The 60,948-nt window shown below is 46.3% G+C and overlaps 2 protein-coding genes across 2 annotated transcripts; both read left to right on the forward strand.

Annotated features, from left to right (window-relative positions):
• Positions 1-10,295: 10,295 nt before the first annotated feature.
• LOC135826999 (uncharacterized) lies at positions 10,296-11,711 on the forward strand. The gene has a single exon (XM_065339521.1). The coding sequence runs from the start codon at positions 10,296-10,298 to the stop codon at positions 11,709-11,711; it is 1,416 nt and encodes a 471-aa protein (XP_065195593.1).
• Positions 11,712-29,947: 18,236 nt separating this feature from the next.
• On the forward strand, positions 29,948-60,640 carry LOC135827626 (uncharacterized). Its single transcript, XM_065340092.1, has 8 exons — positions 29,948-30,208; positions 36,608-36,682; positions 39,663-39,827; positions 43,772-44,221; positions 45,437-45,632; positions 54,722-54,859; positions 55,891-56,115; positions 57,277-60,640. Exons 2-8 carry the CDS (start codon positions 36,610-36,612, stop codon positions 58,652-58,654), a joined length of 2,625 nt encoding a protein of 874 aa, XP_065196164.1. The 5' UTR covers positions 29,948-30,208; positions 36,608-36,609; the 3' UTR covers positions 58,655-60,640.
• The last annotated feature ends 308 nt before the right edge of the window (positions 60,641-60,948 follow it).

Consider the following 60,948-nt stretch of genomic DNA (forward strand, 5'->3'; position numbering starts at 1 on the left):
CAGAGCAACAGCAACTTGGGATTGGCGCCACAATTAACGACTTCCTGAGCGCGAGTCGTGGCCTGTCCGCTGCCGCTGCCGGCACACCTGTAACCCCCCTTCACAGCCACAAACGTTCCTCTGCAGAACGGTCACCAGATTCGCTGCCGCAGGATGCAAAGCGAGCTGACCAGCATGGTGCGCAGCCACCCCAGCAGGATACACAGACCCACGAGCCCACCACCCAATGTAGGCCATGCACCAACCCAAACAACGCCAACGGTCACAATGAAAACTAAGGCCCCCTCACTCCGTCTTCTGCTCACGAATGCATTCAGCATTTACAACAAAATGGATGAGCTTCAGCATACTCTGAAAAGCCTGCATGTAGACATCGCTGTCCTCACCGAGACCAAACTATCGCCCGACAAGGCTTCAGTTGCGGAAGTCTCAATCCCTGGCTATTACCCCCCAATACGTCGAGACCGGACAGCGCAAGGCGGCGGAGTCGCCATATGGCTGAAAGAAGGGATGGCGTACAAACAACTGGACATCAACTCTGAGTGTGAAACTCTTTGGATTAGTGTTGCTGCACCGTCAGGCATGAAATTTGGCATCTGTGCTGCCTACAGACCTGGGACGAGTGCAGACAGCGACTGCAGTATCTTCACCCAGCTGGAATCTGACATCGACAAAGCCCGGCAGTCCTGCTCACACATTATTGTGGCAGGGGACTTCAATGCCCACAACCGGGAATGGCTTGGAAGTCCACGCACCTCGGCTGCTGGAGAAGCTGCAGAAGACATGTGCTGTGTACATGGTCTCCGACAACACGTCACCTCAGCCACTCGTGGAGAAAACATCCTTGACCTCGTCATGTCAGATGTGCCTGGAGCTGTGTCTACCACCACCCAACCACCTCTTGGCAGATCAGACCATGCTGTTGTCATAGCCGACTTCCAGCTTACTGCATCCGTAGACCAACCCACCACTCGTACAGTATGGCGATACCAGCGGGCTGACTGGCCCCGCCTCTCTGCCTTCCTCCGGACTACTGACTGGGACACAATAATCGGCGACGACCCTAACATATCATGTGAGCTTCTGACCATGCGAATCGCTGAGGGAATGCAACGCTTTATACCATCCAAGGTCTTCAAGACCAGACCGCAGGACCCAATCTGGTGGACGCCAGAATGCTCTGCAGCAGTTGACAGAAAGCGCAATGCCTGGCGGAAATTCCGCGATGACCCCAGAAATGGAGCGCTCCAGTGTACGTACAAGCTAGCATCCCTTGACTCAACAAGATGTCTAGCAAGAGCCAAAGCCAGACATCTCGACCATGTCAAGCAACGGCTCCGGACGGGCAGCCTGCAGGACAGAGAGTGGTGGAGCGTGATTAAACGAGTTGGAGGGCATGGCCGGGACAGCTCCATCCCAGTCCTGGTTGACCCCGATGGCATGGAATGCACCAAAAGCCACGACAAGGCTAACGTCATCGGGAAGTACTTTGCCCAGAAGTGCAGCCTAGACGATGACTTTGCAGAACAGTCGGGGCCGTTCCCGCATGTCCGCCAGCGCACCGCAAATACGCTTGCAACAGTCCACTTCCGCCAAGCCACCGTACGCCGGACACTCCGAGCCCTGAACCCAAGTAAAGCCACAGGGCCTGATGCAGTACCTGCTAGAGTGCTGAGAAAATGTGCCGACTCTCTGGCCCTGCCCCTATCCAAGCTGTTTACCCTGTGCTTCTGCAGTGGTCATCAACCTGCCATGTGGAAAGTTGCCAACGTCGTACCGGTACACAAGAAAGGCCCCAAGTCGAACCCCAGAAACTACCGACCGATATCACTACTGCCCATAATGTCTAAGTGTATGGAGTCCATCGTGAACCGCAGCCTGTCCAACTTCCTGAAGAAGAATGACATCCTTTCTCACAGGCAGTTTGGCTTTCGCACTGGACTGGGAACCTCTGATCTGCTGATTGCTCTTCAGCATGAGTGGAGCCTTGCAGCTGCCAGTGGAGGCCTCGTCAGGGTACTCGCAGTAGATATTGCCGGGGCCTTCGACAAGGTCTCGCACAACGGCGTCCTCCACAAGGCTGAGCGGTGCGGCATAAGTGGCCTCCTCCTTGCCTGGCTCCGGAGTTACCTGACAGACCGCCACATCCGGGTCGTCATAGGTGGCCAGTCTTCACCGACCCACCGAATCCAATCTGGCGTGCCACAGGGCAGCATCCTCGGCCCCACCCTCTTCCTTCTGTACGTCAACGACGCAGAAGACCACCTGCCTGATGGGGCGAAGCTGGCTGTATACGCGGACGACACAACTCTCTACAAGTGCATCACCACCCGACTCAGACTGCCAGAAGAGACAGCAATCCTCCAGCAGGCAGTAGACTCACTGGCAGCATGGGGAAGCAGGTGGAGGATCAAGTTCGAGCCCACAAAGTCGCAGGCATTGACCATCAGCCACCACCGCTCGCCAACCCCCCCCGAACGCAATACGCTTCCAAGGAGCAGTCGTGCCAGAAGTAGAGGAGCTCAAGCTTCTTGACGTCACCTTCGACAGGCAGCTGGCATTCCGCAGCCATATCCGACAGCTTGCAGTACGCGGAGCCCAGCGGCTCGGCTTCCTCCGTAAGGCATCGGCTGTGCTAGACCCAAAGCACCGGGCAATCGTGTACCGTGGCTTTGTCCGCCCCGTGCTAGAGTATGGCATGCTGGTGTGGATGAGCGCAGCCCCCACCACCTTGGCCCGCCTCACTGCCATCCAGCGCCGTGCCCTGCACATAATTGGAGATGGAGCATACCTCCCGAGCCTCGACATTCGCCGTACCGTAGCAGGGCTCTGCTTTCTGTACAAGCTGCACTTTGTGGAGGGTCCGGAAATGGTGAAAGCCATTCTGCCACCATCAGCAGCCGCACCGCAACACCGCATGCCTACTCGAGCGACAACCAGATCTGCAACACATCATCCATCGCAACTCACCAGTATCCTTCCCCCTCAGGCAAGAAACAACACGCTCCGCTCATTTCCCCACTCCCTCATCGAAATGTGGAATCAGCTCCCACCTACCCTTCTGCAGTCTCCCCCTTCTCGCAGAGGCATGCACACGTTCAAGAAAAACGTCAACGACCACTTGCGGCGCAGCAAGTGGGAGTGGGCCACAGACAGGCTATGATCTCTGCCAACACACCAGCCTAATTATACTGACCGCACTCCAGCTCCCTTCTACCCCTCTTTGATCCCCTTCGCTCAGCCTTAAAACCCGATTATCAGTTCACTCCATCTTCCTACGGTGCACTGCTTTTACTATTGTTTTGTCCTATCCCAATCTCAAATTCTCCCCATTATAGTTTGCAAAGCCAGTGCTCCCCTCTTGGATGCACATGTTTCTTTTCTCCTATGTATCGGCGCACAGGAGTAACAATGATTCCGAGACCTTTGGTCGGAGGAGTTACTTTTGCCCCGCCCCCACTTCCATCCAATATGCCACCGCCCCCGCTGTGCAGCATCTGATGGTACTGTGGTATTCAGTAAAAAAAAAATTAAAAAAAAAAAAAAAAAAAAAAAAACAGCCGTAGACGTGTCGTACTGCTGGGAAAGGGTCCCTGGGTTTAGAATTCCCAAGCCACCATGACGACACGGAAGCGCCAGGATGGCACGTTCTTCCTCGCCAGGGGCCTGGCGACCAGTCAGTGCAGGGAGGAAAACTTGCCTGATGGAGTTTTCCAGCGGTGTCAAGAGGTCCGCGATGGCTGGCATTGTCCTCGCAAGGAATGACCACTTATGGCGGAGACCATGGGTAAGGACAGCGTAAGCAGCCTGAGGTTGGGACGCCGCATGTTTGGCGAGGGTCTGCAGCTCTGTGCACCATGTGTCAACCTTCTGCGACACGTAACCGTCGCAGAACAGGGCAGAGCCTAGGGCAGCACCAAGATGACGATAGCCGTCCGTCCGGATGTTGACCCCGGTTGTGGCAAACAATTCTGTTGCTAGCGCAAGATGTTGTGGCTTCACGAGGAGAACGGACTTTGACGGGTTGATGTCGTAACCATACCTGGTGCCTCGATCTACTAGGATGGACCACCAGGTGCGCATTCGTCGGAGAGCGCCGGCTGAAGTTGCGTCATCGGCATACCAGGACTGCATGGCCCCAGCTGCGGCGGCTTCCCGGATCAGTGGCACTGTGCCAAGCGCATACATTGGCATAGCCAATGGGTCTCCTTGAGTGGTGCCCTCAGAAGACAGGATCACCTCTCCTCCAACATACAGGTGAGCTGGGGAGCGGTAGGTGTTGATAACAGCTGGCGCGAGCTCAGGACATAGCCGCTGAACATTGCGCAGGCAAACAGCTCTATTTAGGCGATTGGATGGCAGCTTCGATACCTCCGTCCTGGCCTGCACATAACTGAAGGCTTCCTGCAGCCTCCATGATTTCAGGGCGGATGACAGAGAGGATGGCCTTACACAGTACAGTACGGACCGGCATCACAGACTGCGACCGAGATACGAGAAATCACGTCCCTGACAAGAAGTCAGGGAGGGGCGGATAGGAGAGACGCGGGGCGCCGGGCGCTCTCGCGGGATTTTACGGTATTTACAAACATGTAATAATTACAACGCGCAGGCGAAGCGCCAGCACCGAAAAAGAGCAATAAAAGTTGCACTTTTATTTTCCAAATCCGACACCAGGCCCGGGAAATTTGAAACTCAGCTCAATATCGCCAAAAAGAGACTATTTTATCCCTTGCTCACAAGAGCTTCCCTGGTGGTATCGTCTTGTTCCGAAGCAATGTTTGGGAAGATGCGGGCATTAGCTGCCTTAAGTTTCGCGGAAAGCTCCAAGCGACATCATTTTCCTCGCTTTCTCGCCAGAGTTTTCAAGACCGACGCAACTCGTCGTCAAAAACTTACGGTACTCAGCGTGGATTTCGTGCCGAAATCCGCCCCAAACAATTTAGGCAGACCACTCGCCACCAATCGAACCCACTGATATGTATCTACCTATACACGAGCAATGGTTTGAGCCCAAAGAAGGACAACTTCACAACGAGCACACTTTCTGAGGGTAATATTTTCTATGTATATCAGTATTAGAACACCATCAAGACGACAAATTGACCAGCAGAAAGACATAAAGTTGCACTAGAAATACAGCAGCTGTATAATCATAAATAATTGAACAGAAAACTATATCCCACCAAAAACAGTAAAGCATTCCAAATAGTATGCGCATACACATAATATCAAGAGTACATAACCCCCCAGAGTGTGCAACGCGTGATCCAGCTCTGTGTAGGGTCTTGGTCGAGCGGAATCGGATCTTTGCGTCATAATACCGTACACATCTGAGGGGAACCCGGGGAGTCGCGGGTACTCTTGGATCAAAAACAATGGTGCCCTGCCTCGAGACAGGCCTTGCGCTGGTGTGAAGTGTACGCATGACATCAGAAGATCCGATTCCGCTCGACCAAGACCCTACACAGAGCTGGATCAGGCGTTGCACACTCTGGGGGGGGGGGGGGTTATGTACTCTTGATAATATACATGAAGGAAGGCTATGTTGCCACCATACACTGGCTACGCACACGGACATAATTCTGGAGAGCTGAGCATCAGCGTGCGCACACCCCTACACACACACATCTGCATGCACGCGCGCACACATGTGCATGCACCCGCGCGCGCGCGCACACACACACACACACACACACACACACACACATGCACTCGCGCACACACACCTGCCCTGTGCTGTCGAGCCACTGCCACAAGGGTTGTGTGGGCCTCGAAGGCACCGGAGAAAGAATAGGAGAACGCAGTCCCATAGATACACATACGCACACACACACATGTGCACACGTGGCAGCTTACTACAAGAGAATCACACAAGTTCACATGTGGGCATGAACCGTATTCACAGTTGGTCATACTGTCTTGGGCATATGAGGGAGGAGCAGGAGAGTGAGTACGTGACTCAGACACAATGCGCTTCGACATGCTAGCACATGCACCGGTTTCGGACAGTGGCAGAGCGTGATGGAGAGAGAGAGAGAGAGAGAGAGAGAGAGAGAGAGAGAGAGAGAGAGAGAGAGAGAGATCACCAGCGTTCCAGCTCAAGCTCCAAATTTCTAGTTGCTTCTCCTGGTCACAGTTAACACAGAGCAGGGCTCAGGCAGTGCCGAGGAAGTGCTTGTACTTGGTGCAGTGTCGCGAGCAGGATAAACTTCCAACATCTCTACACAGTGTAGCTCTTCAGGCGCACACGAAGACTCAGAAACCGGAATATACTTAACATGATGATTGAAAGTCCACCAGCACAACAAAACTTCCAAGGACTGGTTTGGCACTAGCTTCCGTCTCATTGGCGTGTGCCCAGCCAGTTTTGGAAAGAAAGAGTAGACGTTCATTCCTCGTTCAACCTGCAATGAACTGGAGACAGCACAAACCAACAAGACGACGATGGTTGTCATCAGCTCATGTGTTCACCACCGCAGTGCTACCATTCACTTTCCTGCTCCAAATGCACTACCAGGCTGCATGGTACTACTGTCGTGGACATGGAAATCCGGTCGCACGTATAGCGGCCCCAGGGCGCTGGCCATTCAGCCGTAGCACGGTTTATCATGCGCTGCTGATGGTGCCATTGGATCAACATGTGCACTGCATGCAACGTTCTGTACGCGCTGAGGGCGCCGGCCCCGGTCAATCGACTGGATTTCCATGTCCGCGACAGTACGATGTGTCGATAATAGACCGTGATTTGCATTTTCCAATGATTAGGACTGGTATTATTTCTATTTTTCACACTTAGAAAGAAAACAAGGGGCAAGATTTGATATGGATTATGTGGTTGTTGGCTATGTCGCCATTTGAAAGAGGGTTGCAACCGTAATAGCACTGTAACATGAGTTTAAACCTACGTATTGCATGGTATACTCAACAGTTGGCGAGCAGAGAATTTCGTGCCGAATTCAGCCACAAGGTTGTGCACAGCAAACAACTTGATATATCATTAGCCCTACCCTTGTGCTATACGTACCCGTTGTGCCGATCGAGCCTGAGCCCTCTAGTAGCTCTACTCGTCTCCACGGTCCAATGACATTCGGTCATCATAGCCAAATTCAAGTCACTCAAGTGTTGAGAAGTGTCTACGTCGTCGCACACGGCATGTGTCGACATACAAAATATGTATACGATAGAGAAAGAACTACTGAAGAGCAGCCAACTGGTTTCAGCATTCTCCTTCAAAGGATAGGTCGGTGGCAGAAGACCAAAACCTGACAATAGTTGGAAATTCTCAGCGTTGAATTTCTACAGGCTGTATATACCTGGAAAAGCTCGATTTCCCACCACGGAAAATAAAAAAAGTCTTCATTTGGGGTGCTGGCGCTTCGCCTGAAAGGAGTACAAATATGCGGCTTTTTATTTTCCCAGTACGTAGGTATTTTACTACTCCGTGGTTTTTCCACAACTTCATTCTTTTTACCAGGCGTGGGCCATCCCGGGATCCTCTGGGTTATCAAAAATGGGTGCCTTATTATTTTTGCGAAAGGGACAAGCCCAACTTTTTTTGCGGATTTTCTGTCATAACCAGGTATTTTACGACTCCCTGGTCATAACAAATAGACGTCACAGGCTGCTCTTCGTTGTAGGTGTCCGCGTCCCAGCGGTCTGGGCAAGCGACCGCACCTCAGTGGGACACTTGGCCGTGGCCTTTGTACTGGAATCTGTGGAAGATCTTTTCCAGGGATACACACCTGGGTACCGGGTATGGACAAATCCCTGGTGTTGATCCTTTTTTGTTCCTTCCCTTTTTATTTGTTTTGCTGAGAAAGAAACGTTGCTGTTTCTGTTCCCGCAAGCGCCTTTGCTTTAGTAACACATAGTCATTGCTGGCTGATAAAATGGTCATTGCTCGTAAATACTGGACATGGATATTGAATTAAACTGTACTCAGTGACTTTTTACATTTTTCAGGCTACGTTTTATTATTATTATTATTATCAAGAGTACTCTTGTTATTATTGTAAAAGCTTTCCTTTTGATCTTGTCAAAAACAAAAAAACAAAAAAAATGGCTCGTGCAACTCCCTGTCTCTGAAAATGAAGTTTGTAGCTCCAAGTATTGTATTTTGCATGCCCCGCCTATCTGATGTCTCCCTTGTTCTTGCCCGCTACCATATCATTCCCTTGTCTGTCAGGTACCAATTCAAGCTGTACGTTCACCGTGCGCTTCATGATCTGGCTAGTGTCTTTGTTGCTAACTGTTTCTGTCTCCGCTCTAATTCTACCTGCACTAGTTCTCGCACCCGCTCTCAAGTGTCCTCTTCCCTTGCTCTTCCGACAGCCAAACGTCGCTATGGTTTATTTTCTGTCACTTTCCTTGGCTCTGACCGCTGGAATGCCCTCCCAGCGGAGGTCCGCTCAAGTTCTTCCTTGCATACCTTCCGTAATTCTGTTCTTCATTTTTTAGGGTACCCTGTCAAAAGGCCTTAGGCCTGTGGGGATTGCCCTATCAAAAATTTAATAATAATAATAATAATAAGTATTTTAGGGCATGTTCGATTGGTGGTAAGGATCGGGATTCAGATCTCAGATCCGTCGGATCCTTCAGAGTCAACTGGACACCTTTTTGGGCCTTGACTGTTGCCATGTTGACGAAATAATAAAAAAAGTCATACTCACCGCGCCAGTTGTACAAAAAGTCAGCAAGCTCTATCTCGATCCACGTGTGCGTACCACAATGTGTACAAAAGCGATTTTTACCCGCCATATACGCACAAAGTAGTAAATAAACATGTCGAGTGCAGTTAAGAGTTTTCTGAAGCGAGTAACCTCACCACCCCATGCTGGTCGTGGGAGGGTAGGATCTCCTAAAAGTCCGTGTAGTCCAGACGTCATACCAGGAACACCCATGCAGGACATGGGACGAGCAGCTGGTCGTAAAGCCAAAGCAGCGAGCCCGACCGAAAGTTTATTAAAATTAATGGAGGACCAGCTTTCGAGCGACACGGTCACAGTACGGCCAATTGCCGTGACGAAAACTGCTCGCTTGCCGGACAAATCTGCCATACCTACACCTTCAGCCGGCACAGTCCCTTTGGACAAAGTGATGCATTTTCTAACAACGTTTGCCAAGGAGTTTCGGGAGGACATGGCGACCACCACGAAGCAACTACTGACAGCGTTTGACAAGCGCCTGTCCAGTGTCGAGGATCGTCTTGCCAATGCTGAGCGAGAATTAAAAGAGCTCCGCACCTCAAACAAGAAACTGGCAAGTGAAGTTTCCCGGTGTGTTTCAGGGACCTCATTGACTGGTGGAATGTCGTCTGGCGGGGAATCCGCCATTTCCGGCATCAAGAAGGATGTTGCCAAGCTGTCTGCTAGACTTGGGGACGTCATTGCACAGTCGACACCAAATTTGGCACATTCTTGCATTCAGGAGCAGGCTGAGCGTGTGGCTCGCGCGGATAACGTCATTCTGCGATGCGTGCCAGAAAATGTTGCGGAAACATCTTCCCAGCTGGTGCAGACAGTACACGGACTGATCCCAAATGGGCTCAACCCCCAGGATGTGCTCAGCGCCGAGAGACTGGGCAAACCGAGAGATCGTAGATCTACGGCCAATGAGTCATCACGACCGAACAAACCCCGCCTGGTTCGCGTCCGGCTGTCAAGAGCAGGCAAAGATCACCTGATGCGCAATAAACAAAACATCAGGCAGCGCTTGGCGACACACAGGTTTACGTTGTACATGATCTTACCCGTGATGAGCAGAGTAAACGCAACGATGTGTGGCCTACGTTCCGTAAGCTCAGGGAGCACAACATTCGCTGTACGCTTCCTAGGTATACTATCATGCTGAAGGGGAAAGCAATGACTGATGAGGAGATCGCTCAGGTCTTATCGCGATCTGCGTAGGGGGGCGACGGTGGTTTGGCAGCGGACATGGCGGGCCCGGACACAGTGAACAGCTGTAGCGTGCGCGCTTTGCCCAACTCAAGGTGTACATCAGCCCTGCCTGATGATGACGATGCATCCGTCGTTCCGGTACGTACATGTAGATCTACGTGCATGTCTCTCAATATCTGCCACATTAATATATGCAGCATTAGGAACAAGCTTTTATATATACATGACTTAATCGTTACACATACATTGGACATTTTATGCATTACTGGAACTTGGCTGGATGCGTCGATCGCGGACTCGACGATTTCACGGCCTGGTTTTGAACTCATTCGACGGGACAGATGTGGAGGAAAGGGAGGAGGTGGTGTACTGCTGTATGTTCGAAGAACAATACGGATGGGTTTCGTTCACTTAAGCCCACATGATAGCGAGCTTGAGGCAGCGAGTGTGGTACTAGAGTTCCGCAGACCCGGACGCATCACGTGGTGCCTGCCTATAGTTTGTGTGTACCGACCCCCGTCGTCAAGAGTAGGATTCTGGGAACAGTTTACTAGCTATATTGATGATGTGACTCGCCAAATCAAGCATGGTTCGCTATGCATTCTAGGAGATCTAAATGTAGACTGTTTATCCGATCCACTTCCTTCCCACTTCAGAGATATGTGTGCTGCCCACAATGTTCGTAATGTAGTGGCTGAGCCAACCAGATTCCGTTCCACGTCTTGTTTGGATGTAATCTGCATTACTAGCGATATCACTGCTGTTAATGTGAATGTCATCCCAGATCCCATTAGTGATCACTTTGCTGTAAAGGCTTGTCTTGAAATAGGAAGCCAGGTGGACAGACCACAACGTATCCGTGTCAGAACTCGAAAGAAGCCTCTCTCCACACTTGACTTTGAAGAGATGTCAGAAAGAATTGGTTCAGCCCTCACGGAGACTGGAAACAAAATCACCGCTGACACTACTGTTGATGACCTTGCAGACAAATGGCATGGCAGCATTAATGATGTCCTGGACGAGCTAGATCCACATGTAGTGAAAAACATTCAACTGATTAAGCGATCGCCAAAGCCATGGATTACTCGAGAAGCTACGTCTCTCCTTGCACGGCGACAGTACCTCCACCGTCGAGTCAGAAAGAAAGGATCAAACGATTCGGCCCTTTTAGAAGAATACCGTCGGGTGCGGCGGGAAGGAACGCTATTGAACAGACGTCTCCGCTCCAGGTATTACCAGAATGAATTTATGTCGGTGAAGAAACAGCCCCGGAACCAATGGGTCCTGATGAATGCATTGCTCCGCAGAAAGGCTAAGGACAGTGGCGAAGGAATCGACCACAAAGGAGTCTCACAGGTTTTCCAACAAATTGTCACTGATCCTGATAGGTTGCCACTTCTCTGTCCATTCGGTTCACATCGCCAGCCGTCAATGTTATCCATACCGCAGCCTACAGTCACCAACATCTTGAAGATTCTTCGCACTCTGAACGTGCACAAGGCTCCGGGGCCGGACAGAATACCCTCGATCCTGTTTAAGAATTGCCATGAAGTTCTAGCAGGCTCACTGTGTGCAATATTCAAGGCATCCATTGAGGAGAGCAAGTTTCCAGCTTTGTTCAAACACGCATCCGTCAGAGCCCTTTTCAAAGGCGGAGACCGCTCAGAGCCGCGAAACTTCCGACCCGTCTCTCTCTTGCCCATTGCTAGTAAGGTCCTGGAGAAGCATGTATATCGCCAGCTTACTCACCTCCTACTGGAGAATCCCACCATCATCCCGCCACAACAATTTGCGTACAGACGGCATCATTAATGTTAAGAGGCTCTGGCTGTTGCGATCGACAGCTGGCAAAGGGATCTCGATTCGAAGAAGGTCGTTGGCGTCGTTCTCGCAGATGTGAGGAAGGCGTTCGACAGCGTCAACCATCAGCTGCTACTGAACGAACTTTTTAATTGTGGAGTTGGTGATGCGGCTTTGGCATGGTTCAAAGATTACCTGAGTGACAGGACACAGCAGCTCATAGCGCCGGACAATCTGATTCGTGCATCGTGCAGCCAAGGAGTGCCGCAGGGGTCTGTGTTGGGCCTAGTGCTATTCAGCATTTACGTAAGAGGCCTTCCTGGATGTGTGAGTGCCTCATCTGTACTTCAGTTCGCTGACGACGTTAACATGTATGCAGCTGGTGACACTACTGAAGAAGTCGTGGACAAATTGAACGGCGATCTTATTAAGTTATCGGATTATCTGAAAGGAAAGCGAATGAAATTAAATCCGGCTAAAACGAAGTTCATACTGCTCCACCGCAAGACCACCGATGTCCCGATGTCTGCCTATGTCACCATTGATGGTGTCCATGTTCCCCGCACGCAGTCTGCTCGCTACTTGGGTATTGTACTTGACGAAAACTTGACTTTTGGCCCACAAATAGACAACCTTGTAGGCTCTGTCAACAGGAAACTTGGTGCATACCGCTTATCCCGCCATCTTCTGCCATACCATGCTCGGCGTACCTTCTATTTAAGTGTCATTCAGTCAACCTTGGAGTATGCAAGCAGCGCTTATATCCATTCCCTAAGTTCTATGAACTATGATAAGTATGTCCGTTTGTTCAATAGATCCCTCAGAATAGTATTTGGTTTTGATAAGTTTACCAGTGCTTCACACATTCTTAGCCTTTACAGCCTTTATCATATTTCGGTGCGCGTCAATTTGAAATTGTTCATTCTTTTGTTCCGGTACATCCATAGCGGAACATGCAGCTCTTTGCTTCAAGAAATCTTTACCAGCCGCTGCTGTAGCTCTCACACCACTGCCACTACGAGATCCCAGGTGTCTTTTTCTTTGGCATTACCCCCAGCACAGAGTACGGCTAGCTTTTCTCGGATTGGCTATCTCGCTGCTGACCGGTGGAATATGCTGCCTTCCACTGTTCGTACTTGTACCGATTACCGCTCATTTATTTGCTCATGCATAACCTTCCTAGGGGCTCCCGTAAGAAGACCATAGGTCTGTGGGAAACACCCTAGTAAAATATAAGTTAATAATAATAATAATAAACAATCGACCTTTTTGTACCTGTTAGCTGCTGTATTTCTACCTGAAACCATATTAGCTACATGTATATAAGTGTGTGTTTTAGTTATTACATTTTTATGTGACGGCGTTCCACTGATGACAGTCACAAGAAAACGTTATGGAACTTGACTTTCTTCATTTTTGCTGTTGTTATGAGTGCACAATTTATCTTATTTATTGCCAATAATAATAAAGGTCACATTTGGATCCATTGGATCCGGTAAACCCTGCTCCCCGAGGTGGGTTGACCGGATCCAAATCCGAAGGATCCGGATCCAGATTCGACCAATCGAAAATGTGCGAATCCAGTAGATCCGGTGGATCGGGATCCCGATCCTACCAATCAAACATGCCCTTAGTTTTTCGACAGAGATGAGAAGCAACGGAGGCGTTGGATTAATGCGTTGGACTAATGCCAATAATGGTGTGTATGGCCGGACAACGCCAGCGGTTTTCACTTGTCAGGAGAACTGTCAAGTTGGATCAAGCAGGCAGATGACAGATTATTAATTTAGAGCATTTTTTAGCAGAGTGGGTGGCTTGCCGAAGAGAATCGTATCAGTACCTCATGGTTACTGGTATCTGACAAATGTCTCTTACTGCTAGTCTGCATTAGAGGATAGCAGAATTGAAATAGCTTCGGCTGCTATTAATTGGCTGGACTCCTGGAAACGTGTGCAAGAATTAAAACCAGTCCGCTACTTAATCATGCAATTCGACCTCGTATCAGTCACAGAAACGTCTCTAGCTCTCGTGTTTATTTGACAGAGACGAGGCACTGTTGTAAGAAGAAGTGAAGTGGCAGGCTCGGTGTCTCTTTGGGCCAATTTGTTCTGGCTCGCCTCCCTGTGATTCTAAAGGCCATGCTCGACGACGATGAAGAGCTGAGCTACGAGGGCATATTTCCATTTTTTTCTACTAGAGCCACGTTAACCTGTCATGTGTGAGCCATAAATAAGGGGAGTGGTGGCGTGGTCTGGGCTGCTCTGCCGACCTTGGGTCTGTTCATCAACGATCCCAGGCGAACACTTTCTCAGGTAGCCAAGGGTCAAAATACCATGAACAAGCTACTACCGGTATGCCGTCCCCGAGGTTACAGCACCAGCCTACACACTGGACGAGGTCCGCCAACATGTCTGTATATCGATAATCGCGTTTGAAGTTTTGTTGGGGAGGTATGCAGCAACGACGAAGCCCCTTCGCACATCTTCATTCCGCTCGTAATGAGACCTCATTCCACTTTTTCTTAGGAATCGCCAGAATCGATTCTGCACCCTTCATCCCGCGACCGGAATCGGAATTGCACCGAACAAACGCTGTGCAGTGCATCAAACAAACGCTTCGGAATCAAAACACGGCGGAATGACTTTGGAATGGTGGCGGAATGGCACCGAAGAAACGCAACCTTAGTACCATGTGCATCCGTCGCAAGAGAGACACGCAAGTCTGCAAGTGCAGTGGATATACCGGTACACACAATGATTTTCTCTTATGCCAACGATATCAGACATGACCTGAGTGAAACATATCAAGACTAACACCAAATCACTGCCCAGTCCCATAATTATAATTATTGCGAGGCCTTGTGAAAAGATTCTCAATGCACACCTGGTCTATGCCACACGGAATGCATCGGATGATAATGACCAAGACAGCTGCCTATGTCTCTCTCTTTCCCCCTCTGTCTCTCTCTCTCTCTCCCTCTCCCTCCCTCTCCCTCTCTCTCTCTCTCTCTCTCTCTCTCTCTCTCTCTCTCTCTCTCTCTCTCTCTCTCTCTCTCTCTCTCTCTCTCTCTCTCTCTCTCTCTCTCTCTCTCTCTCTCTCTCTCTCTCTCTCTCTCTCTCTCTTCCTCCCCCCCTCTCTCTATCTATCTTCATCTATATCTACCTATCTATCTTCATCTATATCTATCTATCTATCCAATCTGGGGACAGAACTGTTTCGTCCTTTGTGGACTCATTAGCACAGCACAGAGAAATGAGGCCGAACTTGATTACAATGAAAAATAGATTCCAAAGCCAGATTTAAACCAGGGCCGAATATACATTGCCCAAGATATCTCTCTATCTATCTCTATCTCTTTATCTCCTTGAGGGCACACTGGGTCCCCTGTTTTCGAAATTCTCCACCTATCAACTCCCTTCTGTGTGTGTGTGTGTGTGTGTGTGTGTGTGTGTGTGCGTGCACGGGTGCAGGGTTTATGCGCACATATCTTTCTTTCTCTTTTCCTGTCTTTACCTGGTTTGTGAATCGGCTTTTTAATCGAATTTCTTCGGCTCACTATTTTATGAGTTCACCTCCTTTTGTCATTCATTATGTGCGACAGCAGCGTCCCTCTGTTTCTCTCTCGGTCTTTCTGTGTCTGATTGTCTGTCTCTGTCTGCTTTCTCCTCAGTCGGTGTGTCTGTCTGTCTCTCTTTTTTCCTTAATGTTTGTCCCTCTGTTTCTGTTTCTGTCTTTCTGGGTCCGATTGTCTGTCTGTTCGTTATTTTCTGTATGTCTTTGTCTGTTTGTCTCTGTCTATGAGTCTGTGTCTCTGTCTCTCGCTCTTTATGCGCATCCCTCTGTTTATGTCTTTCTGTGTCTGCCTCTATCTCTCTACCAGCCGCTGTTCTACACATAATGAAATCGTGTGGCACCGCGCACGTGGCTATGCGTGGGACATTCACACACACACACACACACACACACACACACACACACACACACACACACACACACACACACACACACACACACACACACACACACACACTCACACACACACCCACACACACACACACTCGTACGCTCGATCATACAAGTACATGTAGTAGTAAAAAATTCACATCAGAGACATTTTTAAAACGTCTCTCTCTATGCCTGCCACTGTGCTGCATAATATTATACAGATAACAAAATTGTATGGCACAGAACACGTACATGACTGTATATTTACCCACACGTGGGGCATTCACGGATGCACACACACACAAACACCATGTAGACACCCGTCGCAAGAGAAGCACACAAATCTGGAAATGCACACACACACACTTGTACGCTCAATCCTACAAGCACACACACACACACACACTTGTACGCTCGATCATACAAGTACAAGGTAGTAGTGAAGAATTCACATCAGAGACATTATTATTATTATTATTATTATTATTAGACACAATCTCATAGCATGTAACAAGCATAGCTAATGCAGGGACAGAATCCCCTGAGACAAGGGCGTTGAGCCAGCCACGGCAATAGTAAGCTAGGAAAACAAAGCAAATATGAATTAAAGCAAAAAATGAATGGAAAATTACAAAGAAAAACGATTAACGGAAGTGAGCACTATCAAAATTCGTGCATCACCCAGGTATTCGAGAATGTTCTTCGATAATAATTATTGCGTCTAGTTCATTAAAACGTCTCTCTCTATGCCTGCCACTGTGCTGCATATTATTATACAGATAGCGAAATTGGTGTGGCACATAACACGTACATGACTGTATATTTACCCACGGGCCAAGCGTGGGGCATTAACGGCTGCACACACACACACACACACACACCACACACACACACACCACACACACACACACAACACACACATGACCTGCAACAAATAACATTTCGTAGCTACAAGACCTTCAAATTTAGAAAAGCGATCATGGCAAGAAAAACGACACCGCTATGCTACGTGAGTTTCTACGTAAGGTGCTCGGTATTTCACTCAGGCTACGTAAGTTTCTACGTAAGGTGCTCGGTATTAGATCTACCAACGCGTGGTAGCCGCATGCTGTGCACGTGTACGGCAGACATTGTGTTACATGCATGCAGTCCGTTTTCGGATGTGCATGCGCGAGGACCTTCCTTCTTTGGAACTGCTTCTTGCATGAGCTGTTACGGATATTTCGTGTCTGGCTTACATGTATTTCGCTTCGGCTCTGCTGAGACCTCCTTTCACGGAATATTACTCAATGACAGGTGAGTTGACCAGTTCCCTTTGATTCATTTGTGTGTGTTGACTCTTTCATTTACGAAAAGTGTGCTGATTTTAGATAAAATAAATAAAATAATGGAAAAGCTGACAGGATCTCTTTTCTAAATTTAGCTTTTCTGCTGTCGAGGCCTCCTTTTACGGAATACTCAGTGACAGGTGATCTCTGATTTGACCAGTTTCCTTCGATTCATTTGCTTATGCTTACCCTTTCATTTACGGAAACGTGTGCTGATTTTATTCGGATTTAGATCCATTCGTATCTCTTTGCCCTTGCCAACAGTGTGCGAAGAACGCGAGTTCACCTTCTTGACGGTAAGGCTTATGTTGTATGTTGCTGCTGAGACTTAGATGTGTTGTCGAAATACTCATGTTCATTGTACATTGGTACGTTACAAGTAAGGCACTGGCCATGATTGCTTCCGGCATTCCGTGCTCCGATCATCGGGTAGAATCGGAATTTTGCAGTGGCATAGCATCGTTGGCAGTTCCCAATCTGGAGGGAAAGGTTCAAGGACGCATTGGCCGAGTATGCAAAATAAATTCGCATATCTGACAGGGAAAATCTCCATTATGGAGTTCATGCATTCAGTGACTTGTTTGCTTCATACGAAACAAGCCAAGTGGTGCAGTCTCGTCTCGTGAAAATCTCGTACGATTGGATTTGTTTACTCGAGTCTGGGCTGTTTGATTTGTGAGTAGCGCCGAGATTGCACTGCCCCAAATAAAGTTGCGTGCCGGCAGAGCAAGAATTACGATCTACAATCTGTTTGTTACTTTGTAGTACCTGCAAGAATGTGCTGTACATGTATCGTATTTTCTGTTGTTGTTTCAGTTGCCGTCATGTTGCTAAAGAAAGGTTCAGTGACTCATTTGTTTCATACAAGACGAGTCAATGGTTTGGTTTGGCTTAGAATCTTTCGCTGTAGGAGAAATCTATTCGTGTCTCTATTGGAGAAGTAATTGTATTCACTCGTTATAAAATAGGGTTAAGACAAACTCACGCAACAAATACCAGCGGTCCCTTGATGCTCGTCCTAACGAGGTTTGACTGGATATCATTCATACTCCCCCAAAGTCTTGTAACATTTTATTATTATAGAGTGCCTTGTTTATCTCTCAGTAACTCCAACTATATCCTTGCCCCTTATATCCTCAGGATCAGTGTAGTTGTTGGAACGAGGTGTCGGACTCGACAATGTATTTGTTTACATTTTAATACATGTTTATTGTTCCTACTTTGCTGTGTTGTTTTAGACAATCGTGGACTTGTAACACTTTGAAGTCATTGAACTACTTCCAAACGTTTATTGACATCAACAAGATTACGATTTGAGTACAATATGATGCCGGATGACCTTTATCACAACAACCTATGACTACAATTATAAACACAGAATCAACGAAAACATCTGCGGCACGCACCTAGTTACAATTCTCAAGTAAATGTGATTTAGGATGTGGACACCTGAATTATCTGAAAGACAATACAATTTTATGACAGAGTTATGGAATTCTGCAACAGCAACATCCACAGAATGACCTGCGTATAAAAAAAGTATCACCGCCACTACCCATATGATTCCCCTGCAGAAGAACAGGAATATGCAAGACTAGTGCCATTTTCTGCAAGAAAAGGCTTGCACATCAATGCGTATAATACGGTATTGCATTTGATATGATGTACATGTAGAGGCACTACATGTAGACCATCATTTAGGGCATTCCATTGGTGACACAATTATAATAATAATATCCTTAGCTAAAAAAACAAAAGAAATTATAGCAATAAAAACTGCTTTATGGCAGTTTTCTAAAAAAAGTTATTGTGTTCTAGTCCGTGGACCCCGTCTAAAAAGTAAGAAATTAACGAAAATTAATGTGATAGCCGAAAATTAAAATTTCACACAAAACCTCACAATAATCACAACACTTGAGGATCTTAGTTTAAAAAACATACTGCTTTCAACACTTCTTTGGTCTGACACTTCACGGGTGACTTGTACGAGTACTGCGCCAACATGCATGAATAGGAAAGAGGACCACGAGGGGAAAAGGTTTTCTCGCTTTTCATCCTGTGTGTGATTATTGTGAGGTTTTGTGTGAAATTTTAATTTTCGGCTATCACATTAATTTTCGTTAATTTCTTACTTTTTAGACGGGGTCCATGGACTAGAACACAATAACTTTTTTTAGTAAACTGCCATAAAGCAGTTTTTATTGCTATAATAAAGTCATGGTGTCAAGAAGATAGACACGTAGTACTGGTGGCTCAACCGACGCAAAGTCATCCATAACGACGTCCCTCCACCTCGCGTGACTTCTGCAGGCAATTCTGGGAGAGCGTACAGTGGCAGGATGAATATTCCCATGAAGTTACATGATCTGAGTATAATCGTAGGACATCAAGTCTTGACACTACTTGTGACATGATCAATTATGCTATGCTTTAATGCAGACTAGCAGTAAGAGGCATTTGTCAGATACTAGTAACCATGAGGTACTGAGACGATTCTCTTTAGCAAACCACCCACTCCGCTATAAATGCTCAAATAATCTGTCATCTGCCTGCTCCAACTTGACTGTCCTGTTGACAAGTGAAAATCGCTGGCGTTGTCTGGGCCATAAACACCATTATTGGCATTAATCCAACGCCTCTCTTGCTCCTCATCTCTGCATCGCGTAACGATAGGTCTGGCACATCGAAATCAAAAACTAAAATACTTCGAGCTCTTATTAGTTCAAGCCTATATTTTCAGAGCCAGGAAGTTGCAAATGGCAAGAAACCCAGCTTCTCTTCACCATTGGCATCAAGAGCTATGATCATTATCAGCGAGCAATGTTACAAGAGGAAAGGCGCTGGAGTGAACAGAAAGCTTTCCAAGCAGCAACGTTTCTTTCTCAGCAAGAACAAAATGAAAGGAACAAAAAAGGAGCAACACCAGGGATTTGTCTATACGGTACCCGGGTGTGTGTAACCCCTGGCGCATGCATGGCAAGGCTCCAGTACAACGGCCGCGGACAAGTGTCCCACTGAGATGCGTTCTCTCCTCTTAAGCTCATCTTCATCAAACATTGACAGAGAGTCGATCTGGACAATTTATACATGTCCGAGATCAAGCAGAATGAATGAGGTCATAAAACCCCGTTCACCTTTTTGGTAGGCTTTGTAAGCTGATCGGTGACAGTACATCCGATTTTTCAGTGGTAGACACGTGGAGCCAACGTATACCTGATCGGTATGTTTGCTCAATAGTTTGTAAATCTTACAAGGGGAACTCATCTTCACTGATAGAAAATCTTTGGAATTCTCATCGGTATACCTCTACGTAACAGGGTTCATATAATCGTTTATGATGACAATTCGGTGAAGAAAATAGAGATAGATAGACAAACATGAAAATGTATCACATAATCTGCCGTGGGACAGTTGGGTTTGGATACTCCCTCCCCAACATTCCACATTTCCGTGAAAATATTCTGGGGGTGAGTTTGGAACTCACGAAAGATGATCAGGAGCATGACACGATCAACATCCACATATTTACCATAAATCCACAGATATTTCTATCATTGACAAAAGCAGAGGTTGACAAGATGAATAATGGAAATTTCAGACTTCTTTGTACTGAAAAGATTGATGAGAGCATGGAAGATCACTGTGAAAATATGGGATTGTTGGTACATCTTTGTATCCATGAGAAATAAAAAAAGTAGATAGATAGATAAAGATGAATGTTCATTGCCTATCTTGTAAGAAAAAGCAACAGATGAGGGGATACAAGGAGAAGTCACATCAACCGGTCAACCATATGTCAAGGGTAAATGCTCAGTATGTGGTCAATCATGTTCACAATTTATCAAGAAATCGGAAATCAGAGAAGGTGGATTCCTGTCCGGTTTGTTCGAGATGATAGGTTTAGGAGTAAAAAAAGATAGATACGAAATGGACTGACGATCTGGCTGATGAGTTACATAAACCGAAGCGTGTGAATTTCACAAGGAGACAAGTGACTGTGAGTGAGATTGATGAAATCTGGTCTGCCGATCTCGTGGACATGACAGCTTTTCGTAAATACAATGATGAAATCAAATTTCTGCTTACTGTCATTGATCTGTTCAGCAGATATGCTTGGGTTGTCGCACTCGAATCCAAGAAAGGTGTTGACATCCAATCAGCATTCCGATCCATCGTGAAAACTAGCAGCAGGAAACCACGTAAGCTGTGGGTTGATCAGGGTACCGAGTTCTATAATCGAACGTTCAAACACTGGCTTGATGAGAATCAGACCACGATGTACAGCACTCACAACGAAGGAAAGGCTGTTGTAGTTGAGCGTTTCAACCGAACTCTGAAAACTAGGATGTGGAAATACTTCAGTGCTAACTCCACCAGCAGGTACATCGATGTCCTTCCACATTTGGTAGAGAAGTACAACACGACAAAACACAGAAGTGTTCGGATGACACCAACTGAGGCATCACGGGAGAAGAACGCCGATCGAATCCGTGACTCACTGGGTGAGAAATCTCCACTATCCAGGGCCACTAAATTCCAGATAGATGACCACGTCCGACTGGTGAAGCAGAAACGACATTTCGAGAAAGGATACACTCCGAACTGGACCGAGGAGGTTTTCCGGATCACCGATATTCTCCCGACCAGACCCACTACGTACTCTGTCAAGGACCTCGATGGTGAATCCGTTGACGGGTCGTTCTATGAACAAGAGCTCCAGAAAACTACTCAAGAAATCTACCGGATCGAGAAAGTGCTCCGAAAGGACAACAAGAAGAAACAAGCCCTTGTGAGGTGGAAAGGCTACTCGGCAAGATTCGACAGCTGGGTCCCGTTTGATCAACTCAGCTGGTTGTGAAAACGCTCCGACTCCGAAACTGAAAAAATATGTGAGCTCTGAAAAAGCTCCGACTCCGAAACTGAAAAATATGTGAGCTCTGAAAAAGATTCCACTCCGAAACTGAAAAATATGTGAGCTCTGAAAACGCTCCGACTCGGAAACTGAAAACTCCGAGAAAGGTCAAATCTCACAGTGATGTCATCATGATGATGACTGTGTCTCCAATCACAAGATCGTGGGTTCGAATCTAGGTTTGGACACCCCGTTCTTTTTTTTCTTTCTAGGATGTAGATTAATGTATATTAGAGGGTTGTGATATACAGTAATGCTATCACTGATTGAAAAAATCATTGTGTAGTGTAAAGATGGAATTTGACCTGAGCAAACTCACTATCACCTATGATGGGAAGAAACTCAAGACTGAGAAACAACTCCGGTGGATTCACAAAAAATTAGATCAAAGAAAGAATCGGGAACTTCTCAAGCAACAGATTCGGAAGAATCGGAAGAATCGAAAGAGGAAACCGATTGTCACACCACCGTTCACAGTCTCAAAGTCAGTACCCAAAGGGATTCTGAAATCGTTCATCTATGAACCGAAAGAGAATCATCCAGATCTGTATATATTCTTTGATAGTATCAACATCCCACTGAGAACATTGATACAGAAAGAACTGGAAAATCTCAAGGGTGTGAAAGTCAGTCTGGCATTACAAGTAGAAATGGAGAAAGGAGACGACATAACAACCACAGACACACCATACTTCAGGAGTGGACCAATGACAGTCACAACATCTCATGAGATTGATGACGGTATTCGAACGGCACACTCACAAATTCATAGAAATATCGATAAGTGGATACAGAATGGATCAATCTGGCACATCAATCATATCGTCGGATTTTACGTTGATGTAGCAGCATATCAGCCAATGAGAGGTAAATCCTACATTGATCATAGTTACCGAACGAGCTCAAGAAAAAGAAGGCAATCAGCAATGTCAGTAATAAGGATGATAAATGTCTGATGTGGGCACTGCTCTCAGCTCTGTATCCAGCAAAGAAGCATAGTGACAGGGTAACTCAGTATACAGACTATAGCAACAAACTTGATCTGTTCGGAATCGATTTTCCAACACCACTGAGTCTAATTTCCAAAGTCGAGAAGCAAAACAGCCTAGCTATCAATGTCTTTGGGTATGAAGATAACGTGATCTATCCACTACTGCTGACAAAGAAAAGAGGTGAGAAAGTGATCAATCTTCTACTATACCAAAAAGAAGATCAGAATCACTACTGTTGGATCAAAGATTTCAGCAGATTGTGCTACGATCAGTCAAAGCATAAAGCCAGGAAATTCTTCTGTACAAGATGTCTCCAACCACACAACACAGACAAATCCCTGAGCAATCATCAGGAGTATTGTGATAATGTCACTGGATTATCAGCACACATGGTACTACCAGAACCGGACGACGATGGAAATCAACCAACACTGAAGTTCATTAATCATCACAAAATGCTACAAAGTCCCTATGTAATCTATGCTGACACTGAGGCACTGATCAAGAAAATTGATGGAGTGGAAAGCCAACAAACCAGCCGGGATTCACAACATGTTCCTTGTGGTTTTGGTTATGTCGTGGTACGTTCTGACGGAGTGATGACAAGTCAGTGTTTCTACCGGGGTGCTGATGCCATGGATGTATTCTTTGATAAACTCAAAAATGAGGAGAAGAAAATCCAATCAGCACTCAAAAATCCAGCACCGATGGATCTCACTAAGGAACAAGAAGAATTGTTCAGAGAGACAGAAGACTGTTGGATTTGTAAAAAGAAACTTGGTGAGGACAGAGTCCGTGATCACGACCACATCACTGGTGATTTCCGCGGTGCCGCACACAATGACTGTAACATCAAACTCAGAATTTATCCATACAAGCAGCACATCCCTGTGGTTTTTCACAACCTGAAAGGCTATGACAGTCATCATCTCATCGGAGCAATCGGAAAGACAGATGTTGAGACCGTCACATACACGGATAAGGATGGTGTGTGTAAGAGTAAAACTGTGGGTGAGATATCAGTCATTCCCAACAACATGGAGAAATTCATCTCATTCACATGGAGACAGTTCCGGTTCATCGACAGCTGCCAGTTTCTCAATGCGTCACTCGATAGACTTGTGAAAACGACACCAGATGACTCATTCACTCACACCAAGACGTTGCCAAACCATCAGCTGTTGATGAAGAAAGGAGCATACCCCTATGAGTACATGAACAGCTTCTCCAGGTTCGATGAGACTCAGCTACCAGCACAGAGTAAGTTCTATTCTTCACTGTCTGATGAGGGGGTGAGTGACGATGACTACAAACATGCTGAGACAATGTGGATGAAATTCGACTGTCAGACTCTTGGTGATTATCACGACTTGTATCTCAAGACCGACGTGTTTCTCTTGGCTGACATCTTTGAGAATTTCAGAGTAGAAGCTGTCAGAACGTATCAGCTGGATCCAGCAAATTACAACACTCTGCCTGGATTTGCCTGGGATGCTCTGTTGATGTACTCAGGTGTGTCCTTGGAATTACTAACAGACTATGATCAGCACTTGTTTGTAGAATCAGGAATGAGAGGTGGTGTGTCGATGGTCTCACAACGATATGCTGCTGCTAATAATCACTACCAGGAGAAATATGATGCTGATCAGCCATCGTCATTTATCCAGTATCTCGATGCCAACAATCTCTATGGTTGGGCAATGTCACAGCATCTCCCAGTGTCTGCTTTTCGGTGGAAGAAACCATCAGAGAAACTCCTGAACAAGATACTGAATACTCAAGATGATTCCTCATCGGGGTATATCGTCGAGTGTGATCTGGAATATCCCCACGAACTTCATGAGAAGCACAACGATTATCCAGTTGCTCCGGAACGTCTTTCCGTCAATGAGGACATGCTATCTCCATACCAGCAGGAGCTTGTTGATAAACTCAATTCTTCCGGAGTAGATGCTCTCAAACTTGTACCAAATTTGAGGGACAAGACAAAGTACGTTCTCCATTACCGAAACTTGAAACTCTACACTCAGCTCGGACTACGTTGTGTCAAAATTCATCGTGCTCTGAAATTTTCTCAGACACCGTGGATGAGAAACTACATCGAGAAGAATACAGACCTCCGGAAGAAGGCAAAGGATGATTTCTCTAAGGACTTCTATAAACTGATGAACAATGCGGTGTTCGGGAAAACTATGGAGAACGTTCGGAGGAGAGTCAACATAAAATTGTTGAGAAGTCGAGAGGAGAAGAAAATCAAACAGCTTGTTGCCAAACCAACGTACAACCGCCATGTGATCTTCAACGATGACCTGGTCGGGGTACAAAGTAACAGGACAAAGGTCGTCCTCAACAAGCCCATATATGTTGGGATGTTGATTTTGGATCTCTCAAAGACACTCATGTATGACTTTTACTACAATCACCTGAAAGTGATGTATGGCTCTGATGTGAGACTCTTGTAAACCGATACAGACAGCTTGGTTCTTCATTTCTTTACTGATGATCTGTTTGATGACATGAGTGAGTTTCTTGAGAAGTATGATACAAGCAATTATGATCAATCACATCCGTTATATTCCGAGAAAAACAAGAAAGTTGTTGGCCTGTTCAAAGATAAACTCGGTGGGAAACTGATCACTGAGTTTGTAGGACTTCGTTCCAAGATGTACAGTTACTATGGTGAGGAAAGTGGAAAAAGAGCAAAGGAGGTGAAAAAAGCAGTGCTCAAGAAAACTATCACACATGATGATTTCCGAAATTGTCTCTTGGATCAATCCGTGTTCCATCGAGAAATGACAACACTCCGGAGTCATAGTCACGTTATTTTCGGAGAAACGGTTAATAAGATAGCCTTATCACCATTGGACACAAAACGATACATCACAGAAGATGGATGTAGCACGTTAGCGTTCGGACACCATGAAATACCAAGATATCTGGCTGAGGAGGGGTTTGATAGCAGCATTTCATTCATGAGTTATGCTCCGGATATGATGAAGCAGTTCGTCCAGTGATTATGAGAAAGAAAAAAAGGAAAAAAAGGAAAAAGAAAGAAAGACAGTTTTTTACTTTTTCTTACACATTCGATTTTCTATAACTCTCCCATATGGCATCAAGTCTTTGTTGTGACTTTTTACACTTTGGAATGAATGGTTTGATCTTGATCACATCATCTTCATCATCAATGAGTTTCGAAAGTAGGAATGGATAACTCACTTTGACTTTTGTTATAGTGCACGAGTGACTTCCCACGAGGGTCCTCGACGTCTGTCTCACCGTCCAGGAGCGACACTGACTCACGCTGCTATCTGGTGCTCACGAGGTGTTTGTCGCGCTGAAAACGGAGCGTCTCTGTAAGTTTGTATCCCTGGTGATGGTCGTGTCTGGAGAGCACTATATAAGTGGTGCTCTTCAGGCACAATCTTCCTCAGCCTACTCAAGCTCCACTGATGAGGGGTGAATTCCCCGAAACACTGTGTATTGAGCAGGGAGTGGTGCTTTCTTGCAGGTTTGCCGAGTCGAAGGTTCGATGGACTTCTCGTGTGCTCTGGATGGCAGTCGTGAGTCAGTCAAGTGTCAAGTAAAGTCGGCGGAATAGCGCGAGCTCCGGTGTGGGGAGCAAACCCTTTTCTTACAAATAATCTACGTGGAGATATCGCCCTATCTCATTGCTCTCTACTTTATCAAAAGTGTGCGAACGTGTTGTATATGACATCATTTATGATCAAGTTCGCATTTCACTTTCGCCAGCACAGTCGGGCTTTTGTCGGGGTGACTCCACCAGGTACCAGGTTACCCGCCTCGTGCAAGACATCCATACCGCCCGGAACGCCCATTACCATGTTGGTTTAGTTTTCTTCGATCTCGCGAAGGCCTTCGACACTGTTTGGCACAGGGGTCTCTTAGCTAAGCTGCAAACAGTATATCGCATTGATGGCAAGGCTATCGGCTGGCTCTCATCGTATCTCTCTAACCGACATCAGCTTCTTCGCCTCTCAACAGTTTTATCGGAGCCTTTACCCGTTACTTCTGGAGTCCCCCAGGGTTCAATCCTTGGGCCACTGCTATTTCTCCTGTATATTAACGACCTCCCCGATATTGCCCCTGGTGTCAGCCTTTTCGCTGACGACACAGCTCTGCTTTGCTCCAATGCTTGCCCTATACGACTGCACGAAGCCATGCAAGATAACATTGGGAAAGTTATAACCTGGATGCATGATTGGAAGTTGCAGCCAAACGTTGATAACACGGCAGCTATGTACATTTCCCCTTCTCCCCCTTTCCTGCCACTTTGTTTTCCTTCTTCAAGTGTTGCTATTCGTATTGTTGAAGAGCATAAGCATCTTGGCGTTTTTATTGATTCTAAATTGTCGTGGTCACCCCATGTGCAGTATGTCTGCAAGCGCACAAGCTCCATCCTTGGGGCTCTTCAAGCCCGCTGCAGACATCTTCCTCTTTCTTGCAAACGCTTGTTTTATCGTTGCTATATATTTCCCTTACTTGACTACTGTGATACTCCTTGGTCTGGCATAACTACTACTGTATTGAACAAGCTAGAAACCCATAACCGCATGCTCCTTAAAATCTTATTTAGCAAAGATCGTCGCTTTCCCTCCGCTAGTCTTTACGAAATTGCCAAGATCAGTCCCCTTTCCACTCGACATAAGTACCACCTCTGTGTTCTCATACATAAAATATTACTAAATAAAATACCCTTGCATATGCAGGCTTATAATTGGTTCTCCGAAACACGGAATACCCGGAACTCACTCAGTCTCCCACGCGCTGCCTCCACCCTATTCACTAGATCCCCGATCTTTGCTGGCTATGTGTTTTGGGCAACATTACCAACGCAGGCCAAGACCAGCACGTCGATGGATAATTTTGTTGCTAAAATCTCTGCTCAGTTATAGGTTTCATGTATATCCTGCTGGTTTGTCTCCTCCTTTGCCTTCTTTGCCTCTTATTTGTATTCTTTTATATGTTTTACTGCTGTGGTTGGCTTTCACCCTTGTCTCAGTTTTATTGGCCGTCATCATGATGTGCCATGAGATAATGATATAAATACAAATACATAGATAAAAGTTTAATAATAGCTATGAAAAGTATGAATGCCACTGATGATCGGAGCGTGAAAATCGATTTTGGAAACACACAAAACCAAACCTTGAACAAATTGTCATGTTGCGTGGTGATGTCTGCGGCATTCATACTTTTCATAGCTATTTTATTATTTATTCTTCTTTTACTAGGGAATTCCCAACAGGCATCGGCGCCTTTTTACAGGAAACCCTAGGTATAATTTGATGGATGAGCGAAATTCAGCTGGTGAACTAGACACGCGGCATCCGGGGGATGAGTAATGACAAGAGTAGGGGGGGGGGGGGGGGGGGGGTTATGTACTCTTGGTAATGAGTATGCGACATTTGGACAGTGCAATGTAATGCCCATGGTCTCGTTAACAGTAGTAAATGGTAGCAGGAGTACATGAAAACCAGAGTGTGCAGCATGCTAGCTCGGTTGGGCTGCTGTCACGGCGGAATTCCGTGATTACATCATTTTTAGTGATGTAGTGCATACAAGCAGCTTTCAAGCAGCAGGTCACTGCAGCTCAGTTGTACGCACTACGCCATTTTTCGCCTCAGATCTGCGCCAAATATGATGTAATCACAGAATTCCGCCTTGCACGCGTGACAGACACTCATAGAAGAAAAGGCCCCAAGCTGGCAGCACCTTTGCATGTCGGTAGGCAATCTTGTTAGGTAACGATTTCTTGTGGAGCTGTTGTGCTCAATCTTAGGCTGCGTTCTTATATTCTCTAGCTTCTAAAAGAAGAAGAAAAGAGAAGTCGAAGAAACTGGGATTACTCAAGAACGGGTCTCGAAGAATTCGGAGATATTTTGCACATGTCAAGCAAAATGAAGCGTCAAAGGGGCCGCGATCTTGAGTGATGAATGTATGTGCGTATGCGAAAAGGGAAATGCGTACACTCATGATGAACACGTGGCTTTCAGTCGTAGTTCGCATGCGCTAATCCCAAACCGCGGGAATCTCCAAGTTTCAACAACTTCTGAAGCTTGGAGAGCTTGGAGAGCTTTGGAGAGCCTCCTAAAAGTCGGAGAGGATATAAGAACAGCTCTCGAACTTTTCGGAGAGTCTCCAACTTTTCCGAGAGGGTTTAAGAACCCACCCTTACATTTCAATTGAGTGTTCTATGTACATGCATTTCCCGGGTTGTCTTTTTGCGTTGACTCTTTGCTTCATGGTTTCACGCGATTGTCCCCATCTGTGTTGTGAGTGAGTTGTAGCCTTGCCGGTAACCAGTACCCATTCATGGCTAGCCTACGTACCGGAAGTATTGCCAACTCCGGCCCACACGTACACATTCCACTATTTACGGCCCTGCTAGGATCTAGGAGGAGCTGGCAAAGTTCTGAAGCGCGCGGGCACATCATATTTGGCATGGGTCCTCTTGAAGACAACAGCTGTCGGATAACGCGAAAAAGCACCATTGAAGACTACGAAACCCATATTTCTATGTTACGACAAGGCCTTTACTTTCCAAGTGTCTCTTTCTGCCCTAGACTGTTCCGTGCATCTCAAAGAATATTTTATAGTCTTTGGTATAAAATAGTGGATGACAAGCGACCCCGTTTATGGAAACGTATCGGTACTGCGACCCGTAGTCGCCGCTGTACGCGTTTTGCTCGGTTAGTTGTACAGGCCGCAATGCGCATAACATCAAATTTAGCTGCTGACCGATATGTTTCTTCGAAGCTTTTACAGGCAAAGCCGTCTATTTTACGGACTCATGGGTTTAAGGTGCACAAATGCAGTGTTGCCAAAACAGCCCTTCCAATGCCGAAGTAACTTTATGGACATTGCGTATTTGGGCAAGAATGTACGTTTTAAGACACGCTGCGCTGGGAGCGTAAAGTTGACTGCGGCGCGCGGGGTTGTAGGCAGCAGGATATTGCATGCAGTTGGATGTTGGTCACAAATCACGAACAAGAAAATGGATTTGAGAAATTAGCTGTCTCAGTTGTAGGTAACACATGCAAATGAGTCCGGCGAGAATATTACGCCTGGAGTTCCAGCTGTCTAGCACCAAGCGGGTGATTCAAGCATGTGATCTGGAGGACTTTATGAGTTCTAGTGTGATGCATTGAGAGGGAGCCGGCACTGTGGTGGAAGTGGTGCGTTGTAGAGTGAGGGAAAGAGAGCGTGCCAACGACAAGTGTCTTCGTGACTATAGCCGCCGTCCAGCTTCTGCTATCAATGCCAGCGTCACGTTTGCCTCTGCGTGACTGACTGCTCCATGCGGACTTGCAGGTGAGCTGCATGTATCTGCATGTATGCTGTCTGTACATTTCCCGGGTGTGTCGATTTGTCTGATCACGCTCAGCTGGCCTGCCTGCCCGTGTGCCTGGCAGCCGGCCTGCTTCTCTCGGAAGCAATTACGACTACTTACACCCCCCCCCCCCCTCCCTTCGTCTCCGTAGTGTATCCATACTTGTAACCCCTCGGCATTGGAGCTAGCATTCTCCAACAATTACAACAAGACCCTTTCAAAAATAGAACCGTGAAGAAATTATCCCAGTACATTTGTACCTCATACCAAACACCAAACAAGGTTCATCATTTTGTTCAAGACGACAAGCCAGCATATTAGACTCAAGGCTGGTTTCTGCTCTTGGAAAATGATAATTTTTGTTCTTCCAACGTAACGTCTTAGTATAGCTGTTGCCTTAAACTATCGTAGTTGCCATCTGAATGGCGATGCACTCGGAAGGGTCACTAACACATGAAGTGCAGAGGAAATGCGAGATTAATTTTATATACGAGGTTATGCCAAAGATCGTTGTACAGTGGCCAGTAGCACTAGTCAGGGTTCACAGCAATCTGGTGTATTTATGTGTGTATTTATTTATGCATCATCTCCTGGCTCGCCATAAGACGGTCACTAGTGAGAATTTCTAGAAAAGAAAAAGTACCAAGGAACTACAAGTTAGGCCATAATGTCCACTAACACCACCAGTTACTAAACAATCAGCTCATGCCAAAACGTCCTATATTGTCGTGTAACTTGGAACCTTCCAAGTTGGAAGGGTGTGTTGCAGTGCAGATCCAAGATGTGCTAGAGCTCTTAGTCAGTTAGTTGGAGAACGTCAGTACCGTCGGTCAGTGCCGTGCAATGTTATGGGATGAGCTGATTGTTAAGTAACTGGTGGTGTTAGTGGACATTATAGCGTAACTTGTAGTTCCTTAGTCCTTTTTCTTTTCTAGAAATTTGTCCTTGGCTCCCCATCCAAGTCCAATAGCGAGAATGAGGAAATGTGGCAAAAACCATGGTTACGTGTACTGTATGAATACATTTAAAATGAGAGGGAATTGCGTGTACTATCAAATCCCTCATTGCGGATCGCATACATGTCCAGAGTGCCGGATGAAATTCGACCCAAAGAGCATATTCGATGCCTTCAACTTCCAGGGCTCTTGACGCCCTGGAAGTGCTAAGACCAGGGCTGGACATGCACAATTCACATGCAGTTATGTAATCGAATCTGGGCGTTACATTGGGTGGGATGTCTGTGCGTTCAATTGAACATGTACACATCCAAGCACACATGCACGAGTGCAGCGGCCTACTGCCGTGGACATGGAAATGCGGTCGAACATCTAGCGGCCCAAGGGTGCTAGCCACACAGCCTTGAATATGCATACAGTGCTTTGACTCAGTTATGCGCTGCAGCGTGCTGGTCGTATTGGATCAGTACGTACACTACAGGCAAAGTTCTGTTGGCACTGAGGGCGCCGGTCCCGGTCGTTCGACTGGATTTCCATGTCCAAACCAGTACTAGGTGGTTATACGGTATGATCGTGTAGTATGTGGGAGTCCACCCGCGCATCGCCCACTCTTCATGATCTATGGTTGATACCCTGCTGAGATCATGATCACGCGGTTACTGTGTACCCGATACAATGCGAACAGCAGAGCACGCACATAGATACACAACTAGACGCTCAACACATTGCACGCAAATGCACTCGACCACGTTCTTTCATGCTCTTAAGGAATGGGATACTGTATAAGCAGAAAATTTCGTCGGTCAATAATTTCGTCCAACTCCAAAGAAGGGGAGTTCGTCCGGTTGTAAATTTCGTCCAAGGATCATAAGAGTGTATTGAAAAGCTGGACAAATCGATAATAGTCCGGCATTTAATTTAGTCCAACGGCTCGTTGGACGAAAACGACGAAATTAAACTCCAGACGAATATTTGTGCTTGTACAGTACTCTATGCTCTCAACTTGGTTCTCATAGAATCACAAAACCTCATTTTCATTATTTTCTTTATTGAAAAACCACAAACCTTCAGACATGTGTATGTGCACATGATATACAGTGTACATACGTATGCATAGAGAAGGCAGCACAGAAACCTCTTGTCGGTCACTTGACTTGCAAACGCCTACCACACGTCCATACATGCACGCACGCACACACACATACACACACACACACACACATGCACGCGTGCACACCTCAGACCTCAGACCTCAGACATGCCCATCGCGGAAGCGATGATAGCGAACAGCTATGTTAGACATAGCAACTTTTGCTGGGATTACACCATTCAACAGCTTGCAAGGCTGATGAATTGACCGCCACTATTTTTAGCCTGATATCCACCACACAGCTGTTTGAAGTGACCTTTTCTGGCCAGTGAATCCCTATTTTTCATTTGCGTGCACACACACACATAGACACACACACACACACACACACACACACATACCGTTAAGTCCGCTGCAAACGCACACCCCATTTTTGCAAAATCAGCCGGCCTGTACGCACTGACCCCATGCACTGTCACCCCTACCGTACGAAAGTGCACCTCACACCGTAGTGCGAAGACCACATTCCTACAGTAAACTATGTCCACTTTCCTGGTTTCAAAATCTCGTTGGGCACTAGCTACCAGCTAGCTACTAGAGATTTTATCATGTTGTTTTTTCTCAAATTCAAACGGGAGTTTCTTCCGAATAACTAAGTAGCGAAGAACAGAGTGTTGCAGGAACCATCTACACCTCTCGCTGTGTTTCAAGCCATCATTTCCAAACCATGCAACCCGCAAAGGCAAGGGTTTTTCTCGACCACTTCAGAGTTTTCAACAAGTTACAATTAATTAGCAGGGACTTTGTAGGTGTAGCTTCTGTGATACCCCCCCCCCCCCCCCCCCCCTGCAAAGTGTTCAACTTACAACTGCAATACTGCGAACGGTCAAGTCGTTGAATGACGCTTCGTCCAAACAATCACCGTTCCGTTCTAAAAGCCCGACATGATGGCACAGCAGAAATTTCATGATTTGAAAACAAGATGGATTCCACAGCATGACCACATGGAGAGCCGAACAAATAACGAAGACGACTACTTTATCGAATGAAAGGAAATCTCGACCGAAGTTTTCTTTACAGCAAGATAAGAACATTCGCTTTTGCTGAGCCTCCTGGTAAGACATAGGCAGTTTGTAGGCATAAAGCCCGATTCACAATACAACTTTCTGCGACGTGACACACGATTTGCGACAGTTGCGACAAGAAACTGCCTGTCGCGAGCTGTCGCAAGCTGTCGCAATGCACCTGTCGCAGAAGTTGAAGAAAGTTCAACTTTTGCGACATGCGACACGCGACATACACAAATGGAGTACGGTTTCGACCCTGGGTGCACGTGCAGTGCACGTGCATAGTACTACTTGTGCATGATCTGAGGCCGAGGATGTCGCAAACATGAAGAATATTGTGAAGCGTGTGTCGCTGTCGCAGCTCATCGCATGTGTCGCAAGTCGCTTGTCGGGTCGCAGAAAGTTGTATTGTGAATCGGCCTTTACAGTCGTTCTCGTACTCATTCGACCATCATGCGCATATGCCAGCTTTCTACAACTATATTGACCTGAAAAAGACGAAAATAGTATGGACCCGCTGGGTTGGGCGTTTGCTGGGAAGTGAGCGTTTGCAGTGGACTTTACGGTACACACACAAATACACACGCACTCAATATGATACGAAAGACTCTGAAAAAATACAGATGTACCCCATTTTTTTTGCACCGCAGTATAAAGGCCGATACACAATACAACTTTCTGCGACGCGACATGCTACTTGCGACACATGCGACGAGCTGCGACAGGGACACACGGTTCACAATATCCTTCATGTTTGCGACATCCTCATACACAAGTAGTACTATGCACGTGCACTGCACGTGCACCCAGGGTCGAAACCGTACTCCATTTGTGTATGTCGCGTGTCGCATGTCGCAAAAGTTGAACTTTCTTCAACTTCTGCGACAGGTGCATTGCGACAGCTTGCGACAGCTTGCGACAGCTCGCGACAGGCAGTTTCTTGTCGCAACTGTCGCAAATCGCGTGTCGCGTCGCAGAAAGTTGTATTGTGAATCGGGCTTAAGCCAAATCCACTTTTAGTTTCCTAAGTGTGTGCAGACTCCACTGTAGCCACCTTATCTTTCACACCGTTATACACCACTACTCAAAAACGGCCTCTTGGCTACAAATTTTTCCAAAAATAATAAATTCTATAATAGTTAATAATAATAATCGACGTGGAGACAACAATTTTATAATAGCAATAAAGAGAACAAACTCTGCAGTCATCGCCACACTACAACGAAGTCATGAAAGTTTACCAGAATTAATTTTCTTGTCACATTCATCAGTGGAAAGTCGTCACTGAAGAGTAACCATGCTGAACAATGATTAAATAAACATTCAATGATGTGTTACGAGAACAAAATACAGTGCCAAAGTAGAATGAGGGAAGGTGAGACAATAGAAGTGAAGTGAGAGCTACATGTAAGTGCAACGGCGGGTGAGAAACTAATAATTATAACGCTAAAACGGTGTAGTGAGACAAACATTCATGCTGTGCACCTACGATCTTTGTAAGCAAAAGAAACATGTAGTTGCGTTAAAATTGTTTTCGTAGGTGCACAGCTTGAATGTTTGTCTCACTACACCGTTTTAGCGTTATAATTATTAGTTTCTCACCCGCCATTGCACTTACATGTAGCTCTCACTTCACTTCTATTGTCTCACCTTCCCTCATTCTACTTTGGCACTGTATTTTGTTCTCGTAACACATCATCGAATGTATATTATAATCATTGTTCAGCATGGTTACTCTTCAGTCATGACTTTCCACTGATGAATGTGACAAGAAAATTCATTCTGGTAAACTTTCATGACTTCGTGTTAGTGTGGCGATGACTGCAGAGTTTGTTCTCTTTCTATAATAGTTCAATTTTGTTTCAGTGTCCTTTAGTACAACGACGATTCCTGATGAGTGTTGCACGAAAACTTGTTTGAACTTGTTCGAACCCTTATTTTTTCTCTACACTATTTCTTCATATTTTCTTCGTTTTATTGCACGTTGACCCGCCGTTTTACATTGCATGAATAAAGTGTACACAAGTGTCGATTCAGCTTGTCCTATTGATTGTGGTCATCAAAATTTATGGTTTCCTCGCCGTTTGTTCAAAAGTAAACAAAATCCCAATTTTCGGGCTGCCCATCTTCAAGAATTTATTCCTGAAGATGGGCCGAAAATTCGGACTTTATTATTTTTGGAAGAATTTGTAGCCAAGAGACCATGTTTGAGTAATGGTGTATAAAGCGGGATTCACAGAAGCTTTTTTTGCGATGCGACGCGCGATGCAACGTGATCTGTGACGGACGTGTGCGATACGAACTCGCAAAATACCATTCATAGAAGAAGTCAGCGATGCGACAATGCCTTGCTGATTTGGCGCGGAGTTCAATGCAGGTGGGTACGTCACCATAATATTCGCGCGGTTTGGTACAACTTGTACAAATTTAAAGGCCACTCTTGAACCTTTGTACAACTTTGCTGTAGAAAAGGTCCAAATAGTACGCCAAATCGCTTGTCGCATCGCAAAAGTGGAGCCAAGCTCAACTTCTGCGATGGCCCAGTTGCGGCAGTTGAGTTGGGTGCAAGACGGCTGCGGTTAGCGCAATGCCCGGTTTTGCGGCTGTCGCATCGCGTGTCGCATCGCAAAAAAAGCTTCTGTGAATCTCGCTTAACTGTGTGAAACCATTTTTTGTTTGTTTTAAATCCAACATTCTACTCTCTATACCACTATTGAAGGCACGATCCTGGTGTAAGCCTCGTTTCGTTACTTTTAAAGGTACACAGTGATATAAACATGTCATATCTATGACCTTTCCCCGTCAAAATGTATGTGACTCTTGAGTTGTGGATATTTGAAAGTCACGGGCCGTGTCCCGTTCCGAATAGCCTCGATGAACAACACATGAGAGGAAAATTTACTGACTTTTGTAAGATGAAAGTACTAGGTTGGGGGAATATCCGTGCCCGGGCTAATCTAAACCTCAGCCACTGTTTCTGTTGCAGCTCTTAGGGTAAACCTTTCTAATTGTCCGCAAACTCCCGAAAACTTGACGTAATGTAAATATAAATTTGAATTTGATTCGCAGTGAAGAGACCGTTTTTGTAAATTGGAGCGAAAAGAGAAATTTCCTCCAAGCTCTTAGGTTGGTATTTCTAATTCTGTTCTTGTGTTGTCTGTTCCTGTCTTTTCCTTATTTTTCCCTGGCTGCATGGTGTTCTGCTACACTGCAACCTGGCTGGTGAAAATCTGATTGTTTGCTCGCCTCCGATGAACACGATCCAAGAAATGCTCCACCTGATCTTGTCGACTGTGTTGATTTCAACAATCATAACAGGCACGGCTGCACCTGCGAAATCAGGTAAGGATGAAAATGATCTCTCAAGGGTAACTTGGAAGCTGGTCACCCGACAAAAAAACGTATCATGTTCATTGAGGTATGAAAAGCATCAAAGTTGCAGACATGGAGGCAGATATGCCTGTTTGTTGTACGACTTTAAATAAATCCAACCAACCAACCAACCAACATGACTATGCAATAAGCCCACTGCGCAATGACTTATTTTGAACAGTAAGCACCCCACACAGCCACCTGGTCCTGGTCGTCTGGGGTGTTGAACAGTGTGCTGCTGATCCCATTACTCATACCTTCCATATTGGGTAATGCACCATGGGCTTATGTTATAAGGTCTTTGAATTGAGTACAGTGTATTCACTGCACAGAAGTGGGGATTCATGAAATCCAAACTGTAGATGACAGTAATAATAATAAAAATAATAATAATTCAAAGGAACAGTAGGGGAAGTGAACTGCCGGAAAAGAGAAAAAATCGCCAAACCCACCAGAACTCGAACCCGGGACCTTGCTTGTCATGAGCAATGCTCTAACCACTGAGCTATGGGACCGGGCTGAACCTAGAAGACGCTGACAAGGTTTTCACTCCAAAGGCAGCTCACAACACGTGCCACACATACTGATGGCACTTGGGTCTTTCTCCCTCCCCCAGGGGACCAACCACGGTCAGTTTCTGGACCCTACCAGAAGTGAAAGAGAGTGATAAATTTTTGAAAGGATTGGGAGAACTTCAAACTTGTCAGCGCCTACTAGGTTCAGCCCGGTCCCATAGCTCAGTGGTCAGAGCATTGCTCATGACAAGCAAGGTCCCGGGCTCGAGTCCTGGTGGGTCTGGCGATTTTTCTCTCTTTTCCGGCAGTTCACTTCCCCTACTGTTCCTTTGAATTTGAAGTTCTCCCAATCCTTTCAAAAATGTATTGGGTGGTGTGCTGCTTTGCTGCCTCGAATTGTAGTTAGACCGCTTTGTCAAATCGCCTACTGGTCTCGTCATCGTCAAGTGACAATCGACATTCTTTGTTCCGTTGGGACTGTAGCTTGTGCTCGTTTTCGTTGCGCTTGTCTTCCACTCTTTGGTCTTTCCATAATCTTGAACCTTCCAAGTTGGAAGGCTGTCGGTTAGCGCTACGGGAATGTGTTGAAGCTAGGTGTCAGGACGTCGAATGTCTCAGTACTCTGTCAGTTTTGTGCCTAGTTGTTGCACTTTCTGACTGTATATAGTATCTAGTTACAGTGGTGGAGAGTTACTCTTAACTGGTTTCAATATGTCCTTTTTCTTTCTACTACTAATAATAATAACTTTGTTAGGATGACCCAAAGGCTGACCGCCTATCGCTACTTTTCCCACATTAGGCAGATTGAGAATATTATGTTGCTGGAATTATGGCAGGTGCGGGACAGAGTTATTTGTAATAGGGAATCTCTGCAATACTACTTGTTTTGGAAATCCTGCTGCCTTGCAGATTGTGGTAATCATTTGAATAGAAAAGAGTATGGGGCTTTAGGAAATATAGTGCCCATCTCGGAATTTTAACCTAGGAATCTGTATCAACACAAGCCCTACAAATAAATACTCTTTTACTGCGAAAAATATACCTTTTATCAAAATGCAACTCCTACAGTAGGGCAGATGTGCTAAAAATCATAAAATCTCGAGTTCATTCACCACCCGCAGAGTGCCCAATTTCCCGATGGTAAAGGCCGTGATACACGGACAGAGAGACAATCACTTTATTAATGCGATTAATAGTATAAGGGGCCGTCCGGGGTTACCGATTGTTTTTACAAAACGAAAAGTTTTAGTATTTTTCAGCCCCCAACCACCCACCCACCTTTTCTGCAGGTAAAACGAATTCCAATAAAATATTGATGTCAATTTTCGACACCCAGAAGTAACTGGGCATTCTCCATCAGCATTCAATAATTGTTTTCAAAACGAAACTCCATCAAACCCACCCACCCACAAACGAAAACATTTCGTTTTGAAAATATTATTCGTAGCCTTGGACGGCCCAGTGAAGCGGACATTAAAAATGATGAATGAGAATACATGTATCTAAAATGGTTGTTCCTAATCGATTTTCTTGAGACTATCATCAGGGAAAATCGTCTCACAATAAAGGCTATACGGAGAAACAAACTACTTATAGGTGATCGGAGAGACAATCAGTTGCGGTTTTCATCAGTTGAATCAATTGTCTGACGAAAAGGTGACAATTATATTGCACACATCCCGACATTTGGTGGTTTTGCTTCTTTGTGGATACTAGTAAAGCTAGAATAAGGGGCCATTGCACAAGTTTTTCAACTTTTTTGTCCAGCATAGCAAGCTATGTTCGTTTCAGAGGGAGGGGAGGGGGTCCTAATCCGAAATGAACGATGTTCGTATCAGGGAAGAAAAAAACCCTCTGCGACTACCAATAACAGGTTCATCTCGAGAGCTGCAGTGCAAAAAGGGATAAACCAATTTTCATCTCTTTTCGGCTAATGGCCAAAAGAGGATTCTTTTGATGTGCGGTTTGTAACAATATCCATATTTGGGTTCCATTATTGAAATGGCTGTTTCCTATTTTGAATGTGAAACTTCTGGTGTCCCCAGACCTTTGGCTGACATAGAGCTGAAAATCAGATATTCTCTTATTTGGCGCTTTGAGGCCATTCGCAAATATAGATACTATTAACTTTTATTTAGAAACAAAAAACTAGTGGTTTATGGGAGGGGGGCGGATAGCCCCTCTCTGTGTGTGGAAAATAAATATCGATGAATAATTTGTATGTTTGGGCATGTCCAGAGAAAAAAATAAAATATAACGATACTATGTACCGTTGGTATGTATTCGTTTCTCAGGGAGGGGAAGGGAGGGTTGAAGAGAAATGACTAGTTTGTGTTTCAGAATAAATATCAGTATTTGTGGATGGCCTCTTTAACAAGGAGGTTTGTATTTTCACTATTCGTCTTTTCTTTGTCATTGCTCCATGCTCATTGCAGCTGTGACATGCCAAGTGCCACACATCGCTAATGGCACTCGCCTCAGCAATGTCCTCCGCTGGAACGAAACGGTCAGGTTCTCGTGTCACGCTGGTTTCCACGAGGGCGGTCTCTCGGCTAGATGTGATGCTGACGGTAATCTGACGCAGACGCCGACATGCAATGGTATGTATTAACAAGCTTTAAATGTTACCCCCCCCCCCCCCCCCGACAACCACCACCATTCGCTATCATATTATTCGGCTATACTCTAATTTCAGAAATTTTTGGTGCTCAATATTTTCGGTATGAGGGCAACAGGCTAGGTTAGGTGAACAGAAATTTTCGGTACAGAGAAGCAGTTCCCTATTGGATTATGTGTGTTAGTGTTTGTTCGGTGTATTGAAATTTTAGGTGTGAAATAGACGCACTGAAAGTACCGAAAATAAAAGTACACTGAACATTTGTGAAATTACAGTAATCACGTTTGACTTTGCAAAATGCTGTAATACTGTAATACTAGGTGTTTTAAAGTCCATTAAAGTTAACGATCTCTGGATTTCTGTGGGTTAGCGATGAGAAATTCTAATGAATTCTGGCTCAAAAATGGCACATGACTGTACAAGTACATATCGTTTTGCACATAACGACTTCACATGTTAACGATTCTTTCAAATTCGTTAACTCGTTGGGATATGAATGTTCGTTTACATTTTGAGAGATGTGCACAACGAAACTTCGCAAGATTTCGATCGCCCGGGTTCGAGTAACGAAAGTTGTCCCAAAGATCCGTCCAAACGCGACCCAAGCAGAGCAGATCTACGAAAATATGTTTCGTAACGTTCAATACTAAAATACTGATATTTTGCAACTCCCTGTATTGACCCTCCGTACCCGCGTGCGGACACGCACCGCTTCGAGCTACTACAAAAAGGTTTACATGCTGTGCGCCACCTCACGAGTTACGAATATGATCCCGCAATTTGCTTTGTTTTGCACGCGTGAATTTCCTTGCGCAGAACAGAACAAGAGTTTTTTTTCGATTTCGCGGGCGCGCGCGCACGCCAGCACACAGGCAGGTAAAAAGGAGAAAAAATGTGAAGCACAACCGCCGGACCGCGAATGGCGAGTATCAGTGGAGCCGCGCTCCTCCGCTGCATGCAGCCAAGTGCCGCGGAGTAGCGGTGAAACCAGGCCCTTAGCAACATGACTATCAGCGCATGACTATCAGCACATGACTATCAGCGCTGCAAAGTACCGCACCAGCAACTCAGCGACCTAAAGTAGACGCATAATTTTGTAGTTCGGATAAGTTCAGCACAACAGATTGCAGCGCGATAACGTGCAGTGCTACGAAGTACAAAACGATCAAGCCGGTGGCGAAGTCACCACTTGTACGGTCATAGCCACTGCACCCGCCATGCGCGGTACCGCGGTCGTGCTCCACATTTTTTTGATGACGTTTTACCTGTCGGTGCGGGGGCATGCGCACGATGAAAAAAATGCTCGTGTTCTGGCCTGCGCAATGAGTTAATATTTGAATTTTAAAATTCTCGCGTATACACGCCAAGTTGTTGGGAGACGATTTTTCCAGGACACACGAAGACCTGAGGTTGAAAACACGATAAGCCTTATGCACGTTGTACAGATGTACGAAGCTTTCTGCACTAGGACCATAGGTCTGCACAGACCCGGCTTGGTGTTTATGTTGCGATATGCATGCACATTTGACCAAACTTAGCCTCATAATCAACGGCAGACAACCTCTTTTCCAATTTCTTCACTTTGGTTAGAACTAATGTTTAGCTGTAGGTAGATCTTTGTCAGAAAAAGTGTTCGTATGAAATGCCTTTAACCCTTTGTCCTTTTGCCCAAAATGTATGCGAGGGGTACCTACTTCAACAAATCCACTCACCATACCCAAGCAGCTGATATTTTGTATGTACACTTTATGTTTTCCTGAAAGCTTATGATAATTGTGAACTAAAAATGCCGTTTGGGTTGCATTCCTCAGGTGGGCGTGGCTAATCAAGAGTATCAAAAATGATTTTTTGGCAAAAATCGGCAAAATTCAAAGTTCAAGTTCTTTCCTATGTATAAATAATGTGCAATTTGTACAAGTGTGACCTGGAGTAGCACCACTGGCATGTTGGACAAACACAGAGCATTAGCCAGAGGAGCGACAGTGGCGACAGGCTCGACGTTTCGGCCCCGTGTGGCGACTCTCCTCGCTCTGCGCGGCTGTCGACCATGAGTTTGACGGCGCGCAGGTGACGGAGATCTGGACCTCTCTGGGATTGAACTGCGCTCCCGCTCCACGTGCTGCGGCACTCTAGCTGGCCCTGCTGCTCCACAACGGGTAAGACACGGCGGTGGTACACTCTCCTCACCACTCGAGTGCTGTTCTGCCGATCCTGCACTCAAATCGGAGTGGTCGACATGTCCGACAGTTGGGTCGACGGGCCGACGGCTACAACATCATAGTCCGCGTCGTTACCAAAATCAGAATCAACCCCTTCAACTAAGGCTTCGTCCAGTTCGTCCTCGTCATCAGAGGACATAGGATTGTCGCTCGGGTCACTCCAGCTATCCTCAAACAAGCGCTTCATCTGCATCAAGCGACCTGCGTGCTGCCATGTCGGAAATTACGGCGCAAGCAAACTTCGACTTTGATTTCCTGAAATTTTTCAAATGGCAACTAGCCCCAGCGACCCGTGCATCATCCTCTACATAGCATAGGCTGTGTGCACGTGAATTTTCATGTGGATCGGGTGATCCGCATAGCTTCCAGGTCGCTTTGAACATGCGTGGGTTGAACCGTACACAGGTGTACGGTTCAAGTATGGGCGAAAGGACAAAGGGTTAAGGCCCATTTATTACAGTCGACCTACCCTTATAAGGATATTTGCGTCAGACCAAGAAATATTGTTGTAAGGGTAATATTGTTATAAGGGTAACTGGTTCATTTCATATATGTACATGTACGTCATAATGCATGGATTTTGTTCATTTTTTACACTCTTCATAGCATAGAGAACTGACGTACATGCGTATAACAAACACAGCAACACGATTGGAGACACAGCAAGGTGCCCATTGGTGCCCCCATTGTATTTCAACATGTCCCAGCGACTTATCAAGTGAAGCTTGCCCTACCTGGATAGTGGGCTCTATACATTCCCTGCTAGATATTGTTATAGAATGGAAAATGTCGATCGGTCAGCCCATTTTATATCGTTCTAGGGGTAATATCGTTATAGCAATATTGTTATAGAGGTAAGCCATTGTATACACAAGGCAATGGAGTGATTTTGGTTTGGCAGAAAAATATCGTTATAAGGGTAATATCGTTATAGAGGTTATCGTTATTAGCGCAGGTCGACTGTAGTTGGATACATTGTTTACTAGTACCTGTCTGGTATATCAATAAATTGGCGTTGGGATACATGGCGCTGAGGTATGTGGTGCTGAGATCCAAGGCACTGAAAAAGGTCGCGCCGATGTTTTTGGCCTGAAAACCATGGCGTTGCAATATTTCACACTGAATAATACACTGCTTACTTTTAAGGTGCCGAGATGGTCGTGAACAACTAGTTGGCGCTGAATTTCAGGGCGCCGAAATGGCATGGAATCAAAGAAAGTAAAAAAAATAACTTATAGTAGGGTGAAACCCCCAAAAAGGTGATACTAATTGGATCTTCCTTATTCAGCCATTGGAACTGTTTTTCCAATGTGGAACTCATGTATTCTGCATTGTTTATATACTGTTTGAGATTGTAGTTGATGGTGCCACAACCAGCTCGCTTGAACGTGAAACCCCAGATCAGTGGATATATATAAGAACTGTAAAGTCGGCCGTATTCCTGTAGAATCCAATGCAAGGGCTAGGCTTCTACTCACACCGGACTTCTATTCAAACCATACATTTCTATGTGTGTCAACAATTGAACCCGTCTTATCTGCCGACAGGGTATCTTGAAAATCAGGCTTGTGTTCAACACGGGCGTCTATTCGAGATAGGCTTTAATACAAGACATTGCGGTAACAGCTTGCTGTCTATAGCATAGAGTACATGTTATAAAAAAATGTGTCATGTGCGTGTATATGTTTATGTACTGTTTTGATGACAGCCAATCCAAGAACACTTCCCATGGTGGTCGCCAACAACGCTAGCCTAACCGGCAGCCACACGGATCCGGAAACTACCCCACTGACCACCACTCACAGCAGCACCACCATTGCCCCGAGTGTCACGCCAGCCCTGACTTCACCTCCTGAACAAACATCAAACAACCGCAGCACCGTTGATGATGATGCATCCGTAGACTCACTGCCAGCAGTAAATAGCACCGAGACAGATATGCACAAACTTGACAACAACACTAATAACGATATCTGGATAGAACCATCCGGGAACGGATCAGTTGCTGCCACAAATACTTCACTTTTAGGCACAGACAATAACACTGAGAGTACCGGCTCTGGTTTCAACACAATAAATTGGATGTGGACATCCACAGCCGCCTCGATCAATATGTACACAAATGAACCGGACATGGGATTAGCCGACGCAGGTGTTGGTACGTGAGGCTGTCATGGTGATGTTCTCTGAAGTTGACTGTTGATGTATATATGCACAATAAATCCTAGACGCATCTCCACGTTATCGACGTTTTTCTTAACCAGCAGCAGAATGCTGGTGCTCTGGTCATAGCAAGAGAGCATTGGAGAGGACCAGGTGTGTTTAACATTTTTTCCGCCAGCAGTTCCCGCTGTGCACTCACAGATTTTCTCTTATAGCAATGATAGCGAACAAGATCTGCATGAGACAGATCAAGACAAGGCGCCAGATAACTGTCTAATCCACACAACTGGCGAAACCATGTGAATCGACCACCAATGCACACCTGGTCTACACCACACGGAGTACATCGGCTTAAAATGGCACAGGGAGTTAGTTACCTATGCACACCCTACACTTGCTGGGGTAACCAGTATAGACAGCACGCTGCTTTGATAGAAGCAGACACTAGATGCACTGGTACCTTGAAGTGAAATTGGAGTTACTTTACCAGCCAGCCTCGGCTACTGCGTACTGGGAGCCCAGAGGCAACAGACACACCAACAACCTCAGCCATGAAAGCCATGATAGTAACGACACACTGGATTGTGGAGCCGAAACTAGTCCAACTTCCAAATGCTTTGGCAAGAAGGTTGCCTTCCGACAGTATGCCACACACAAGCATATGCACACACACAGACGCACGCACGCACGCATGCACGCCCTCACGCACGCACGCACGCATGCACGCACAGACACACACACACACACACACACACACACACACACACACACACACACACATACAAACACACAATGACAGAAGTCCAAACCAAGCTATCTCACAGGATTTTTCTTGTTGTCAGCCTCCAGGCATAATTTGCAGCTTTTCACGCATCACGGGTGCAGGGGCTTCGTTGCTACTTTAATACTATTGTGTTTTTAGCGATGCTGGTTCTATTGAAACGAAGAGGGTCATGGAAATTGATGGAATACATCCGCCTCGCTTCCGAGAAGTCTGCAAAGCAAAATCACTAGCTGAGTATGTTACAGAGTCTCCCACTCTCCAATCATTTCATATCACTATCTCCACGTTTGAATGCTTTTCGACGCTGCTCACAAATTGCCACGGTTTGACATTCGGATTTGTAAGCCGGAGTGTTGACTGGCGATAATCGGTATGGGGCAGATACGCACATGCTGTGTGTTTTCCTGTTCTGCTTTGCTGCTGCAGGTCCGGCGGGTGACAACGGCCAGGGAGATTACTGGTGGCTGGTGGCCGGTGTCCTAGCGTGTCTTGTACTCGCTGTCGGCCTCTTCCTGTTCCTGGTGCCGCGCCGCAGACCGGAGGGCCAGATCAGTCCCTGCGAGTCGACCTGCAGCAAACCGAGCATGTCGTACTCGTCCAGCAACAGCAGTATCCGAATCAGGTAAGCCATTCTACAACTACTCTACATACATTAACACAGGCGGAGCATTCCGGCATGCATGTGCCATGTTTCCCAGAATTAAAAGTGCACATTGGGAATGGGTTTGCTCCCACACTGGACCTCGCGCTATTCCGCCGACGACTTGACACTTGACTGACTCACGACTTATTTACACTAGAATTCAAGGGTAAAAAGGCACAATCGAGAGTGACTTACTACTGAAGTCAATACATCAAATCAATATTGCTCAAGCCTGAAAATAGGGGTGCGACTTATAACCGAGTGAAACTTATAATTTGGGAAATACGCTACAGTCAGCATCGCCTATAGCATTGGGATTTGGTATTGAGCATTTCAGCACTATAAGCGATATGAGTATTATTTTGACTGATACTGCATGCATTGTGTGCGAGTGGGGTGTCAAACGACTCAGGGCGCAGTGCACATGCGCACTGCATAGCTGGGTACAGCTCCTGACACACAACATCAGCAATTCCTCACTATGGAGGCATACTTGACAACTTGTACAAGCAGAACTCACCAAACAGCACTGGACAAGTTCTTCACGAAGACGTAACACCCTGTTCTCCTCTGCCACCACTTGACTTTACAGGAATCACTATAACCGATGCAAAAATAATGAATGAAACACACACACACACCCACAATACAATCATTGAATGCCCATCCGCAGATGATGGCAGGTCCTGAAAGAACAGGCAGTGTTCCAGTAATGGGGAACAGAACTTCGAGTGGCGAGTGAGGTATACACACACACACACACACACACACACACGTGCGTGCACGGGCACACACTAAAGTATTCAGAAATAGAATCGACATTGTAGTATTCATTGGTTGGGGAATGGAAAGGAAAATAAAACATTGCTGTAGGTTATTGTTGTAAGGACACTGGGAGGACAACAGAAAGGTAAGCAACTTGCTTTGAATCAAAGAAAGTTATTACTCCACGGATCTCAGAAGGAAGGAACGTTCCAGAATGCTGCACTGGCAACAGGCGGCCTGCATGTGCGCGGCCCCTGCAGTCGGTCCAGCTGCCGGCCGGGCTTGCAGTGCTGAAAAGAATGTGCAGTACAGCATGTCACATAGTATCGCAGCCTGGACAAATAGGCGCTGGGAAGTCCTAGTTATGTGCTCACCTACACCACGATGGATGCACCAATCTTCTGAGCTACTTTGGCAACAACTTTGTCCACTTGAGACTCCCATGGGCTGAGCCAGTTGTTGAGGGCTGCACCAAGGTGGACGGCAATGACCGCTGATGGCAAGGCAATCCATGACACACAGTCACTAAGGCATCGTCAACATGGCGCTGAGGCTGGATCGATAAAATCAACCTTTAGGCTGCCGCGGGGTTGACAACGAGGCCGCTGTCTCGAAGCTAGTCAGTCAGCCTGGTCACCGCCATTGACGAACCAGTCGCCACCGCCAGCAGTGGCGGTAGGTTGTGACAAGTGTGGTGCAATATTGTCAGCAAATTCAGTACTCAGGATAAGATGAGTGACAAAGGGAACGTTGTGTTTGATAATGTTGAAGTGAACAGGGATGATCGCAAACCCTGCGCGTACTCCACCGTGAGTTACAAGAAAATTCCGGACTGGACGACGAGCAAACGCCAACCTGCTACATCCAACCTGGCAGATACTATTACGATAGCTGCCAAACCAGGTCAATGCCGACCTACTGCATAATGTCAATGTCAAACAGATCCTGCAGGAGAAGACTGGGGTGTTGGCGTCCAGTCACTGAGTGTACAGACACCAGTCACATTTCCTGTGTCTTTTGCAGCATACAGGCTGAGACTCATCACTGAAGAGTCCACTACTGCATGAGTTTTATTTGTACAATACATGGCAGGCGTACACGGTGTGCCTTGCAGGACTGCGAGATGCTGCAGAAGACCAGGTTCGACCTTTCTGGACCGCCATTCACCGACGGTGGGCTACACGATGCTGGAGGAACTAGATTCCAGTGAAAACCCAAGATTCCTTTGCTCCTGGACGCTCCGACGTGTTGTGATATCTGCCAGGTGCGCAGTAACTAGTATTTTCATCGCTACAGCGAGGACGACGCCGATCGGCAAACTCTCGCTCACAGCCATCACCAGCCTCTCAAAACCATCACTTGGCATCCCCCAGAGGTATAGGAGAAAGCCAAAACAGCTCTCAACAAACAAAAGCTAAGGACGATGGAAAGAGAGCATGTCAAAAAGAAGACGAACAGTATGAAGTTCAAATGGTTTTGAACACTCGCACCACCAACTATACCACTTTCAATAAATCGTGACGCCATTTTGTTTTAACATGAATATCGCGGGTTGAGCCAAAGTCAATTTTTTTTTCAAAAATGCACTGTCGATCACCTGCATGGTCATGATCGATCTCGTACCAGTGCTTGGCCGCGTTCCTGCATATGCGCATGCAGCTAGCTAGCAGTGCTGGGCGCGTACGACACTTGTCATGTAGATCTACATCGTGTACATGGTTGTGCTGGCGGGCGAGTCTGCTCGTGCTGCAGCTAGGTCGGGTCTACACTGCCAGTCATGTGTTGCAGGGTCGCGGCACTCGTGTAGTCGTAGTACAGTGCAGTGCATGCAGTGCAGTGCCAGATTTGCATCCTACCTGACCAATGCTGACTGGCCGTTGGGCTTCTGAGCTGAGATGAGTGTAGATCTACATTGTACTATGAAACTGTTGCAGTTAGAAAACGGTGCCTGTGGCTCAGACACGGACATAGGTCCATAGCTCGTGCTGCGCTGCGCCAGCTTCGCATCATGCATGCCGTTTGGCGAAATGCAAGACGTGTACGCGCAAGCTGCGTACGGACGGGTCCGTAGTTTTGTTACATCCATGGCGGATATCCATTGATCTGGAAGAAGATTCGTTTTCTATCCAGTTTTCTAGCAATGCTCGACGAAATCATGTTGCTACCTGCGTAGTCGTTCTAGCTTGGCAATATTGTCATGTTCCTGTCAGTGAACCGCGTTAGCAGTCAAGGAGTTTCGCTTTGTGGCAGGGTGCTTGTCGAACCTGTGAAAGAAACGTGCACTTTCACAGGACTTTTTGATATATTCGTTGCTCGCCATGTCGGTGATACCGCCTGAAGCCAGGTCGTGGAGCGATGTTCATTCTTCAATTTGCAGAAGGGACAATCAACTAGCCAGCTAGTCCAGTGTCTATCAGAGACTCCAGTGGAGATAGTGAAATCGTTTGACTGCAACGCCGTGAAATACGTTCTTTTCACCGTTGCGCCCTGTCCTAGTGCTGAGCGCTGCCCATCGGCGTTTGATCGGCTGATGGAAGGTAGTCGGACACGCTTCGCAAAGAGCAGACTGCCAGATAAATTCTCACGGCCGGCGGGGCAAAGTGTGCCGTCCGACGAACGTCTGTTCAACGACATAGTTGATCTCGTGGACAAGCGAAGGGTGAGGTCGTCTGATTTATCTCGGGACAGTGGACGCCAGTTCTTGTCTGTTCTCTCACGAGCATTGCTTTACGTTGATGGGCATAGTGATCGCTTCAAGGAGAGACACATATCGCTACCCCATGCGTTGCAGCAGTTTCATGGGTACAACAATCCAACTGCTACCAAACATAAACGTGCGTCTCTGGACGTTGACAAACTGAGCATACATGTGGATCGGGTGAGCGGCGTACATTTGCTGCCATTCCTGAATGGTTCTGACTACAAGGAGCTCAAAGCCTGGGCCAATGAATGCTGTGAAGCCATGCAGCAAATGGCAGCATACCTCCGCCAGCATTCAATTCATCAGATCGCAGACAGTACTGCCATGGAGCCAGCCAGGCAACCAGAGCAAGATAGCTCTCGTGTCATTGTCCTGCGTGTGACCAGGTTCCTGCAGCCTACAGTGATTTGGAAAAGAAGCTGGACAGCTGCGGCAAATACAACATAGTAGATGTCATGGACTACGCACCTGCTAGTCGGTATGAGAGGCGCCATTTCATTGACAAGATCTGCAGCAAATCAGTTCTGGCAGTCTTCAGATACCACAGTGGTGGATCTCACCAAGCCATTGTGTGTGTTTGGAGGCTCCCCCCGTGCGTGGATGACCGAGACGAAACTCGCCATGCACGTTGCATAGCGGAGCTCGTCAAGAAAGCACGTGATTTCCATACGAGAGCAATGAGAAAAGACTTTCTACACCGTTGGAAAATGGCTTTCCAGGACAAGGTCTCAGCAGCAGCTTTGAAAGCAATCTACTCAGAGCTTACAGGTGACAGCAGCGCGTTGACAAATGCCCAAGAGAAAGAAACTCGTGAGAAACTGCTGGAGTGGATTCTGAATTCTGATGACTTGGATTTCCTTCTCGACTATCACAGTGGCAGTGGACGGCTGAAGGAGGGTGCCTTTGAGCATTTCTGGGATGAGGTGGAGAAGTACCTGAATGAACAAGAGCTAGCTGTCCATGAACGCCGTCATGGTGAGACCATGTTCTTGCCCGTTGCAGTATCAATGACGTCTCTGCACAGGGCGATATGTGACCGCCTTGATGCTGGGCCTCACAAAGGGTGCAAGACACCATCATTCGAACTCCTTCGCCTGCAGTTTCAGCCGAGCAATGAGTATGTCAACTCATCTGCAAGACACACAGGTCGCTTCAACATTCACTATGCCGTCCAGCAGAGACAAATCCATGGTCATCATGTCGATAGCCACTACGCCAATGCACAATTCAAGTATGTGAAAGAATATGCTGTTGCACATGCGGGTGAAGTGGCGCTCTTCTGCCTTGACGACAAGGCTGGTATACCTGTGGGAGAACCAGGCACTCCTCTGTCAACTGGAGTCCGAGGCCATAATCGTTCCCTTGTAGCGTCTGGCGATTCTTTGGCAGCTAGCGACCATGACTGGCATGTTGCTGGTATCACTCCATCCGTCAGCCTGCACGTTGATATACCAGCGTCTCTTGGAGAGAGTTTCTTCACGGGCCAAGTGTCGGTCAACTGCAAGGAGAGAGTATTCCAGCCCTCCTCACCTTTCCGGCATGCCCAGGAACTGGCAACTCTTTTCCGTTCGTCAAGAGATGCTAACAAGAAGGTACTGGTAGTGTACACTGATGGTGGACCAGACCACAGAGTCACGTTTGGATCAGTCAAGGTGGCCCTTGCATGCCTCTTCATGGAACTGGACCTGGACCAGTTGATAGCTGTGCGTACCTGTGCAACGCAGAGTTGGATCAATCCAGCAGAGCGATGCATGTCCCTCCTGAATCTTGCTCTCCAGCACGTTTCACTATCCCGAGCCACCATGAGTGAAGAGATGTAGAAGCTGGCGAAGAACTCTACAACCATGGCTGAGCTACGGTCTGTGGCTTCGAAGCACAAAGAGTTCAAGCCAGCATACATTGACGGCATGAAGGGCGTCATTGGTGCCATATGTGAGCGATTTAAGCAGTTGGAGCTGAAGGGTATGCCAGTGGCAGTAGAAGAGCCAGCGACCGAAGACTCTATCAGCAATCTCTTCCGCCACGCTGAGGCCATTAACCCAGCACTCAAGATTCACTCTTTGCAGAAGGCTGATCTAGCCAGTGCAGCGAAGTACCGTCAACTTAGTGAGCGTGACACCCGTGCGACTCACTATTCCTTCCAACTGCGAAAATGTTCTGCTGACAGCAACCCATGTGAGTGGTGCAAGGAGCATCCAGCGGCCACAACAGAGAGGGCACTCCATTGGCTTCCGTGCCCTGAACCTGCCGGTGACAAGTCGTACCAGCCGTTTTCAAGCGTGTATGATGGCAGGGAGCTAGATGAACGCCATTGTCGGTCACTTTGTGCCAGTGCCAGCCACGCAAGGGACGCACAACACTCCGAGATCATGAACTCGAATGAATTTCGAGCCGCCGTGAAGTGTTCCGACTGGAAAACCGAGATGCGTGTATGCGAAGCTGAAGCTGACGAAGCCACAGCACGATGCCATCGCTGATATGATATCTGCAGCAGAGTACACTTGTGGTGCTCCCCTGTTCATGGACGACCATGAATTTGCTGAGATTGCTATCGTCAGGCGTGGCATCAACTGCACGAGCACCATGGAGGTCCCATACTTCAACCCTAAAGCTGATTTGCCATTGTGCTGCTTCTTCTGTGGAGGAACCCATCAACTGTTGCAAGACACGGATCCGTACATGCTAGGCATGCGGCGGAAATACAGTGTTGTCCGTCCACTCTGCTCAGCTTGTCGTACCGAGGGACGAGAAGCTGCAACCCGCAACCAGACGAAAACGGGAACAGCTGCAAAGCGCTCCAAGAAGTGAGAGGTTATTGATCTGATCCGGCCATGTGGTAATTGTATGCATATGAAATAGTAAATAATCGACGTGGAGACAACAATTTTATAATAGCAATAAAGAGAACAAATTCTGCAGTCATCGTCACACTACAACGAAGTCATGAAAGTTTATTATTATTATTATTATTATTATTATTATTTTGCTTGTTCAAGCATGAAAGTTTACCAGGATTAATTTTTTTGTTACATTCATCAGTGGAAAGTCGTGACTGAAGAGTAATCATGCTGCACAATGATTAAATATACATTCAATGATGTGTTACGAGAACAAAATACAGTGCCAAAATAGAATGAGGGAGAGCTAAGTGCAACGGCGGGTGAGAAACTAATCATTATAACGCTAAAACTGTGTAGTGAGACAAACAATCATGCTGTGCACCTACGAAAACAATTTTAACGCACCTACATGTTTCTTCTGCTTACAAAGATCAGGCTTATGCAAACGAATACAAACAGCCTCAAGTACTTTCAACTGACTAGCATACCGTGCACGACAAAGAACAGAAAAACTACAATCATCATACACCTGCAGACACTTAGGGTGAGACAACAAGTGAGGAAAAACTGCAGATTTCTTACGATCACAATCACCATCTGATTCCTCGTCTCCAACAACCGCAACCTCGTCCTCCGTCTCATCTCCCAACTCGTCCTCAGTGTCGTCCTCCGTGTCATTCTCCTCATCAACACTGATCGGTCCCAGGTACGCTTCATGTTGTTTAACCTCTGTTCGTTGACTCCTCCTTTGATCTTGATGGTAAATTGTTACCATTGTTGTTGTTGTTGTTGTTGTTGTTGTTGTTGTTGTTGTTGTTGTTGTTGTTGTTGTTAAATCTTGTGTTCCCAGTGTCCTCGCCGGTGCTTGATCTCCATTACTGTAATAATTCTTTGAATAATTAGCCGTTGATCGTCTAGGTCTTTGAATGTTGATTGTGTTACTTTCTTTGTTGAATTCCGTTCCCTTCAGCCTTCTTTCTCGTTGTTCACGTTCAGTGCTTGCCCCATCAATATATGCACGTGCCACCGACACCACAGACTGAGCCCCAGCACCTCCGATGATAGATGTAGGTGGCGGTTCTGGGGAGGCAACGGCAAAGACGGCGATGAGGGCATTACCTCATCACAGCGTCCACTTTGGTCTTGAGCTGAATGTTGTTGTGGTGTGTTATCTTGTGTTGTTATGGTGCATTGTGTTGTGGTGACAATATGCTCATTACCCGACTCCAAGGCTCTCGATACGGGTAATGGAGGCACTATTGCCGATGACGGAAATTGTGCTAACGATGGCTATGGCCGAGGGTTCTCCAGTGGCCTGCCGCGTTTGGGTCGCAGTGCCCGTGCCGAGCCAGTCAGCAAATGCAGTGGGACATTCTATTTTGGCACTGTATTTTGTTCTCGTAACACATCATTGAATGTATATTTAATCATTGTTCAGCATGGTTACTCTTCAGTCACGACTTTCCACTGTTGAATGTGACAAGAAAATTAATTCTGGTAAACTTTCATGACTTCGTTGTAGTGTGGCAATGACTGCAGAGTTTGTTCTCTTTATTGCTATTATATGAAATAGTAGAAAGGAAAAGGACATATGGAAACGAGTTAAGAGTAACTCTCCATCACTGTAACATGATACTATATACAGTCAGAAAGTGCACTTGATAACTAGGCACAAAACTGACAGAGTACTGAGACATTCGACGTCCTGACACCTAGCTTCAACACATCTCCGTAGCGCTAACCGACAGCCTTCCAACTTGGAAGGTTCAAGGTTAGGGAAAGACCAAAGAGGGGAAGGCAAGCGCAACGAAAATGAGCAAAAGCTACAGTCCCAACGGAACAAAGAATGTCGATTGTTACTGGACGATGACGAGACCAGTACGATATTTGACAAAGCGCTAAACTCGCTCTTAACTCGTATCCATATGTCCTTTTCTCTTCTACATTTATTTATGGCTCAACATCCGAGTTTCAAATTGCACACCTGATGAGCCGTCACGAACCATATGAAATAGTGTGATTGTTTTATTGCAATACGCATAGACACTTGACTCACATGTGTTTCTATTAAAATATAATTCTATAGCGGGTGGTAACGCAAATGTGCGAACTTTAAACTTTCCAATACAGCAGTATATAGCAGTTCATGTGTTATAATTTCCTGTAGTGCTGTTCTACCTTGCATCAATTTAATATCCATAGTGTAATATCTCACCTGTGTCGAGAACTTTACTGTTCTTGGTGATATAAAGTGCTGCGTTGAGCGCAGAACAGAACTATCAAGCAGGGCTAGCATCACACATTCATAGTATGGTACTTGTACATGATAATTCAACATGCAGTACATACACAATGGTACACAATCATGTACATGGTACAGTATATGCATGCTATGCTGTCATCATCATACGTGTAGTACTGTATATATACATGCACTAAAAAAATTAAATTAAATAAAAAACCCCGCCCGCACCAATTTCACATGGGTGCCGCCCGGGAATCTCGATTTTTTTGGTCTCGCCTATTAAAAGAGGTTAATTGTTTCGAACATTTAAGTTAATTCCAGGCCAGGAGTTTCAGCTTTTGTGACTGTAACGAATAAAAAGTCTCCCCACTTGCAACCCTCATAGTAGCCTGACACAAACTGTTACCGGCTGATTTTCCGAATTTGTCTATGGTACTCCTGCTATCCCGATAGGATTTGTGTCTTTCGAGGGTTTTAGAAGTTGACGGTTTTCTCTACACACCTCTTCTCTTCTCAGAGGACACCGAATGTCTGCTTCGAACATGAGTGGAACCCAATCTTACAGATGTGCCGTTGACTCGTACAGTGATCGTGGCAGCCTAGGCAAGCACGGCAGTTTAAGCCGCAAGGCCTCGGCTGAATTCCGACTGGAACGGTGAGTTGCTTAGCAGGCTGTGTAACATTGCGTAGGAAGCACCGTATTTTTCTGGAATAAAAGACGCAGCTCTTTACTCTAGGCGTCTCGGCCAAAGAAGTAGTTGTAACCCCATTGTGGCCGTGCTACTGCCCCGAGATGCGTGTATGCGAAGGTTTTTATTTTATTTTTTATTATGCATTTATGGCTGTAGGGCAGGTGTTCGCAACCCCAGAGGATAATGAAAAGTGGAACAACCAACGTTACGTAGAAAAAAAACGAAGAAAATCAGGCAGCTGATGATCAATTTCACTTTTCAAGCCCATGGCAACTACGTTATGGTTCAGTCTGTGGACTTGACTATCGAAAATCTACGGCCATGCTGATTAGAGGCTGTAGACCACAGTACATACAGTACATTTTCCAGTACTAAAAAATAAAATAATTCAGCGGGGAGGGTGAAAATTTGGGGCGGGAGCAGATGATAAACAATCAATTTTTTTTACTTGGCTTTAGCGGGTTTTATGTTCCACTTTTGTGATTCTTATCAAAAGACCTAATGTGGTTTTCTCTCTGAACACAAAACAACAGTAAAGATTTTGTTTATGCCACTCATTCATGCAGTAGCTGTGAGGGTTTGATTGGTCGTTAAAAAATCTCAATACTTTCAGTCAGTTGTGTGCCTTTGTTGTCGCACTTGCTGAGTGGATGACTTGGTTACTTGTTCGTATCCATGGTTACCTTTGCTCGCCATCCAAGCTACAGGACTTGATTGGAATTTTGATTCAGTTCCTTTCATTGTTACTTCCCAGCTTCCATAATGGAAGATTATCTCCTGAACACCTAATACATGAATAGGAAAAAAAGGGAGAGAGAGGTCCCGCTTGGATTTGTCGTAACTCAAAGTTTCAGCCTACTGCTTTCATCAGGGGCAAAATAAAACCTGTTATCTTGCCATATAATATATGTTGAGAATTTTGGGATTTGGTTGGTATTTTGATTAAACCGTTGAAGAATTTACCTGTTGTTTTCTTTGTTACTTGCCATCTCAGGGGGTGGAGTAGCCATTCACGAGTGGCACCAGCGTACATGAAGAGACGCTCTCTCCACGAAGACTGCTCCTCTCGTCGCCGGCCGTTCTGCAAGACGAGATCATTCGACCAGTACGGTGTCAACCAGTACAATGGAGCTGCTAACACGGCCAGTAACTGCGCCGATCGTCCTCGCAAGCACGTCATCACACGCCGCAGCGCCGGCAACGCTTCGAGCACACGTTCGTAAGTTCCCATCAGAGTAATTAGAAAGTAGCTTCACCTGGATAGCCCGCATGGGACACAAGCTGGAGGGGGGGGGCAAAGGGGGACACAGCTGAGGAGGGGGTGGAGGACCCAGGGGGTGGGGGGGGGGGGTACCTCGAGAGTCTGTAACCATGATTACATACACCAGCAACCCTACATGTATGATACTGGTGATATAGTAGTTAGGTGGAGCGGCTGTTAACCAATAGAGTGACCAGCTACACCCTGATAGTGAATTTCGAACCACCCTCCAATCCTGCTTCTTCGGGAGAGTGCCCTGCCGGTTGAGCTAATGGGATTATGCAAACACACAAGCACACACTCTCTGCACGCAGGCACGCAAACCGTAGCGTTCACACATGACCCATGCCATGCACACAAATATACACCTGTTTTCTCGGAGTAATGGACTGCTCCCCTCCCGAGCAGACTAAATCTCTCCAATTTCACTTAGGCTTGCTATAAGGGGCCACTTGGGGTCTGCAACATCAATGTAAACGTTCAATGGTACAATTTAGAGACCTCTTACGGCGGAGGTTAAACTCGAAACAGGGCAAAAGCAAGAACTGAATTTGGGGACGACGAGCGATGTTTCAAGGCATTCAGCAGAGCTAAGAGCAAAAAGATAGAGGAAGGTTAGCACATGAAGGAAAGGCAGTCGGATCGGTTGGCCACCACTTCACCCTATATCCCAGTGTCGGATGCAGACCTCACCAGTCGGTCATGGTAGATAGGAAACGAATCTCAATCCCACGGTCGTATAACTGCCAGATGGCCCCTTAGAGGAAAAGACCGGGACCAAATCAAAATGTAATCGCCTGGATAGCATTCCCTTGACCAGACAGAGCCCTCCCCTTCAAGTGTGATTTTTTTCGTTGATTAATTTTGAATGACACCTAGCATACCCCAAATTAATTTTCATTAACCACAATGTGAAGCACCTCGTCCCCGGGCAGAAACTATGACCTATAACATGCAAGCCATGACTTTAAGCCTGCCATATTTCCTCTATGTGACGTCTCCGTGCCTAATGCCTCTAGAACCTCTCTTGATGTGGTAAATCCGTTGATAACTGACTATGATCATGATGAAAACACGTTCTCAACCTCGTTGTGCCTGTTTCCTTTGCTCTGCGCACAGGCTAATGACGCAATTGTCCAGCAATGCATCATCGCTCCGGACGACAATAAGCCACCTGGTTGACGAGCCCTACACTCTCCCCGGTAATCAAGCAATCAACCCGTCTGCCATGAAAGCACGCAAAATGCTGGCAAGACAGGCCGTGGACGGTGCCATGAGTGACTGCATACATCCGACTGACCTGTCACTCAAACCGACAGTGCGGGAAAGGCTAGAACGGTTGGAAATGATCTCCCAGCACTCATACAGTGACTCTGGAAATGGAGACTTAGACAGCCAGCCTATGTCAGTAACGTCTTTTCCCGAAAGCCCACGGCATCTGGACAGTGACAATCTGGCCTCACCTACCTATTCCAACTTTCTGAAAACTCAAGCCCACCGCGACAAGAGACGGCCAAGCATAGCTCCAGATGCCGTTGACCGATTAGACAATGATGAGTCAATTGCCGATAACCTGAGCACTATCCTGGGAAATGATCAAACTATCAATGAATCTTTCCCCCGTGTCGAGGCATCACTCAGAAACTCGCCGCTTTTGGACACCGACGACTTGATCATTACTGACAGCGGCCACATGTTCCAAAGCACATGCACCATTGCAGATTCGACTTCACCTGGAGGTGTACCTCGAGAGTCTGTCGGATTTGTTTCCCTATTGCCAGAGAGTCCCGAAAAGCAGCAGGCAGCACTGGATTCAAATGAAAGGCCCCGAATCTACTGTGTTGTTCCTGAGTTTTCCACGACCGGAAGTTTGGAAGATCCGGAAGAGCATTATCGTTTGCTGCCCTCTGCTCGGAACTCCATCGAGATTGAAATACCTCACAAGCCAGTAAAATCAGCAAAGCAAATGTCCCACCAGTGTAATATTGATGAGTGTGCCGACGCAGAACTCGGCAGCCCAGAAAACGTGCCCACTCCACTGCCAAGTGACCCAAGTTCATACAAGTCCGTACAGTCAAAGTCAAAATTGTCACAAGACACGACCGTCCCCTCTATGAGTTTAATGGCAAGATTGAACCCTTCGTCAAGGAGGCACTCACCGAGCCTAGATGCTGGTGTGACACAGCAGCTGCTGACGCCTGCTCCACACAGCTCAGACCCGGACTCCGTCAGGACATTCTTGGCTTATGATTTAGAGTCGCCTCGCCCGGAGTCTGCGCTACTGCCCAGTGACGAAAGAGCGAAGTCGTGCATCACGGGCCGCCGTCTGCGTGACCTGATCACCACTACTGAAAAGGGAAGGCTGGTGACGAGGCAGGCGGACAGCCCGGCACGGAAAGGCCGCTCACTAAGTCTGCACGCCATTGGCATGTACGTTACGACACGGCCGGACATTGACGGCGAACTGGGCACTAAAAAGACTCACTCCGTGACATAAGCAAATCGATGCGGGGTACCGTCTCATGGCTCAGGGCTGCCAGCAAGTGTCCGTGTATTTGTTAGAGAGTAGGAATACAATGCACCAGTCACAGTGAATGGTGCCGACGGGGAACAAAGTGAGCTGCTCCCACCTGACGTGCAATGAAAAGCAGCTGAATAAACTGAACTGACATACTAGTGTATCTGTTTCGGGAGGATCGGTTTGAAACAAGCCCGCATGGCATTTTCTAAGGCTGGCTGGAAACAGTTCCACCACCGTCAGCAAGCATTCTGGAGCATTATGAACACAAGTCGGTGAAACCGATGTTTCTTACAATGGAATTGAACGCGCGTTTTATTGTATTCCACATGATACAGCAATGACTGACGCTGGCAACAATAAGTAGATTCAGAGGGATTGAGGCTTCAATCTCAGTTTACAACATTAAAATACAACCCGGTCTTAGCAGCAGGACCACAGGCGTCCATGCCTAGATTGGAACAGCCAGGAACATTCAGAAAGGCAGCAGGGGTGAATCGACGAGGTACCTATGCCCAGAGTACCTCCGGCTGCCATTCACCCTTGTGCAAATTAATTGCCCAGCTCAACGTAATTTGACAACTTATCGATCTACTAGTAGGTCTTGACGTCATGATGACATCATGATGACTTCATGATGACATCATACTGTAGTACAACTGATGCTGTTTCTGCCTTAGTAGTGTACGGTTGCTACCCACAAACGAGACTCTGTAGGAGACACACATCCACCACACCAGGTGAGATCTTCCCCCTAGAACCTAGAGCCCAAGTGTTCTCAATAGTTAACGGAGGGCCAGGCCGCTAACATGACCTATTGACAATTTCAAGTTATAGCCACGATTTCCATATCAAGCTGGTCCTCTTAGTCGAGACAATCGTAAAATAGCTCTAGAATACAAGTTATTGAGATATATATGGTAGGCATGACCACCAATACCCACAGAACGCCTGAATCTGGGAGATGATCAGCGATGTTTTGCAGGGCAAATCGGCACTGATGCTATTATCTTTGTTGTGCATTATTTTGTAGATTTTGCGAGAACTGTTTGTGTCGAGTGTCTATTCCACACCACACAGCCACTGATACATGTAGCTAGCGCTTGAACACACCCATTCTTCTTTTATGATCCATACATTGTGCAAATTGCGTACACTTCTTTATTTAGAATGCGAAGCACACGGCTTTTTTTTTTGATGAGCTGCCTGTCGCCTACACTGTTTTTAGTATGTTAGTGTTTGTATATTTATTTTCTTATACGATACGTGGACCCGTTACGATTTGTAGCCGCGCGAGTTCAGTATAACTAGCTGTGGCCCACTTTTCATAACTGTGTTTTCATGCGTGCGTCCATGCATGGACCGATCGATGTACATAATATATCCAAGAGCCGATATCTCTTTTATAATATTGCAAATTTGAAGTTCACATTTTGCCTCACATGATTGATGACATACACCGCGCACCAGTGCGTTGGGGACTTGCAGAACAGGAACATCCAGAACTCAATTTTCTTTTTGCGCCTAAACTCTATCACACATTCTTTTAAGGTTTTTCTTCGATAAGCGGTCATGTTGCTAACTCTATCCCTGTGTATGTTGAGTTTAGCTAGCTGCCGCTTTCAAACGCTGTTTTCAATTCGATGTCACATATGTTATGTAATTTTGTGCTGATTTTCAGATAGTGTGATCCGCCTCCGATCCATTATGGGTCCACGAGTTTGAAATCACTGGTCTTCCTCTGTGCTATCCATTTCTATGTTCACGCTGTCCTGTTTTCAAAACTGTTTTCCCTCCATTCTCACAATTGGCCCGTTAGCAAATAAAGTGACGACGTCAAACGAACACATGTGTGCGCTGGGTCGACTTGTTTGTATGGCATTATTGAACGAAAACCTGGATATCTGAAAGTGCGTTTAGACTGTTGTTGTTGCTGGTCACAAACAAGTCGACCCAACGCACACACATGTTCGTTTGACGTCATCATCTTTTTTTACTAATGTGCCGATTGAAGAAACTGTCGACATCTGCATGGATGTTTTGTACCGTAATGACGACATAGACACTCCTTAGATATCTGAAAGTGCATTTTGACGATCGTTATTGCTGGTCACAACCGGAGTTGAGTTTTCGTTCAACAATGCCATGTACAAACAGGTTGATCCAACATACAGGCGTGTTCGTCAGTTCTCGCACCTGCTTTTTCCTTTGCACTCTGCCTTAGCTTGGTTTACCCAATACAGCAACAAATTCATTCTAAAATGAAATAGCGC

The sequence above is a fragment of the Sycon ciliatum genome, chromosome 11, assembly GCF_964019385.1.
Source record: "Sycon ciliatum chromosome 11, ocSycCili1.1, whole genome shotgun sequence".
In the NCBI taxonomy this organism is placed as follows: Eukaryota; Metazoa; Porifera; class Calcarea; order Leucosolenida; family Sycettidae; genus Sycon; species Sycon ciliatum.

What these genes read in the sequence shown, in the direction of transcription:
- LOC135827626 (XM_065340092.1), top strand. Translation starts at nt 36,610, where the DNA reads ATGCTCCACCTGATCTTGTCGACTGTGTTGATTTCAACAATCATAACA. An exon ending in ATTAGCCGACGCAGGTGTTG is followed by an intron (nt 44,222 to 45,436) that starts GTACGTGAGGCT and finishes TTGCTGCTGCAG; the next exon opens with GTCCGGCGGGTGACAACGGC. An exon ending in AACAGCAGTATCCGAATCAG is followed by an intron (nt 45,633 to 54,721) that starts GTAAGCCATTCT and finishes TTCTCTTCTCAG; the next exon opens with AGGACACCGAATGTCTGCTT.
- LOC135826999 (XM_065339521.1), top strand. Translation starts at nt 10,296, where the DNA reads ATGGGTTTCGTTCACTTAAGCCCACATGATAGCGAGCTTGAGGCAGCG.